The following is a 72,089-nucleotide window of genomic DNA, read 5'->3' as shown; positions in this document are numbered from 1 at the left end:
TCTTCCCCAATGGCTGCCAATCTGGGTCAACAACTGGGTCATCTATCACCTCCTCTTCAATGTCATGTGCACCTTCCTCTGTGTCACCGTGTAAGGTTCTATAGCGTTCGGGACGGGGCACCATAGTCTCATCAGGGTCAGATTCTGGCTTAGTACACTGCGAGGACTATGTAGTGATCTGAGTCAATGGAACAGCATTATAATCTAGCTGTGGCTGCGCATCAGTGCACTCCATGTCCGATTCATCTTGTAATGGGCAGTTAACAATTTCCCGTTGTAACCCAGGCACGGTATGTGTAAAGAGCTCCATGGAGTAACCTGTAGTGTCGCGTGACGCATTCTTTACTTTTGGATTGGGTGAAGGACACAAGGAAACGTCTTGTTCCTGACCGGGAGCATCCACTGACGACTCGCTGCTTTTATATTTGGAACTTTCTGAAGAGGAGGCGAAAGAGCTAGAGGCTGAGTCAGCAAGGAAAGCCAAAACTTTTTCCTGCAGCTCCGGCTTTAAAAACTGTTTTTCTACTCCCAGATAAGGGAGCCTTTGAGGCATTGTGTAGCCAGATGATTACACTGGCTCAACACCTCCAGCCTTAGGTGCTATTGTGCCACTACCACCAGATGCATCACCACCACCACCACCATCAGTACCAGCTGACAACCACCGCCCATTTGCTCTTCCACCAGACTTCCTCATTTTTTGGAAAATATAAGCAAAATAACAAACATTATATGGTACTGTAAAACAAGGTAGAAGGTGTATATAAACTTGTTGAGAATTTAAATCTCCCTTTTTTGGGGGAGACTGAACCAAAACTCAGGCCCAGTGTATATAACAACTAGTGTTGAGCGATACCGTCCGATATTTGAAAGTATCGGTATCGGATGGTATCGGCCGATATCCGAAAAATATCGGATATCGCCGATACCGATATCCGATACCAATACAAAACAATGGGACACAAATATCGGAAGGTATTTTCTATGGTTCCCAGGGTCTGAAGGAGAGGAAACTCTCCTTCAGGCCCTGGAATCCATATTCATGTGTAAAATAAAGAATAAAAATAAAAAATATTGATATACTTACCCTCGGACGCGCCCTGGTTGTCACCGCTGCAACCGCCATGCTTCCGTTCCTAAGAATGAGCACGTTAAGGACTTTCGATGACGTCGCAGCTTGTGATTGGTCGCGTGAGCGGTCACATGACCATTCAGCGACCAATCACAAGCCGCGACGTCATCGAAAGTCCTTAACGCGCTCATTCTTAGGAACAGAAGCATGGCGGTTGCAGCGGTGACAACCAGGGCGCGTCCGAGGGTAAGTATATCAATAATTTTTATTTTTATTCTTTATTTTACACATGAATCTTAATCCCGATACCGATTCCCGATAACACAAAAGTATCGGAACTCGGTATCGGAATTCCGATACCGCAAATATCGGCCGATTCCCGATACTTGCGGTATCGGAATGCTCAGCACTAATAACAACGCAATCTAAGTAGCAGAAAGTGTCTGGCTTACATAAGACAAACTAACAGGACTGAAGTATATACACTTTGTGACAATTTGAATCTTACTTTTTTGGGGGGAGACTGAACCAAAACTCAAGCCCTGTGCCCTGTGAGATTCAAATTATCACAAAGTGGATATATTTCAGTCCTGTTAGTTTGTGGTATATCAGCCAGCCACTTTCTGCCACTTAGATTGTGTTGTTTTATACACAGGGCCTGAGGTTTGGTTTAGTCTCCCCCCCAAAAAAGTGAGATTCAAATTATCACAAAGTGGATATATTTCAGTTCTGTTAGTTTGTGGTATATCAGACAGCCACTTTCTGCCACTTACATTGCGTTGTTTTATGCACAGGGCCTGAGGTTTGGTTTAGTCTCCCCCCCCAAAAAAAGTGAGATTCAAATTATCACAAAGTGGATATATTTCAGTCCTGTTAGTTTGTGGTATATCAGCCAGCCACTTTCTGCCACTTAGATTGTGTTGTTTTACACAATCTAAGTGGCAGAAAGTTTCGCTCAACTCTTCACTACACCACACCACACATCAACCTGACATACACTACATACTTTCCATACACAACATGGAGTCCACTAACAATTGGAGCTTATTTTTTATTATTTTGTATTTAATTTTCCATTAAAAAAGTCAACAAATTTTAGGATCCATTTTATCCTGTTGACCATGTGAAAATGAAAAAATTGAGGCTAAAAGAACATTTTTGTGAAAAAAAAAGTACTTTTTCATTTTTACGGATCAATTTGTGAAGCACCTGGAGGTTTAAAGTGCTCACTGTGCATCTAGGTAAGTTCCTTTGGGGGTCTAGTTTCCAAAATGGGGTCACTTTTAGGGGAGCGCCAATGTTTAGGCACACAGGGGCTCTCTATATGCGAGATAGTGTCAGCAAACAATTGCAGCTAAGTTTCCATTCAAAAAGTCAATATGTGCTCCTTCCCTTCTGAGCCCTGCCATGTGCCCAAACAGTAGTTTATGACCACATATGAAATATCGGTGTACTCAGGATAAATTGATCAAAAAATTTTACGATCAATTTTATCCTGTTGTCCATGTGAAAATGAAAAATTTGAGGCTAAAAGAAAATTTGTGTGAAGAAAAAAAGTACTTTTTCATTTTTATGGATCAATTTGTTAAGTACCTGGGGATTAAACATGCTCACTATGCATCTATATAAGTTCCTTGGGGGTCTAGTTTCCAAAATGGGGTCACTTGTGGGGAGCTGTAATGTTTAGGCACACAGGGGCTCTCCATATGCGACACGGTGTCCGCTAACAATTGCAGCTAATTTTCCATTCAAAAAGTCAAATGGTGCTCCTTCCCTTCCGTACCCTGCCGTGCGCCCAAACAGTGGTTTATGACCAAATATAAGGTATCAGGAGAAATTGCACAACAAATTTTAAGATCCATTTTATCCTGTTGCCCATGTGAAAATGAAAAAGTTGAAGCTGAAAGAAAATTTTTATTGGAAAAATTAAAATGTCCATTTTTTCCTTCCACATTGCTTTAGTTCTTGTGAAGCACCTGAAGGGTCAATAATCTTCTTGAATGTAGTTTTCAGTAGCTTAAGGGGTGCAGTTTTTGGAATGGTGTCACTTTTGGGTGTTTTCTGTCATGTAGACCCCTCAAAGGGACTTCAAATGTGATGTGGTCACTAAAAAAACGGTTTTGTTAATTTTGCTGGAAAAATGAGAAATTGCTGATAAACTTTAAACCCTTATAACTTCATAAAAAAAATTGTGCTGATGTAAAGTAGACATGTGAGAAATGTTACTTATTAACTATTTTGTGTCACATAACTCTCTTGTTTAACAGAATACAAATTCAAAATTAGAAATTTGCAAAATTTGCAGAATTTTCCCAAATTTCCAATTTTTTCACAAATAAAAGCAAAAATTATTGACTTAAATTCACCACTATTATGAAGCTCAATATGTCACCAAAAAGAATCTCAGAATCGCTAGGATCCATTGAAGCATTCCTGAGTTATGTAATAATAATAATAATAATAATTTTATTTATATAGCGGCAACATATTCCGCAGCGCTTTACAAATTATAGAGGGGACTTGTACAGACAATTGACATTACAGCATAACAGAAATCACAGTTCAAAATAGATACCAAGAGGAATGAGGGCCCTGCCCCCAAGCTTACAGACTATGAGGAAAAGGGGAGACACGAGAGGTGGATGGTAACAATTGCTTTAGTTAGTCGGACCTGCCATAGTGTAATGCTCGGGTGTTTATGTAAAGCTGCATGAATCAGTTAACTGCCTAAGTATGTAACAGTATAGACACAGAGGGCTATTAACTGCATAAAGTGAATGAGAACATGATGCGAGGAACCTGAATATGGTTTAAGTTTTTTTTCCTTTTGAATGGGCCACACAGGGATAGTTAGGTTAATGCGTTGAGGCAGTAGGCCAATCTGAACAAATGAGTTTTTAGGGCACGCTTAAAACTGTGGGGATTGGGGATTAATCGTATTAACCTACAGTAGGTAGTGCATTCCAAAGAATCGGCACAGCACGTGTAAAGTCTTGGAGATGGGAGTGGGAGGTTCTGATTATTGAGAATGCTAACTTCAGGTCATTAGCAGAGTGGAGTAAATACAAAACCCGGCACTCAACTTTGTGATGAGAAGAAATGGGTAATTTATTGTATCCCAAGAAAAAAACGTTTCGGTCACACAAAAGGACCTTCGTCAGTAACGTGTATTGGGATAGAAGATGAGTGCTAGTGGCTAGGGTTGAGCGAAACGGGTCGAAAATTTTCAAAAGTCGCCGACTTTTGGCAAAGTCGGGTTTCATGAAACCCGACCCGACCCCTGTGTGGGGTCGGCCATGAAGTCGGCGATCTTTTGAATCTAGAATCGGAATTCCGATACCGATTCCCGATATGTTTATATCGGGAATTGGTATTGGAATTCAGATTTAAGTGTAAAATAAAGAATTAAAATAAAAAATATCGCAATACTTACCCTCTGACGCGCCCCGGTACTAACCGGGAACCTTCCTTCCTTAGAATCAGCCTTCCAGGACCTTGCGGTGACGTCGCGGTGACGACGCGGCTTGTGATTGGCCGCGCGGCCGCCCATGTGACCGCTCGCGCGACCAATCACAAGCCGCGACGTCACCGTGACGTCACCGAAGGTCCTGGAAGGGCTGATTCTTAGGAAGGAAGGCTGCCGGAAAGAAGCAGGGCGCGTCCGAGGGTGAGTATATTCCTATTAGCGCGTCAGAGGGTAAGTATTGCGATATTTTTTATCTTAATTCTTTATTTTACACTAAAATATGGATCGCAGGGCCTGAAGGAGAGTTTTCGCTCCTTCAGACCCTGGGAACCATGGAAACCCAATGCACTGCATTGGGTTTCGAGTTTCGGCCGACCCCGACCCCGACTTTTTTATAGGATCGGCCGATTTCACTCGACCTGACTTTTGAAAAAGTCGGGTTTTGTGAAACTCAACCCGATCCTATAAAAGTAAAGGTCGCTCAACCCTACTAGTGGCTATAGAGGCTGCCAGTAATGCCTTGAATGCAACGCTGGATATTAGGAGAAGAGAGATTGTACAGCCTTAATTTTGGCTGGCATCGCGGTGTCCACCGCTGTGTTGGACAATAAATTACCCATTTCTTCTCATCACAAAGTTGAGTGCCGGGTTTTGTATTTACTTATCATAACGGTTTGGGAACCTACCCGTGCACCTTCCTGGGTTGTGCATGTGTTTATCCATTATTAGCAGAGCGGAGGGCACGGGTAGGGTTGTAGATTGAAACCAGAGAGGAGATGTAGGGTGGTGCTGAGCCATAAAGTGCTTTGTGGATGAGGGTAGTAGTTTTGTACTGGATTCTGGAGTGGGTGGGTAGCCAGTGTAATGACTGGCACAAGGTAGAGGCATCAGGGTAAAGGTTGGTGAGGAATATGATCCTGGCAGCAGCATTCAGGGCAGGTTGGAGCGGGGCGAGTTTTGTAAGAGGGAGGCCGATTAGTAGAGAGCTGCAATAGTCCAGACGAGAATGAATAAGTGAAACAGTAAGGGTATGTTCACACGTTCAGGATTTCCATCCTTTTTTTTTCAGGACAGTTTTTTTAAAAAACTGCAGCTCTTGGCAGAAAACGCAGGTCCTTTATTTGGTCCTTTTTTTGTCCTTTTTTGATGCGTTTTTTGATGCGTTTTTTGATGCGTTTTTTTATCCTTTTTTTATGCAGTTTTCTATGCAGAGACTGTGTGTTTCCTAGGAAGCTTTTTAGGGCTTAAATGGCTGAAAATACCCTAACCCTACCCCTAACCCTAACCCTAACCCTACCCCTAACCCTACCCCTAACCCTACCCCTAACCCTAACCTTACCCCTAACCCTACCCCTAACCCTAACCCTACCCCTAACCCTAACCCTACCCCTAACCCTACCCCTAACCCTAACCCTACCCCTAACCCTACCCCTACCCCTATTCTAACCTTAGTGAAAAAAAAAAAAAAATTCTTAATTTTTTTATTGTCCCTACCAATGGGGGTGACAAAGTGGGGGGGGGGTGTCATTTACTATTTTTTTATTTTGATCACTGAGATAGGTTATATCTCAGTGATCAAAATGCACTTTGGAGCGAATCTGCCGGCCGGCAGATTCGGCGGGCGCACTGCGCATGCGCCCGCCATTTTGCAAGATGGCGGCGCCCAGGGATAAGACGGCCGGACGGACACCGGGACGCCGGGTAAGTATAAGGGGGGGAGATTAGGGCACGGGGGGGGCATCGGAGCACTGGGGGGGGCATCGGAGCACGGGGGGGGGGCATCGGAGCACGGGGGGGCGGGATCGGAGCACGGGGGGGCAGCCACACTCCGCCCACGCACTTCCGCCCGCTCCCCCGCACTTCCTGCTGCAGCGGTTCTGCACATCAAATCGCAGTAAAACCCGCAGATATATTTTTGATCTGCGGGTTTTACTGCGATTTTGACCTCACAATGGAGGTCTATGGGTGCAGAACCGCTGCGGTTCAGGAAAAAGAAGTGACATGCTCCTTCTTTTTTGCCGCAGCTATTCTGCGCGGCTTTTTAAACGAAATTACGGACCATGTGCACAGCAGTGACTGTTTTCCATAGGGTTACATTGTTATGTACCCTGCATGGAAAACTGCTGCGGAACCGCAGCGGCAATACCGCTGCGGTTCCGCAGTAAAAAACGCACTGTGTGAACATGGCCTAAGAGTTTTTGCAGAGTCGAAAGTAAGAAAAGGGTGAATTCTAGAAATGTTTTTGAGATGCAGATAAGAAGAGCGAGCTAGTGACCGGATGTGGTTGGTGAATGAAAGCTCAGAATCAAGTATGACCCCAAAGCAGCAGGCATGTTGCTTTGGAGTAATGGTGGTACCACACACTGAGATGGCAATGTCAGGCAAAGGTAGGTTATTAGAGGGACAGAACATGAGGAGTTCAGTTTTTGACAGGTTCAGTTTCAGATAGAGGGAGGATATGATGTCAGAGACAGCGGTAAGACAGCGGTGTTTTCTAAAAAGGGAGGCGTGATATCAGGAGAAGAAGTGTATAATTGGGTGTCATCAGCATAGAGATGGTACTGGAACCAAAATCTACTGATTGTTTGTCTATTAGGGGCAGTATACAAAGAGAAGAGGAGGGGGCCTAGGACTGATCCTTGGGGAACCCCTACAGTAAGGGGAAGGTGAGAGGAGGAGGAACCAGCAAAAGATAGAGTGAAGGAGCGGTCAGAGAGATAGGAGGAAAACCAGGAGAGAATGGTGTCCTTGAGTCTGATGGAGCAGAGCATAGTGAGGAGGAGCTGATGATCCACAGTGTCAAATTCTGCGGAGAGATCCAAGAGAATTAGCATGGAGTAGTGACCATTAGATTTAGCTGTTAGTAGGTCATTAGAGACTTTAGTGAGGGCAGTTTCAGTAGAGTGTAAAAAGCGGAAACCAGATTGAAGAGGGTCGAGAATTGAGTTATCTGAGAGATAGCGGGTAAGACGGGGGTGGACCAGGCATTCGAGGAGTTTAGAGATCAAGGGAAGATTAGAGACAGGTCTATAATTAGCGGCACAGTTTTGATCGAGGGATTTTTTTTAAGTAATGGATGTATGATGGCATGCTAAATTGAGTAGGGAAAAATACTAGAAGAGAGAAAAAGGTTGAATATTTTTGTTAGATGAGAGGTAACAGCCAGGGAAAGGGACTTGGGGAGATGCGATGGAATGGGGTCACTGGTGCAAGTGGTCCGGCGAGAAGATGCAAGGAACCTGATTACTTCTGCTTCTGTAACTGGTTCAAAGTCAGAGAGTGAACTAGATGCAGTGGGGGAGGTAGGACAGTGCATGGTATGAAGGGATTGGGAGATAATTTCCTGTTGAATGTGGTCAATTTTTTCTTTGAAGTAATTGGCCAGATCGTCAGCGCGGAGATCCGTGGTTGGCGCCTGCACTGTTGGGTTGAGTAGGGACTGGAAAGTGTCAAAGAGATGTTTAGGGTTATAGGACAGCGAGGTGATGAGGGTGTTGAAGTAGGTTTGTTTGGAGAGGTGAAGGGCAGAGCTGTATGTTTTTAGCATGAACTTATAATGGATAAAATCTTTGGGTAGATTAGATTTTCTTCACAGACGTTCGGCGCACCTGGAGCACCGCTGCAGAAAACTGTCATGATTCCTATGGCAGGGAATCACAAAAGGACAAGCACCCACGAGCTCTAGGGTGATGGAACCTGAGCTGACCGCGACCCTAAACCTGAACACACAAATAACAATAGCCGGGGAACGTGCCTACGTTGATCCTAGACGTCTCGCACCAGCCGAAGATCTAACTTCCCCTATTAGAAGAAACACAGACCTCTCTTGCCTCCAGAGAAATACCCCACAGAAATAGCAGCCCCCCACATATAATGACGGTGAAATGAGAGGAAGGCACATACACAGTATGAAAACAGATTTAGCAAAATGAGGCCCGCTAAAACAAGATAGCAGAGGATACAAAAGTAAACTGCGCGGTCAGCAAAAAACCCTTCAAAAACCCATCCTGTAATTACTTGAACTCATGTTCCAACTCATGGAACATGAGGAGCAATTACAGCCCACTAGAGCAACCAGCAGCAAAGAAACAATTACATGCAAGCTGGACAAGACAAAAATAAAGCAAAACGAGAAACAAGAAAATCAAAAACTTAGCTTGTCCTGAAGAATACTGAAGCCAGAAGCTGAGGTAACAAAACACTCTGATAACCTTGATAGCCGGCGGGGAAATGACAAGAAAGCCCGGTTAAATAGGAAACTCCCAAATCCTAATAGAACAGGTGGACACCAGAGACAGCAGAACACAAATCACCCAGTACCATCAGTAACCACCAGAGGGAGCCCAAAAACAGAACTCACAACAGAAAACGTGTTATTACCTCATAAAGGGACACTGGTCAGAATTGCAAAAAATGGGCAGGTCAAAATAGGCTGGGTCATGAAGGGTTACTGTTTGGGTAATAGAATAAGGAACATACTTTTTTAGTTTATTGTGGCAACTGAGGAACATAATTTCTTTAGAGTCCAATTAGAAATATTATTACTACTGTAATATAATTTACTTTTTATGAGACTGATTTCCATGGGGGAGGACAAGAGGGAATTCTGTTACTGTGCAGGGCGGCACTGCATTGTTTTTTGGGGAATGTGCTCCATAAGCAATCAGCTATTGATGACTGTGTGTTATTCTCTGCAGAGACGAGTTCTGGGTGGAAGAAGTAATGGTGGTCTGTCCTGGATGAAGGAGAAAAGCGATAAAGAAGGACTTCAGCTACAGATGTCACTGGTGAGTCAGTGTATTGCATGTACATGAACATTATGCACTTTATACTATGTACAGAGCTGCTGTGCTGTGTAATGTCACTTGTGATCCCTGTATTACAAGTACACTATACACTATATACAGAGCTTCTCTGTATAATGTCACTTGTGATAACTGTATTACCTGTACACTTACACTATATACTTTATACAATATACAGAGCTCTTGTGAATATGTCACTGGTGGTAATATCAGTGTTGCTAGTATTGTGGTTTGTATTTATGATCAGTATTGTACTCAAGAAAAAAAAAGGGAAAAAGGATACATGTCGCCATTTTAGATAAAGAATTAAAATCTTTACATCACATGAATTAAAAAGGTTGTCCAGACAATTAAAATATATTTCCTAATCTGACCTGACTTTTTTCTGGCCATAGCCACCCTCGGACGCGCCCTACTTCTTTCCGGCAGCCTTCCTTCCTAAGAATCAGCGCTTGAAGGACCTTCGGTGACGTCGCGGCTTGTGATTGGTCGTGCGAGCGGTCACATGGGCGGTCGCGCGACCAATCACAAGCCGCGATGTCATCTAAGGCCCTTCACGCGCTGATTCTAAGGAAGGAAGGCTGCCGGTTAGTACCAGGGCGCGTCAGAGGGTGAGTATAGCAATATTTTTTATTTTAATTCTTTATTTTACACTTAAATATTGATCACAGGGCCTGAAGGAGAGTTTCCTCTCCTTCAGACCCTGGGAACCATTGGAAACCCAATGCACTGCATTGGGTTTCGTGTTTCGGCCGACCCCGACTTTTTTATAGGATCGGCCGATTTCACTCGACCCGACTTTTGAAAAAGTTGGGTTTCGTGAAACCCGACCCGATCCTATAAAAGTAAAAGTCGCTCAACCCTAGTAATCAGCCCTCCACAGGATAATTGATAATTAGTGATGAGCGAAGGTACTCGTTGCTCGGGTTTTCCCGAGCACGCTCGGGTGACCTCTGAGTATTTATGACTGCTCGGAGATTTCGTTTTCATCCCCGCAGGTGAATGATTTACAGCTACTAGCCTGCTTGATTACATGTGGGGATTCCCTAGCAACCAGGCAACCCCCACATGTACTCAGCCTTGGCTAGTAGCTGAAAATCATTCAGTTGCCGCAATTAAAACTAAATCTCTGAGCAGTCATAAATACTCAGAGGTCACCAGAGCGTGCTCCGGAAAACCCGAGCAACATGTACACTCGCTTATCACTAGTGATCATATATTGATTGGTAAGGGTCTGACTGCTTGTACCGGGTTCAATCAGCTGAATGAGGAACTTTTATCCCCATTAGATTGGAGTGGCATGTGCGACTTGACCACTGATCTATTTATTCCTTCAGTGGCTGCATGTGTTTTTTTCTGGAAGCCCCAAACAGAATCAATGGAGCTGCAATGAGACATATCACCTGCCACTCCATTTTAAAATGGGGATAAGTGCCCTGTAAGGGATAAAACTGCCCCATTCTTCCGATCTGTGCAGTTTCTAATGGTTGGACCTAAATGATCCATAAGTTATTACCTATCCTGTAAAGTCCATGGATCGGATCAGTGATAACTTGCTTTAACCAAACATCCCCTTTAATGCAAACTACATTGTATATCCCAGTTATTGTGCGTGAGCATATATATACATGCCAGAACTGATAACATGAAATGACCATATGAATAGGAAACACTCTTTGAGAGCAATATAATAACCATAAGAGAGAAAAAGAGCTTGAAATCCCCAAATGTAGCTATTTACGTCAAATTAGTAACATATGCCATAAGAAACTTTTTTAGAAAAATTTGTACAAAACTTTATTAGAACATTGATACAAAAAAAAGGCAAATAGGTATACATGATAAAACACGAAAAAATTATTCTGGACAGGTAAGTTATATGACAAGGCATACAGGCAGTGACGGGCTGTCCATAACACAAAGGTACTCAACCAGTGACACCACGTACTTATTATTTAGAAAAGTTGTACAAATGAGTATCCTCAGCAAAGTGTATACACATGGGTGAGCTACACATAATAACAGCCAGCCTATTCCTTACTCTATACATATAATTTGGTATAGTAACCACAGCACAAGTCCAAAATGTATATACAAATATAGTCACAGAAGGATAGATGCTGGATAAAGTAATGTCTCACCCATTGGACAGCACTAGGCACCGCTCAGATACGTAATAAGTACGTGGTGTCACTGGTTGAGTACCTTTATGTTATGGACAGTCTGTCACTGCCTGTATGCATTGTCATATAACTTAGGGTGGTTTCACACTTGCGTTTTTGTCTGCAGCGTTTTTTTTTTCAAAAAAATGAATGCGTTTTTTGTTCCTATATTTAACATTGAAAACGCATGCGTTTTTGTTTGTACGCGTTTGGTCGCGTTTTGCAACGCATGCGTTTTTTTACTGCATGCGTTCATTTTCAGAAATGCAACTTGTAGTATTTTTGAGAGGCGTTTTTTGGACAAAAAAAACGCATGCGTTTTCATGCGGTTTTTTTGGGTCAAAAAATACATTGGAGTCAATGGGGACGCATGCGTTTTTTTGTGCATGCGTTTTTTTGCGTTAAAAACGCATGCGTTTTTATATTTAAAAAAGAAAACACACTGATATGCCACCCCCCAACATAAAGGTGATAAAGGGATCCTAACCCTAACCCTAACCCTACCCCTAACCCTACCCCTAACCCTAACCCTAAGGGATCCTAACCCTAACCCTACCCCTAACCCTAACCCTACCCCTAACCCTACCCCTAACCCTAAGGGATCCTAACCATAACCCTACACCTAACCCTAACCCTACCCCTAACCCTAACCCTAACCCTAAGGGATCCTAACCCTAACCCTAACCCTACCCCTAACCCTAACCCTAAAGGATCCTAACCATAACCCTACCCCTAACCCTAACCCTACCCCTAACCCTTAATCCTAACCCTAACCCTAAGGGATCCTAACCCTAACCCTACCCCTAACCCTAACCCTAACCTTACCCCTAACCCTAATCCCTTTAGGGTTAGGGGTAGGGTTAGGGGTAGGGTTAGGGTTAGGATCCCTTAGGTTTAGAGGTAGGGTTAGGGTTAGGGTTAGGATCCCTTTAGGGTTAGGGTTAGCGGTAGGGTTAGGGTTAGGATCCCTTTAGAGTTAGGGTTAGGGTTATGATCCCTACCCCTAACCCTACCCCTAACCCTAACCCTAACTATTTCTGTTTATAGTGGGTTTTTTACTTTATTTTGATGATTGGCAGCTGTCACACATTTCTCAGCATGCGTTTAAAAAACGCAAACGCATGAAAAACGCATGTAAACGCGTAAAAATGCCGCATTTTTTTCACCACATGCAAAAACGCATGCGTCAAAAAAACGCAGCGTTTGCACGCGTTTACATGAGTTTTTTCACCATGCATTTTTTTGCGTTTTTTACCGCAAAAACGCACCCAAAAAAACGCAAATGTGAAACCAGCCTTACCTGTCCAGAATAATTTTTTCGGGTTTTATCATGCATACCTATTTGCCTGTTTTTTGTATTAATGTTCTAATAAAGTTTTGTACAAATTTTTCTAAAAAGGTTTCTTATGGCATATGTTACTAATAGTGTTGAGCATTCCGATACCGCAAGTATCGGGTATCGGCCGATACTTGCGGTATCGGAGTTCCGATACCGAATTCCGATACTTCCCGCGTATCGGATACCGGAATCGGAAGTTCCCAGAATTCAAACTGAACGCAGCAGCCAATGAGGAATGATTGGAAGTGTGGGCACATCCTGTTTAGCATGGTGGGCATGTAAGTACTGGCAAGGCTGTGATTGGCTGCTGAAATGATGTCACTCTGCACTATAAAAAACGCTGCCGCCATTTTGCGCTCACTCTGCTGTGATTTCAGTTAGGGAAAGGACGCTCTGTTCTAACTGAGGGCCAGTTGAGATAGCTAATTGCTTTATTTTCCTTTCCCAAGGCTAATTTAGCAAAACGCTGTGTGTTCTTCACTGTTCACCTTGCTCTTGCCTTGCAGCGCTGTTTTAACAGCATTCTGCAAGGTCTGTGTGTGTGTGTGTGTGTGTGCAGCTCACTCTGTAGTCTGTGTGCAGCCATATACCAGGTTGTATTCAGCTCAGGGGGGGTTCACACTGCCTCACACAGTTGTCCTTTTTTGCTCATAGTGCAGCCTGCTGCACATTTTTTCTCAAATTTCCTATTAGTGTTTTTCCACCCGTCTCCAGCTAAATTGTGGAAAAACACTACATAGGATAACCTAGAGGGGGGTTTTTGGGCCTTGCAGCGCCGTTTACGGCTGTCTGCACGGTCTCCGTGTGAGCGCAGCTCGCCCTGTAGTCTGTGTGCAGCCATAGCCGGTTGGATTCAGCTCAGGGTTCGTTACTGCCTCATACCTTGCAAAAAATTTTCCTTTTTTTCAAATAGTGCAGCCTGTTTAAAATTTTTTTTTAAATTTCCTATTAGTGTTTTTCCACCCGTCTCCAGCTAAATTGTGGAAAAACACTACATAAAATAACCTAGAGGGGTTTTTTTGGGCCTTGCAGCGCCGTTTACGGCTGTCTGCACGGTCTCCGTGTGAACGCAGCTCGCCCTGTAGTCTGTGTGCAGCCATAGCCGGTTGGATTCAGCTCAGGGTGCGTTACTGCCTCATACCTTGAAAAAAAATTTTCCTTTTTTTCAAATAGTGCAGCCTGTTTAAAAATTTTTTAAAAAATTCCTATTAGTGTCTTTCCACCCATCTCCAGCTAAATAGTGGAAAAATACTACATAGGATAACCTAGAGGAGGGTTTTTGGGTAGAGTTGAGCGACCTTGACCTTTTTAGAGTCGAGCCGGGTTTCGCGAAACCCGACTATCTCAAAAGTCGGGTCGAGTGAAATCGGCTGATTATGACGTAAAGTCGGGATCGACCGAAACACGAAACCCAATGCAAGTCAATGGGGCAGCATAGTCGGCAGTGAGTGGGGGCCAGGAAAACACCTAGAGTGCCCATTTTAATGTCAAAACCATCCATTCTTCTTAATGAAGCTTGTCAAGCGTAATTTACCTTATAATAATTGGAAGGCATTTGAAATTGGGGTTCATTTGGCTAAAGTTGTGGTGGGTAGGGCTGGTTCAAGTAATTAGTGGGCCCAGGAAATCTGGACCACGTCACGGCAGTGGAGCAGGGAGAGGTAAGTATTTCAACTTTGCAAGTGCTGTGAACCTGAGCAAGCAGGGGGGGCCCACTCGTTGGCATTGGCACTGGCACAGGGCCCCTCAAAGTACAGCGGTGTGTTTGCACGGCGGGGGCGCCTCCCACCGGCAGCAACACTTTTGCGTACCATGAGAGGCCCTGTGCCAGTGACGTCGCCAACTAGTATTCCTCCCCCCACCTGATGAAGGAACCTGCACTTTCATCTGCACCTTCCTGTTTGTCCCCGTGTAAGGTGGTATGGTATGCGGGAAGGGGGACCTGACTTTCAGCAGGGTCACAATCTTGCAGTGTAGCGTGCATGGGAAATGTTGCGTTATGGGTCAATGTACCAGCAGACTCATCTATCACTGGCTGGGCAATGGGCAGGATGAGGAGGAAACACAGATATAGGCCCAAAGAATAAAGTGGGCTAAATGCAGTTCAAAATTGGTAACACAGGAGTAACCAGGGGGCATTGCAGTGGAGGACAACTGGAATGAGAGGCTGACACAGAGAGTAGGCCCAAATCAGTAAGTAGTCGAAATGCAGTTCAAAATTGGCAACAGTGGTAAACAGGCGGCACAGCTTTGTTCAGTGGAGGAGAACAGCAAGGAGTGGCAGACACCGATAGTAGGCCCCAACCCAACTAGTAGGCCAAATGCAGTCTAACATTAACAACTACTTAACGAGCGCCTGAAAACGGAATTTCAGGACAGGAAACCAGGAGAACAGCAAGGAGCGGCAGACACCGATAGTAGGCCCCAAACCAACTAGTACGCCAAATGCAGTTGTTCCGTTTAACCACAATTTAATGAGAGCCTGAAGATAGAAGTTCAGGAAAGGCAACCTGGAGAACACCTTGGAGTGGAACACACCATCTCTCTACACCCCATACCCAATTTGTAGGTCTAATGCAGCGTAGTTTCCAACAACTACTAAACGAGAGCATGATGATCGAAGCATTGGCGAGGAAACCTGGGGAACACCTTGGAGTGGAACACACCATCTCTCTACACCCCATACCCAATTTGTAGGCCTAATGCAGCGTAGTTTCCAACAACTACTAAACGAGAGCATGAAGATCGAAGCAATGGAGAGGAAACCTGGGGAACACCTTGGAGTGGAACACACCATCTCTCTACACCCCATACCCAATTTGTAGGCCTAATGCAGTGTAGTTTCCAACAACTACTAAACGAGAGCATGATGATCGAAGCATTGGCGAGGAAACCTGGGGAACACCTTGGAGTGGAACACACCATCTCTCTACAGTGGAACACACCATCTCTCTACACCCCATACCCAATTTGTAGGCCTAATGCAGCGTAGTTTCCAACAACTACTAAACGAGAGCCAGAAGATCGAAGCAATGGAGAGGAAACCTGGGGAACACCTTGGAGTGTAACACACCATCTCTCTACACCCCATACCCAATTTGTAGGCCTAATGCAGCGTAGTTTCCAACAACTACTAAACGAGAGCATGAAGATCGAAGCAATGGAGAGGAAACCTGGGGAACACCTTGGAGTGGAACACACCATCTCTCTACACCCCATACCCAGTTTGTAGGCCTAATGCAGCGTAGTTTCCAACAACTACTAAACGAGAGCATGATGATCGAAGCATTGGCGAGGAAACCTGGGGAACACCTTGGAGTGGAACACACCATCTCTCTACAGTGGAACACACCATCTCTCTACACCCCATACCCAATTTGTAGGCCTAATGCAGCGTAGTTTCCAACAACTACTAAACGAGAGCCGGAAGATCGAAGCTCAGGAAAGGCAACCTGGGGAACACCTTGGAGTGGAACACACCATCTCTCTACACCCCATACCCAATTTGTAGGCCCAATGCAGCGTAGTTTCCAACAACTACTAAACGAGAGCCGGAAGATCGAAGCTCAGGAAAGGCAACCTGGGGAACACCTTGGAGTGTAACAAACCCTCTCTCTACACCATGGAAGGGCTGATTCTTAGGAAGGAAGGCTGTCGGAAAGAAGCAGGGCGCGTCCGAGGGTGATTATATTCTTATTAGTAGTGTTGAGCGATACCGTCCGATACTTGAAAGTATCGGTATCGGATAGTATCGGCCGATACCCGAAAAATATCGGATATCGCCGATACCGATATCCGATACCAATACAAGTCAATGGTTCATCAAGTATCGGAAGGTATTCTCATGGTTCCCAGGGTCTGAAGGAGAGGAAACTCTCCTTCAGGCCCTGGGATCCATAGGGATGTGTAAAATAAAGAATTGAAATAAAAAATATTGATATATTTACCTCTCCGGCGGCCCCTGAACTCAGCGCGGGTAACCGGCAGGCTTCTTTGTTCAAAATCAGCGCTTTTAGGACCTGAGAATCACGTCCCGGCTTCTGATTGGTCGCGGGCCGCCCATGTGACCGCCACGCAACCAATCACAAGCCGCGACGTCACCGCAAGCTATTAGCGCGCTCATTTTTGAAAAATGAGTGCGTTAATGACTTTCAAAGACGTAGCGGCTTGTGATTGGTCGCGGCCACGCGACCAATCACAAGCCGCGACGTCACCGCAAGCTATTAACGCGCTCATTTTTAAAAATGAGCGCGTTAATGACTTTCAAAGACGTAGCGGCTTGTGATTGGTCGCGGCCGCGACCAATCACAAGCCGCTACGTCTTTGAAAGTCATTAACGCGCTCATTTTTAAAAATGAGCGCGTTAATAGCTTGCGGTGACGTCACGGCTTGTGATTGGTCGCGGCCGCGACCAATCACAAGCCGCTACGTCTTTGAAAGTCATTAACGCGCTCATTTTTAAAAATGAGCGCGTTAATAGCTTGCGGTGACGTCGCGGCTTGTGATTGGTCGCAGCCACGCGACCAATCACAAGCCGCTACGTCTTTGAAAGCCATTAACGCGCTCATTTTTAAAAATGAGCGCGCTAATAGCTTGCGGTGACGTCGCGGCTTGTGATTGGTCGCGTGGCGGTCACATGGGCGGCCCGCGACCAATCAGAAGCCGGGACGTGATTCTCAGGTCCTAAAAGCGCTGATTTTGAACAACGAAGCCTGCCGGTTACCCGCGCTGAGTCCAGGGGCCGCCGGAGAGGTAAATATATCAATATTTTTTATTTTAATTCTTTATTTTACACATCTCTATGTATCCGATACCGATACCCGATACCACAAAAGTATCGGATCTCGGTATCGGAATTCCGATACCGCAAGTATCGGCCGATACCCGATACTTGCGGTATCGGAATGCTCAACACTACTTATTAGGTATATACTCACCCTCGGACGCGCCCTGCTTCTTTATATGTAATGAATGTTTATTTGCAATGTGGTTTTGACTTACTCTATTTTTTTGGTAAATAATGATTTTATTATTTTCATTGTTTTGCATCTTCTTGGCAATAATATAAAGAAGACGCGACAGGACAACACTTGGTGGATGCCATATCTGTGTTTAAAATTGAAAAAACCTTTCAGTTAACTACTTGCAGGAGAAAGTTATTGTAGCTGGTGGCCATTTTTAGTACTGTACCAGATTTTTGTTGTATGTGTTTGTTTTTAATGTTAAAATGTCTGCATTTGATATCTCTCCAGTATTTTCTTTTTTATAAGCAAAATACTTATTTTTATATTTTCTGATGTTGGTTCCAGGGGTACACGGGCAGCAGTGGTGTGGTCAGTGGAGGCCTAGTGGAAGGAGTGACCGCAGACAGGCATCGAAGGCCTAAAATAATAACACATGGCTGTAGGCAATTTTAAATTGGTTCCAGGGGTACACGGGCAGCAGTGGTGTGGTCAGTGGAGGCCTAGTGGAAGGAGTGACCGCAGACAGGCATTGAAGGCCTAAAATAATAACACATGGCTGTAGGCAATTTTAAATTGGTTCCAGGGGTACACGGGCAGCAGTGGTGTGGTCAGTGGAGGCCTAGTGGAAGGAGTGACCGCAGACAGGCATCGAAGGCCTAAAATAATAACACATGGCTGTAGGCAATTTTAAATTGGTTCCAGGGGTACACGGGCAGCAGTGGTGTGGTCAGTGGAGGCCTAGTGGAAGGAGTGACCGCAGACAGGCATCGAAGGCCTAAAATAATAACACATGGCTGTAGGCAATTTTAAATTGGTTCCAGGGGTACACGGGCAGCAGTGGTGTGGTCAGTGGAGGCCTAGTGGAAGGAGTGACCGCAGACAGGCATTGAAGGCCTAAAATAATAACACATGGCTGTAGGCAATTTTAAATTGGTTCCAGGGGTACACGGGCAGCAGTGGTGTGGTCAGTGGAGGCCTAGTGGAAGGAGTGACCGCAGACAGGCATCGAAGGCCTAAAATAATAACACATGGCTGTAGGCAATTTTAAATTGGTTCCAGGGGTACACGGGCAGCAGTGGTGTGGTCAGTGGAGGCCTAGTGGAAGGAGTGACCGCAGACAGGCATCGAAGGCCTAAAATAATAACACATGGCTGTAGGCAATTTTAAATTGGTTCCAGGGGTACACGGGCAGCAGTGGTGTGGTCAGTGGAGGCCTAGTGGAAGGAGTGACCGCAGACAGGCATCGAAGGCCTAAAATAATAACACATGGCTGTAGACAATTTTAAATTGGTTCCAGGGGTACACGGGCAGCAGTGGTGTGGTCAGTGGAGGCCTAGTGGAAGGAGTGACCGCAGACAGGCATCGAAGGCCTAAAATAATAACACATGGCTGTAGGCAATTTTAAATTGGTTCCAGGGGTACACGGGCAGCAGTGGTGTGGTCAGTGGAGGCCTAGTGGAAGGAGTGACCGCAGACAGGCATCGAAGGCCTAAAATAATAACACATGGCTGTAGGCAATTTTAAATTGGTTCCAGGGGTACACGGGCAGCAGTGGTGTGGTCAGTGGAGGCCTAGTGGAAGGAGTGACCACAGACAGGCATCGAAGGCCTAACATAACAAAAATGTCAATACAATGGTATTGTCAGTGGCAGGCATTGAAGGATGTCAGCGCATAGACTAAACATTGGTGGAGCTGTGAGATAATTTTGCAAGTGGTAGAGCACTGTTTGAGCTGGGGGGGGAACTGTCTTGTGGCCGGCGGTACAGGCCCAGGGCCCCTCATATTACAACGGTATGTCTGACGTTGGGTGCGCACCACCACCGCCAGAGACACTTTATTGTACTAGGAGGGACCGAGTGGCAGTGCCGTCGACCAAAAGCGGGCTCACCCACCTCTTCAGACAAACTGCACTCTCACGGGTGCTGTCGCCAAGTGTCGATACCACGGCCCCGTGTGGGGAGTTTGGCCATTTAGTGAGGTGTAAACATGTCGTATGCTGGACAATCAGGTGCAGAAAATTACGAGATTGGAAAAGGCATTCAGAATAGTCCACAGGCAAGACCTTTTCATAGGAAAGCTAGGTGTCAGCCGGGCAAGGTGGGGCAAAAGATTTCGAAATCCAGTTGTGGTTCATTTTAATGAAGGTTAGATCATCTACATTTTGGGTAGCCAGACGAGTCCTTTTTTCTGTTAGTATTGAACCTGCAGCACTGAATACTCTTTCTGATAGGACACTAGCTGCCGGGCAAGCAAGCTCCTGCAATGCATATTCTGCCAATTCTGGCCAGGTGTCTAATTTTGATGCCCAGTAATCAAATGGGAATGACGGTTGAGGGAGAACATCGATAAGGGATGAAAAATAGTTTGTAACCATACTGGACAAATGTTGTCTCCTGTCACTTTGAATTGATGCTGCAGTACCTGTCCTGTCTGCGGTCATAGCAAAATCACTCCACAACCTGGTCAGAAAACCCCTCTGGCCAACGCCACTTCTGATTTCTGCCCCTCTAACTCCTATGGAAACAGGAACACATGGGCTACTTGCACAGTGAATAAGTCTGTATGATCATGTTCACACACCACCAAGAAACCTGAAGACACAAAAGAGAATAGTAAAACCAAAAACACTCAGTTTGAAAAAATGTTGCAGTAATCCGCAAGTGCTAGTAAAAGATGTAAAAAACAGGGTATTTGGTTGATACGTTTTTTGCAAAAAATGTATACTAAGCTGCTCTACCAATCTTCACGGTATACCCTTATCAGAGCAGTCCTAACTAATGTATGCAATCCCTATCTGATGTATTTAAAAACCTGATCATCTGTATATAACCTGTGTGAACAGGGTTCAGAGAGGAAAAATCCATGTGTGCATACAGGGTAGAACAGCTTTTGTGCAGATAGCCCAAGAGGAGTGGTGGAACTCCCCAGTCTTATAGACACAAGAGAACAATTATGGAAACAGGAACACATGGGCTACTTGCACAGTGAACAAGTCTGTATGATCATGTTCACACACCACCAAGAAACCTGAAGACACAAAAGAGAATAGTAAAACCAAAAACACTCAGTTTGAAAAAATGTTGCAGTAATCCGCAAGTGCTAGTAAAAGATGTAAAAAACAGGGTATTTGGTTGATACGTTTTTTGCAAAAAATGTATACTAAGCTGCTCTACCAATCTTCACGGTATACCCTTATCAGAGCAGTCCTAACTAATGTATGCAATCCCTATCTGATGTATTTAAAAACCTGATCATCTGTATATAACCTGTGTGAACAGGGTTCAGAGAGGAAAAATCCATGTGTGCATACAGGGTAGAACAGCTTTTGTGCAGATAGCCCAAGAGGAGTGGTGGAACTCCCCAGTCTTATAGACACAAGAGAACAATTATGGAAACAGGAACACATGGGCTACTTGCACAGTGAACAAGTCTGTATGATCATGTTCACACACCACCAAGAAACCTGAAGACACAAAAGAGAATAGTAAAACCAAAAACACTCAGTTTGAAAAAATGTTGCAGTAATCCGCAAGTGCTAGTAAAAGATGTAAAAAACAGGGTATTTGGTTAATACGTTTTTTGCAAAAAATGTATACTAAGCTGCACTACCAATCTTCACGGTATACCCTTATCAGAGCAGTCCTAACTAATGTATGCAATCCCTATCTGATGTATTTAAAAACCTGATCATCTGTATATAACCTGTGTGAACAGGGTTCAGAGAGGAAAAATCCATGTGTGCATACAGGGTAGAACAGCTTTTGTGCAGATAGCCCAAGAGGAGTGGTGGAACTCCCCAGTCTTATAGACACAAGAGAACAATTATGGAAACAGGAACACATGGGCTACTTGCACAGTGAACAAGTCTGTATGATCATGTTCACACACCACCAAGAAACCTGAAGACACAAAAGAGAATAGTAAAACCAAAAACACTCAGTTTGAAAAAATGTTGCAGTAATCCGCAAGTGCTAGTAAAAGATGTAAAAAACAGGGTATTTGGTTGATACGTTTTTTGCAAAAAATGTATACTAAGCTGCTCTACCAATCTTCACGGTATACCCTTATCAGAGCAGTCCTAACTAATGTATGCAATCCCTATCTGATGTATTTAAAAACCTGATCATCTGTATATAACCTGTGTGAACAGGGTTCAGAGAGGAAAAATCCATGTGTGCATACAGGGTAGAACAGCTTTTGTGCAGATAGCCCAAGAGGAGTGGTGGAACTCCCCAGTCTTATAGACACAAGAGAACAATTATGGAAACAGGAACACATGGGCTACTTGCACAGTGAACAAGTCTGTATGATCATGTTCACACACCACCAAGAAACCTGAAGACACAAAAGAGAATAGTAAAACCAAAAACACTCAGTTTGAAAAAATGTTGCAGTAATCCGCAAGTGCTAGTAAAAGATGTAAAAAACAGGGTATTTGGTTGATACGTTTTTTGCAAAAAATGTATACTAAGCTGCTCTACCAATCTTCACGGTATACCCTTATCAGAGCAGTCCTAACTAATGTATGCAATCCCTATCTGATGTATTTAAAAACCTGATCATCTGTATATAACCTGTGTGAACAGGGTTCAGAGAGGAAAAATCCATGTGTGCATACAGGGTAGAACAGCTTTTGTGCAGATAGCCCAAGAGGAGTGGTGGAACTCCCCAGTCTTATAGACACAAGAGAACAATTATGGAAACAGGAACACATGGGCTACTTGCACAGTGAACAAGTCTGTATGATCATGTTCACACACCACCAAGAAACCTGAAGACACAAAAGAGAATAGTAAAACCAAAAACACTCAGTTTGAAAAAATGTTGCAGTAATCCACAAGTGCTAGTAAAAGATGTAAAAAACAGGGTATTTGGTTGATACGTTTTTTGCAAAAAATGTATACTAAGCTGCTCTACCAATCTTCACGGTATACCCTTATCAGAGCAGTCCTAACTAATGTATGCAATCCCTATCTGATGTATTTAAAAACCTGATCATCTGTATATAACCTGTGTGAACAGGGTTCAGAGAGGAAAAATCCATGTGTGCATACAGGGTAGAACAGCTTTTGTGCAGATAGCCCAAGAGGAGTGGTGGAACTCCCCAGTCTTATAGACACAAGAGAACAATTATGGAAACAGGAACACATGGGCTACTTGCACAGTGAACAAGTCTGTATGATCATGTTCACACACCACCAAGAAACCTGAAGACACAAAAGAGAATAGTAAAACCAAAAACACTCAGTTTGAAAAAATGTTGCAGTAATCCGCAAGTGCTAGTAAAAGATGTAAAAAACAGGGTATTTGGTTGATACGTTTTTTGGAAAAAATGTATACTAAGCTGCTCTACCAATCTTCACGGTATACCCTTATCAGAGCAGTCCTAACTAATGTATGCAATCCCTATCTGATGTATTTAAAAACCTGATCATCTGTATATAACCTGTGTGAACAGGGTTCAGAGAGGAAAAATCCATGTGTGCATACAGGGTAGAACAGCTTTTGTGCAGATAGCCCAAGAGGAGTGGTGGAACTCCCCAGTCTTATAGACACAAGAGAACAATTATGGAAACAGGAACACATGGGCTACTTGCACAGTGAACAAGTCTGTATGATCATGTTCACACACCACCAAGAAACCTGAAGACACAAAAGAGAATAGTAAAACCAAAAACACTCAGTTTGAAAAAATGTTGCAGTAATCCGCAAGTGCTAGTAAAAGATGTAAAAAACAGGGTATTTGGTTGATACGTTTTTTGCAAAAAATGTATACTAAGCTGCTCTACCAATCTTCACGGTATACCCTTATCAGAGCAGTCCTAACTAATGTATGCAATCCCTATCTGATGTATTTAAAAACCTGATCATCTGTATATAACCTGTGTGAACAGGGTTCAGAGAGGAAAAATCCATGTGTGCATACAGGGTAGAACAGCTTTTGTGCAGATAGCCCAAGAGGAGTGGTGGAACTCCCCAGTCTTATAGACACAAGAGAACAATTATGGAAACAGGAACACATGGGCTACTTGCACAGTGAACAAGTCTGTATGATCATGTTCACACACCACCAAGAAACCTGAAGACACAAAAGAGAATAGTAAAACCAAAAACACTCAGTTTGAAAAAATGTTGCAGTAATCCGCAAGTGCTAGTAAAAGATGTAAAAAACAGGGTATTTGGTTGATACGTTTTTTGCAAAAAATGTATACTAAGCTGCTCTACCAATCTTCACGGTATACCCTTATCAGAGCAGTCCTAACTAATGTATGCAATCCCTATCTGATGTATTTAAAAACCTGATCATCTGTATATAACCTGTGTGAACAGGGTTCAGAGAGGAAAAATCCATGTGTGCATACAGGGTAGAACAGCTTTTGTGCAGATAGCCCAAGAGGAGTGGTGGAACTCCCCAGTCTTATAGACACAAGAGAACAATTATGGAAACAGGAACACATGGGCTACTTGCACAGTGAACAAGTCTGTATGATCATGTTCACACACCACCAAGAAACCTGAAGACACAAAAGAGAATAGTAAAACCAAAAACACTCAGTTTGAAAAAATGTTGCCGTAATCCTCTGGTCTGCTGGCCCCTGCAGCTCGTGTGAGAACGATCACGGGCGCTGTGTGCAGGGAATGCCAGAAGCAAACGGTCAACAAGAGTTGATTGTTTGGTTGCTAATATTAGTTCCAAGTTCTCATGTGGCATTATATTTTGCAATTTGCCTTTATAGCGAGGATCAAGGAGGCAGGCCAACCAGTAATCGTCATCATTCATCATTTTAGTTATGCGTGTGTCCCTTTTGAGGATACGTAAGGCATAATCCGCCATGTGGGCCAAAGTTCCAGTTCTCAAATCTGCGGTTGTGCTTGGTTGAGGGGCAGTTTCAGGCAAATCCACGTCACTTGTGTCCCTCAAAAAACCAGAACCCGGCCTTGCCGCGCCACCAATTTCCAGTGGCCCCGGAAAAGCTTCCTCATTAAAAATATAATCATCCCCATCATCCTCCTCGTCCTCCTCCTCCTCTTCGCCCGCTATCTCGTCCTGTACACTGCCCTGGCCAGACAATGGCTGACTGTCATCAAGGCTTTCCTCTTCCTCAGCTGCAGACGCCTGATCCTTTATGTGCGTCAAACTTTGCATCAACAGACGCATTAGGGGGATGCTCATGCTTATTATGGCGTTGTCTGCACTAACCAGCCGTGTGCATTCCTCAAAACACTGAAGGACTTGACACATGTCTTGAATCTTCGACCACTGCACACCTGACAACTCCATGTCTGCCATCCTACTGCCTGCCCGTGTATGTGTATCCTCCCACAAAAACATAACAGCCCGCCTCTGTTCACACAGTCTCTGAAGCATGTGCAGTGTTGAGTTCCACCTTGTTGCAACGTCTATGATTAGGCGATGCTGGGGAAGGTTCAAAGAACGCTGATAGGTCTGCATACGGCTGGAGTGTACGGGCGAACGGCGGATATGTGAGCAAAGTCCACGCACTTTGAGGAGCAGGTCGGATAACCCCGGATAACTTTTCAGGAAGCACTGCACCACCAGGTTTAAGGTGTGAGCCAGGCAAGGAATGTGTTTCAGTTGGGAAAGGGAGATGGCAGCCATGAAATTCCTTCCGTTATCACTCACTACCTTGCCTGCCTCAAGATCTACAGTGCCCAGCCACGACTGCGTTTCTTTCTGCAAGAACTCGGACAGAACTTCCGTGGTGTGTCTGTTGTCGCCCAAACACTTCATAGCCAATACAGCCTGCTGACGTTTGCCAGTAGCTGCCCCATAATGGGAGACCTGGTGTGCAACAGTGGCAGCTGCGGATGGAGTGGTTGTGCGACTGCGGTCTGTGGATGAGCTCTCGCTTCTGCAGGAGGACGAAGAGGAGGAGGAGGGGGTGCGAACGGCTAGAGCCAATTGTTTCCTAGACCGTGGGCTAGGCAGAACTGTCCCAAACTTGCTGTCCCCTGTGGACCCTGCATCCACCACATTTACCCAGTGTGCCGTGATGGACACGTAACGTCCCTGGCCATGCCTACTGGTCCATGCATCTGTTGTCAGGTGCACCTTTGTGCTCACAGATTGCCTGAGTGCATGGACGATGCGCTCTTTAACATGCTGGTGGAGGGCTGGGATGGCTTTTCTGGAAAAAAAGTGTCGACTGGGTAGCTCGTAGCGTGGTACAGCGTAGTCCATCAGGGCTTTGAAAGCTTCGCTTTCAACTAACCGGTAGGGCATCATCTCTAACGAGATTAGTCTAGCTATGTGTGCGTTCAAACCCTGTGTACGCGGATGCGAGGCTAAGTACTTCCTTTTTCTAACCATAGTCTCATGTAGGGTGAGCTGGACTGGAGAGCTGGAGATCGTGGAACTAGCGGGGGTGCCGGTGGACATGGCAGACTGAGAGACGGTGGGAGATGGTATTGTTGCCGCCGGTGCCCTACATGCAGTGTTTCCTACTACGAAACTGGTGATTCCCTGACCCTGACTGCTTTGGCCTGGCAAAGAAACCTGCACAGATACTGCAGGTGGTGCGGAAAATGGTGGCCCTACACTGCCGGAAGGGATGTTGCGTTGCTGACTAGCTTCATTGGCCGAGGGTGCTACAACCTTAAGGGACGTTTGGTAGTTAGTCCAGGCTTGCAAATGCATGGTGGTTAAATGTCTATGCATGCAACTTGTATTGAGACTTTTCAGATTCTGTCCTCTGCTTAAGGTAGTTGAACATTTTTGACAGATGACTTTGCGCTGATCAATTGGATGTTGTTTAAAAAAATGCCAGACTGCACTCTTTCTAGCATCGGATACCTTTTCAGGCATTGCAGACTGAGCTTTAACCGGATGGCCACGCTGTCCTCCAACAGGTTTTGGCTTTGCCACGCGTTTTGGGCAAGATACGGGCCCGGCAGATGGAACCTGTTGCGATGTTGATGCCTGCTGCAGCCCCTCCTCCTCCGCTTCAGAACTGCTGCCGCCTGCACCCTGTTCCCCCAATGGCTGCCAATCGGGGTCAAGAACTGGGTCATCTATTACCTCTTCTTGTAGCTCGTGTGCAACTTCGTCTGTGTCACCGTGTCGGTCGGTGGTATAGCGTTCGTGATGGGGCAACATAGTCTCATCAGGGTCTGATTCTTGATCAGCACCCTGCGAGGGCAATGTTGTGGTCTGAGTCAAAGGACCAGCATAGTAGTCTGGCTGTGGCTGTGCATCAGTGCACTCCATGTCAGATTCAACTTGTAATGGGCATGGACTGTTAACTGCTTCACTTTCTAAGCCAGGGACGGTATGTGTAAAGAGCTCCATGGAGTAACCCGTTGTGTTGCCTGCTGCATTCTTCTCTGTTGTTGTTTTTGCTGAAGAGGACAAGGAAGCGACTTGTCCCTGACCGTGAACATCCACTAACGACGCGCTGCTTTGACATTTACCAGTTTCACGAGAGGAGGCAAAAGAGCTAGAGGCTGAGTCAGCAAGATAAGCCAAAACTTGCTCTTGCTGCTCCGGCTTTAAAAGCGGTTTTCCTACTCCCAGAAAAGGGAGCGTTCGAGGCCTTGTGTAGCCTGACGACGAACCTGGCTCCACAGCTCCAGACTTAGGTGCAATATTTTTTTTCCCACGACCAGCTGATGCTCCACCACTACCACTACCCTCATTACCAGCTGACAATGAACGCCCCCGGCCACGACCTCTTCCACCATACTTCCTCATTGTTTTAAAAACGTAAACAAACTAACGGTATTTGTTGCTGTCACACAAATTACACGGTGAGCTATAACTTCAGTATGATTTAGCTACCCCTTTACAGGTGAGTGAGACCACAACGAAAATCAGGCACAATGTTACACACTCTGTTGTTGGTGGCAACAAATGAGAGAGATGCCACACACGCAGGACTGTCACTGAAGCACAAATGTAAATATTAATCTCCCACTGATTTGATTTTTTTTTTTTAAGGGAGACTTTAGGAAAAAAACAAAATAGAATAAAATGATTTTTTCAGGAAGAATTTAGAAACCAAATAAAATAAAATGATTTTTTCAGGGAGAATTTAGAAAACAAATAAAACAAAAAAAGGCTTTCTATGGCCCACTGAGTGAGAGATGACGCACACAGGAGTCAGGAGTGGCACACAAGCCCAGAGGCCAATATTTATCTCCCACTGATTGATGTAGTGATTTTTTCAGGTAGATTTTGGAACCCAAATCAAGCTAAAAAAAATAATAGGCTTTCTATGGCCCACAATTGGAGAGAGAGAGAGAGATGGCACACCCAGGAGTCAAGACTGGCACACAAGCAGAAAGGGCAATATTAATCTCCCACTGATTTTTTTTTTTTTTTTTTTTTCAGGGAGACTTTAGGAAAAAAAAATAATAGAATAAAATGATTTTTTCAGGAAGAATTTAGAAACCAAATAAAATAAAATGATTTTTTCAGGGAGAATTTAAAAAAACAAATAAAACAAAAAAAGGCTTTCTATGGCCCACTGAGTGAGAGATGACGCACACAGGAGTCAGGAGTGGCACACAAGCCCAGAGGCCAATATTTATCTCCCACTTTTTTTTTTTTGTTCCAGGGAAAATTTATAAACCCAATAAAAAAAATAATAAATAGGCTTTCTATGGCCCACTATGTGAGAGACAGAGAGAGATGGCACGCTTAGGACTGGCACACAAGCCCAAAGGCCAATATTAATCTCCCTTTTTTTTTTAAGGGAGAATTTATAAAACCAAAAAAAAAAAAATAAATAGGCTTTCTATGGCCCACTATTTGTGAGAGAGATGGCACGCTCAGGACTGGCACACAAGCCCAGAGGCCAATATTAATCTCCCACTTTTTTTTTTTTTCCAGGGAAAATTTATAAACCCAATAAAAAAAAAAAAAAAAAATAGGCTTTCTATGGCCCACTATCTGAGAGAGAGAGATGGCACGCTTAGGACTGGCACACAAGCCCAAAGGCCAATATTAATCTCCCACTGATTGATTTATTGATTTTTTCAGGTAGAATTTAGAACCCAAATAAAGCAAAAAAAAAAAAAATGGGCTTTCTATGGCCCACTGAGTGAGTGATGATGCACACAGGAGTCAGGAGTGGCACACAAGCCCTGAGGCCAATATTTTTCTCCCACTGATTGATGTAGTGATTTTTTCAGGTAGATTTTAGAACCAAAATCAAGCAAAAAAATAAATAGGCTTTCTATGGCCCACTGAGTGAGTGATGATGCACACAGGAGTCAAGAGTGGCACACAAGCCCTGAGGCCAATATTTTTCTCCCACTGATTGATGTAGTGATTTTTTCAGGTAGATTTTATAACCCAAATCAAGCAAAAAAATAAATAGGCTTTCTATGGCCCACTGAGTGAGAGATGACACAGACAGGGATGGCACTCTAGCAGAAATGTCAATCTTAATCTCCCACAAAAAACAAAACAAAACAGGGAGTGTCCTTCAATTACTATCTCCCTGCAGTAATCTCAGCCAGGTATGGCAGGCAGCAATAAGGAATGGACTGATGCACAAATTAAATAAAAAGTGTGTACAAACAAAAAAGATAGCTGTGCAGAAAGGAAGGAACAAGAGGATTTGTGCTTTGAAAAAAGCAGTTGGTTTGCACAGCGGCGTACACACAGCAATGCAGCTATCAGGGAGCCTTCTAGGGCAGCCCAATGAGCTACAGCGCTGAGGGGAAAAAAAAAAAAATGTAGCTTCCACTGTCCCTGCACACCGAAGGTGGTGTTGGGCAGTGGAAATCGCTACAGCACAAGCTGTTTGGTGGTTAATGGACCCTGCCTAACGCTATCCCTGCTTCTGACGAAGCGGCAGCAACCTCTGCCTAAGCTCAGATCAGCAGCAGTAACATGGCGGTCGGCGGGAACTCCCCTTTATAGCCCCTGTGACGCCGCAGACAGTAAGCTAATCACTGCAATGCCCTTCTCTAAGATGGTGGGGACCAGGACCTATGTCATCACGCTGCCCACACTCTGCGTTTACCTTCATTGGCTGAGAAATGGCGCTTTTCGCGTCATTGAAATGCGACTTTGGCGCGAAAGTCGCGTACCGCATGGCCGACCCCGCACAGGGGTCGGATCGGGTTTCATGAAACCCGACTTTGCCAAAAGTCGGCGACTTTTGAAAATGAACGACCCGTTTCGCTCAACCCTATTTTTGGGCCTTGCAGCGCCGTTTACGGCTGTCTGCACAGTCTCCGTGTGAGCGCAGCTCGCCCTGTAGTCTGTGTGCAGCCATAGCCGGTTGGATTCAGCTCAGGGTGCGTTACTGCCTCATACCTTGAAAAAAAATTTCCTTTTTTTCAAATAGTGCAGCCTGTTTAAAATTTAAAAAAAAATTTCCTATTAGTGTCTTTCCACCCCTCTCCAGCTAAATAGTGGAAAAACACTACATAGGATAACCTAGAGGAGGGTTTTTGGGCCTTGCAGCGCCGTTTACGGCTGTTTGCACGGTCCCCGTGTGAGTTAAACTTGCTCTGTAGTCCGATCTGCAGAAAAAAAAAAGTAAAGTTCACCAAACACCACTTAACATTTGTGTAGGCCACATTTGAAAAATAATAAAGTTTAGTCCACACTTTACAACATTAGTGTTTCTTACACCTGTTAGGAGGAGCATTTCAGGAATAAGCACACTAAGGCCTTAGTACTTTTCTGCTTATCTTTATCTGTCAACCAAGATGAAGAGGGCAGGGAGTAAGGCACGTGGGCGTGGGCGCGGAGCAGGGAGAGGAGCAGGGAGAGGACGTGGTGATTCTGTGCATGCTGCGGGCACCGGTGACTCGTCGTCACTCAGTTTCAGCAGGGAACAGTCCTTCATGCGCAGCTTTGTCGGAGAGCGCCGTGCACCGCTGCTGCGTGAAGATCAAATTGAAGCCGTTGTCGGGTGGATGGCAGCTAACGCCTCGGCATCGACTTCAGTTAGTGCCACATCCTCTCAGGCACAGAGCACTGGAGAGCAGCCATCTGTCTCTTCACCACCTGCCAAATTGGCCAGGCAGTCAGAGAGCCCAGGACAGGAGCCGTCTCTACTTCTGTTCTCTGAATCTCTTGGCTTGGAAACAGGGGGCCAGCCAAGCAGCATTGGAGAAATGGAAGAAGAGGCAGTGTGCAGTGATGCCCAACAGCTTTGTCTCTCTGACTCTGAAGAGGCGGGTGGGCCAGTGCCTGCGGTGACCACAGCGCAGTACGTATCTGATGATGAAACTCAGGTGCCGCTTTCTGGTGCGTACTGTGCTGCCGAGACTACCCAGGAGGAGCAGTTGGTGGCAGAGGGTAGTGGAGATGATGAGGTCGTTGACCCATCGTGGCGTGAGGAACAGGAAGGTGGTGGGAGCAGCTCTGAGGAAGAGATTCCCCTTACGGGCCAAAGAGGGAGAGGGAGGGGGAAGACTGCGGAGCCTGTAGCCTCCACTTTGGCACCCGTTAGGAGCCTGTCTCTTTCCAAAGCCAAAAAGGGCGCTCCCAAGACTTGCAGTGCCTGGTCCTTTTTTGACACAGTTGCAGATGACATTTGTTTTGTCAAATGCAAGCTGTGTCATCAGAAAGTCAAAAGAGGGAAAAGTGTCAGCAACCTCAATACCACAAATATGTGGAAACATGTGCGGACCAGGCACGCGGTGGAGTTACAGAAACACACTGAAGATGTAGGCCAACCAACAGCGGCAGCTACTACCTCTTCAGCTCGTGTTGCGTCTTCCTCCAGCTCACGCACAGCTGGTTTGGCTTCCTCCCAGGATCGCCATGGAAGAACCTCTGGCACTGTTGTCCAGAGACCTTGTGTAATTCCACCCACAGCACCACCTTCCCAGTCATCCTCACACTCCCAGTCTACTCTACAGCCATCGGTAGTACAGGCATGGGAGAAAAGGCGGGCATTCTCGGCCAACCACCCCCGAGCACAGGCTCTGAATGCAGGCATTGCCAAACTGTTGTCCCTGGAAATGCTCTCATTCAGGCTGGTGGAGACTGACAGCTTCCGTGACTTGATGGCATTGGCAGTCCCACAGTACAAGGTGCCCAGCCGCTTTTACTTCAGCAGGCAAGCTGTCCCTGCCCTGCACAGGCATGTTGAGGGAAACATAAAACATGCGCTACTGAACGCCGTCAGTAGCAAGGTCCACCTCACCACCGATGCGTGGACCAGTCAGCATGGACAGGGGCGATACGTTTCCCTCACTGCCATTGGGTTAATGTTGTTGAGCCAGGTACAGATCGTGCGAGAGGCGCAGGACGTGTCCTGCCCACTCCAAGGATTGCAGGAATCCAGTCTGTACGCATTGACTCCTCCTCTTACACAAGTTCCTCAGAATCATCTCTGCAGGAGCCGTCACAGTCCACCTCCACATGGACCCGTGAACGTTTACCTATGACCGACATGAGCACAGCCGTGGCCAAACGTCAGCAGGCCATCTTGAAACTAGTTTCTTTGGGGAATCGAAGCCACACAGCGCAAGAGCTCTGGAATGCCATCAAGCAGGAGAGCGATGTGTGGTTACTGCCAGCGAATCTCCAGCCAGGCATGGTAGTGTGTGACAATGGCCGAAATCTGGTGGCAGCTTTGGCCCTTGGCAACCTCACTCACATCCCATGTCTGGCACATGTGCTCAATTTGGTTGTGCAGAGTTTTCTGAGGGACTATCCGGATCTTGATGCACTGCTGCGCAAGGTCCGCCTAGAGTGTGCTCACTTGCGGCGTTCCAGCTTGGCCAGATCCCGCATTGCTGCTCTGTAGCGCCGATTCCGCCTTCCGGAACACCGCATCATATGTGACCTACCTACCAGGTGGAATTCCACGTTACATATGTTGGAGCGGTTGTGTGAGCAGCAGCAAGCAGTTATGGAGTACCAGCTGCATCAGGCGCAAAGAAGTCGCAGTCCGCGCCGATCAGACTTCACAACCACAGAGTGGGCCACTATGAAGGACGTCTGCCAGGTTTTGCGTCCTTTTGATTATTCCACGCGGATGGCAAGTGCAGATGATGCACTAGTCAGCATGACTGTCCCCCTTATCTGCCTGCTTCAGCAAACTTTGCAAGGGTTAAGGGATGATGTTGTGGAAGAGGTGGAGGATGAGGAGTCACCTTTTCCATCAGCTTCTGGAGAGTCAGCGCCACGTGGTTCCTCACAAAGGGGTACGCAGGGGCCACTTTGTGAGGAGGATGAGGAGGAGTCAATGGAGGAGGAAGAGCTCCGTCCAGAGGAGGGAGCGACACAATTGTCCAGTGGTCAGTGTGTACAGCGAGGGTGGGGTGATGACGAGCGGGCAGAGATCATGTCTCAAGCAGGGGACAGCGTTTCTGGGCCAGTTGGCAGTCTGCAGCACATGGTGGATTTCATGCTGCAGTGCCTGAGAAACGACCGCTGCATCGACCACATTCTCAACATGCCTGATTATTGGGTGTTCACCCTCCTCGATCCTCGCTACCGGGACAACGTCCAAATTCTCATCCCAGCGTTGACCCGGGAGCGTAAATTGCGGGAGTACCACGACACACTGGTGAATTCCATCATTTTCTCCAGTCCAACTGAGAGGACTGCTGCTAGTGCTTTACAAAGCAGCTCAGTGCGTCGAGGCAGTGGGGGAGGCTCTGCCCAAAGAGGGAGCAGAAGCAGTGCCTCTGCCCAAGGCAAGCCCAGTATGGCACAACTCTGGCACACTTTTGTGTGCCCGCCCCAAATGTCTACACCATCACCGGCGGCTCCAGTCAGCAGGAGGCAACGGTTCCGTCAGATGGTGACAGACTACATGGCTTGCCCTCTTACTGTACTCCCAGACGGCTCTTCCCCATTCAAGTTTTGGGTCTCTAAGCTGGATACATGGCCAGAGCTAAGCCAGTATGCATTGGAGGTGCTGGCTTTCTCTGCGGCTAGTGTCTTATCGGAACGTGTCTTTAGTGCCGCAGGTGGTGTACTAACAGACCGTCGCATGCGACTATCCTCCGATAACGTTGACCGGCTTACTTTCCTGAAAATGAACCAGGCCTGGATCTCGCAGGAACTTGCCACTCCTCTGCCTGATTAAGTAATTGGGTGTCATCCAGGTCTCCTGCTGTGTTCATCTTTCTACCACCTGAACTGCTATTCCTGGGCTCCAACACCGCCAGTTGCGGCTCAGAAGTGCAGGCTGCACAGTAAAAACATACGACCCAGTGTTATTGGGTTTCAGTAACGTCAGCTGATCCCCAGCTGTGTAGCCGGCAATGTGTCCTGCGACCGCCACGCTGGCACAACAACCTGAATGTAAGGAAACGTGTCCCCCCCCCGTCGTTTGTTACTGAAAGAGCCATCTTGTGCAGCAGTAATGCTGCACAAGGAAAAGGTAGCTCTTTTAGTTTAGCTCCTTGCACACGCAGAACTTAACACTTATAAAATGTGTTCACTGATACCGTTATACCGTCCCGGAGCTGGGACTTTCCTTCGTAATGTGACGCAGCACAGCCGTCATTCCTACCCCCTTGGTGCCATGTGCTGCCTCCTCAGCATTGTTTTAAGCTGTCACGGAGCCTGAGCTGTTCTGTTATCCCTTTGCCATGCCCTATTTGCGCTGCCTGTCTTCTGACATAATTTGGTGTCAGGCTGGCTGCGCCTGTGCGGCCGCGCTGCCCGAGATCCCGCCTCGCAGTGTCTTCTGATTGAATCACACTGCGGGCCTGGGACCCATGGGCATGCGCAGTGCATATCTTCCCCTCGGGCTCTCGCTCATCTCCCTCCGCCTTCTTTAGACTGTGCGCCGTCAGCTGATCCCTAATAGCATGCCAGGGCCGTGACACCGCACAGTCTGAAGAAGAGGGAAGGAGGGGAGTGAGAGTCGAGGATATGCACTGTGCATGCCCATGGATCCAAGGCCCGCAGTGGGATTACGTTAGACGACACTGCGAGGTGGGATCTGGAGCAGCGTGGACGCACAGGCACTGACAGCCTGACACCAAATTATGTCAGAAGACAGGCAGCGCTAATTGGGCATGGCCAAGGGATAACAGAACAGCGCAGGCTCCATGACAGCTTAAAACAACGCTGAGGAGGCAGCGCACGGCACCAAGGGGATAGGAATGACAGCTGTGCTGTGTCCCATTACGAAGGAAATTTGCACCTCCGGGACGGTTTTACGGTATAAAGGGACACATTTTTAGTGTTTACTTCTGTGTTTGCAAGGAGCATAATTAAAAGAGCAACCTTTTCCTTTTGCATCCTTAGTGCTGCACAAGATGGCTCTTTCAGCTACAAACGTCTTGGGGGGGGTTAAAGGTTCCCTTTCAACTTGCTCCAATCAGGCTTCGGCCTACACTCTGTCCCTCTGCTCCTCCTGCTGTCCCTGGGCTCTAACACCACCAGTTGGTGCCTGGAAGTGCTGTCTGCACAGTCAACAGTCGCTCCTCTGTTATTGGGGTTCAGTAACGTCAGCTGATCCCCAGCTGTGTGTGCGGCAATACCTCCAATCTGCTCCTCCTGCTGTCCCTGGGCTCTAACACCGCCAGTTGGTGCCTGGAAGTGCTGTCTGCACAGTCAACAGTCCCTCCTCTGTTATTGGGGTTCAGTAACGTCAGCTGATCCCCAGCTGTGTGGGTGGCAATACCTCCAATCTGCTCCTCCTGCTGTCCCTGGGCTCTAACACCGCCAGTTGGTGCCTGGAAGTGCTGTCTGCACAGTCAACAGTCGCTCCTCTGTTATTGGGGTTCAGTATTGTCAGCTGATCCCCAGCTGTGTATCCGGCAACGTGTCATGCGACCACCACGCTGGCACAACTAAAATGTAAGGAGACCTGTCCCCCCCCCCACTAGGCGTTTGTTACTGAAAGAGCCACCTTGTGCAGCACTAATACTGCACAAGGAAAAGGTTGCTCTTGAAATTATGCTCCTTGCAAACTCTGAACTACACACTCATGTAATGTGTCCCCTCACACCGTCCAACCGTCCCGGAGGTGGGACTTTCCATTGTAATGTGACGCAGCACAGCCGTCATTGCTGCCCCCTTGGCACCGTGCACTGCCTCCTTAGCGTTGTTTGATTCCGTCATGGACCCTGCGCTGTTATGTTATCCCTTGGCCATGCACAGTTTGCGCTGCCCGTCCTCTGACATCATTTGTTGTCGTCCTGGCTGCGCCTGTGCGTCCACGCTGCCTGAAATCCCACCTCGCAGTGTCGTCTAATGTGATCCCACAGTGGGCCTGGTATCCATGGCCATGCGCAGTGGATATACTAGCCTCTCACTCCCCTCCTTCACGCTTCTTCAGACTAGGCGGCGTCAGCTGATCCCTAATAGCATGCCACGGCCGTGACACCGCACAGTCTGAAGAAGCAGGAAGGAGGTGAGTGAGAGGTGATGATATGCACTGCGCATGCCCATGGATCCCTGGCCCGCAGTGGGATTACATTAGATGACACTGTGAGGTTGGATCTCGGGCAGCTTGGACGCACAGGCAGTGCCAGCCTGACACCTAAATGATGTCAGAAGACGGGCACCGCTAACTGTGCATGGCCAAGGGATAACAAGAGCGCAGCAAATAACAACGATCAGGAGGCTGCGCCCAGCACCAAGGCATTATTTATGTGCACCTGTGCTGCGTCTCCTTAAAAAGACAAGTCACACCTCCAATACAGTTCTACTGTTCAATGGGCTAAATTGTGTACGTCTTTCATTCTGCATGTGCAATGAGCAAAACTTAAAGAGCAACCTTTAACTTGTGGAGTTTTACTGCTGCACAAGGTGTGGCTCTTCAACATTGTAACACCTGAGGGTGGGTTAAAGGTTACCTTTGAAATTGGTTCAATTAGGCTTCGGCCTACACTCTGCTCCTCCTGCAGACCCTGGGCTCTAACTACGCCAGTTGGGGCCCGGAAGTGCTGGCTGCACAGAGAAAAACACCCACCATTGTGTCAGTGGGGTTCAGCACCGCCAGCTGTTCCCCTGCTGTGTAGCCGGCATCGTGTCCAGCACAAGCCACGCTGGCACAACAGACCAAAAGCTGCCACCAGTGCAGGCTTCGGCCTACACTCTGCTCCTCTCCTCCTCCTTCTGACCCTGGGCTATAACACCGCCAGTTGTAGCCTGGAAGTGCTAGCTGCACAGAGAAAAACACCCGCCAATGTGTTAGTTGGGTTCAGCACCGCCAGCTGTTCCCCTGCTGTGTAGCCGGCATCGTGTCCAGCACAAGCCACGCTGGCACAACCGACCAAAAGCTGCCACCAGTGGAGGCTTCGACCTACACTCTGCTCCTCTCCTCCTCCTGCTGACCCTGGGCTCAAACACCGCTAGTTTTTGCCCGGAAGTGCTAGCTGCACAGAGAAAAACACCAGCCAATGTGTTAGTGGGGTTCAGCACCGCCAGCTGTTCCCCTGCTGTGTAGCCGGCAACGTGACCTGCAAACGCCACGCAGGCACATGAACTGAAATTAACCCCTTCCCGACCTATGACACAGCGTATGCGTCATGAAAGTCGGTGCCAATCCGACCTGTGACGCATATGCTGTGTCACAGAAAGATCGCGTCCCTGCAGATCGGGTGAAAGGGTTAACTCCCATTTCACCCGATCTGCAGGGACAGGGGGAGTGGTAGTTTAGCCCAGGGGGGGTGGCTTCACCCCCCCGTGGCTACGATCGCTCTGATTGGCTGTTGAAAGTGAAACTGCCAATCAGAGCGATTTGTAATATTTCACCTAAAAAACTGGTGAAATATTACAATCCAGCCATGGCCGATGCTGCAATATCATCGGCCATGGCTGGAAATACTAATGTGCACCCACCCCACCCCACCGATCGCCCCCCCAGCCCCCGATCTGTGCAGCGCTCCCCTCCGTCCAGTGCTCCGCTCCCCCGTCCTCCTGTCCGCTCCCCCCGTGCTCCAATCACACCCCCCGTGCTCCAATGAAACCCCCCCGTGCTCCGATCCCCCCCGCACAGCGATCCCCCCCGTGCTCCGATCCACCCCCCTGCACAGCGATCCCCCCCCGTGCTCCAATCCACCCGCACGCACACCGATCCTCATCCATGCTCCGACGCCTCCCCCCCCCGTGCTCCGACGCCTCCCCCCGTGCTCCGACGCCCCCCCGTGCCCTGATCCCCCCCTTATACTTACCGAGCCTGCCGGTGTCCGTCTTCTTTCCTGGGCGCCGCCATCTTCCAAAATGGCGGGCGCATGTGCAGTGCGCCCGCCGAATCTGCCGGCCAGCAGATTCGTTCCAGAGTGAATTTTGATCACTGAGATATAACCTATCTCAGTGATCAAAATAAAAAAAATAGTAAATGACCCCCCCCTTTGTCACCCCCATAGGTAGTGACAATAAAAAAAATAAATAATTTTTTTTCCCCACTAAGGTTGGGGTAAGAACTAGGGTTAAGGTTAGGGGTAGGGTTAGGGGTAGGGTTAGGGGTAGTGTTAGGTTTAGGGTTAGGGGTAGGGTTAGGGGTAGGGTTAGGGGTAGGGTTAGGGGTAGGGGTAGGGTTAGGGTTAGGGGTAGGGTTAGGGGTAGGGTTAGGGGTAGGGGTAGGGTTCGGGATGTGCACACGTATTCTGGTCCTCTGCGGATTTTTCCGCAGAGGATTTGATAAATCCGCAGTGCTAAACCGCTGTGGATTTACTGCGGTTTTTCTGCGCATTTCACTGCGGTTTTACAACTGCGATTTTCTATTGGAGCAGTTGTAAAACCACTGCGGAAACCGCAGAAAGAAGCGACATGCTGCAGAATGTAAACCGCTGCGTTTCCGTGCAGTTTTTCCGCAGCATGTGTACAGCGATTTTTGTTTCCCATAGGTTTACATTGAACTGTAAACTCATGGGAAACTGCTGCGGATCCGCAGCGTTTTCCGCAGCGTGTGCACATACCTTTAGAATTAGGCTATGTGCACACGGTGCGGATTCGCAGCAGTGTTCCATCAGGTTTACAGTACCATGTAAACATATGGAAAACCTAATCCGCTGTGCCCATGGTGCGGAAAATACCACGCGGAAACGCTGTGTTGTATTTTCCGCAGCATGTCAATTCTTTGTGCGGATTCCGCAGCGTTTTACACTTGTTCCTCAATAGGAATCCACAGGTGAAATCCGCACAAAAAACACTGGAAATCCGCGGAAAATCCGCAGGTAAAACGCAGTGCCTTTTACCCGCGGATTTTTCAAAAATGGTGCTGAAAAATCTCATACGAATCCGCAACGTTGGGTTAGGGTTGGGTTGGAATTAGGGTTGTGGTTAGGGGTGTGTTGGGGTTAGGGTTGTGATTAGGGTTACGGCTACAGTTGGGATAAGGGTTAGGGGTGTGTTGGGGTTAGTGTTGGAGTTAGAATTGAGGGGTTTCCACTGTTTAGGCACATCAGGGGGTCTCCAAACGCAACATGGCGCCACCATTGATTCCAGCCAATCTTGTATTCAAAAAGTCAAATGGTGCTCCCTCACTTCCGAGCCCCGACGTGTGCCCAAACAGTGGTTTACCCCCACATATGGGGTACCAGCATACTCAGGACAAACTGCGCAACAATTACTGGGGTCCAATTTCTCCTGTTACCCTTGAGAAAATAAAAAATTGCTTGCTAAAACATCATTTTTGAGGAAAGAAAAATGATTTTTTATTTTCACGGCTCTGCGTTGTAAACGTCTGTGAAGCACTTGGGGGTTCAAAGTGCTCAGCACATATCTAGATAAGTTCCTTGGGGGGTCTAGTTTCCAAAATGGGGTCACTTGTGGGGGGTTTCTACTGTTTAGGCCACCAGGGGCTCTGCAAACGCAACGTGACATGCGCAGACCATTCCATCAAAGTCTGCATTTCAAAAGTCACTACTTCCCTTCTGAGCCCCGACGTGCGCCCAAACAGTGGTTTACCCCCACACATGGGGTATCGGCGTACTCAGGAGAAACTGGACAACAACTTTTGGGGTCCAATTTCTCCTGTAACCCTTGGGAAAATAAAAAATTCTGGGCTAAAAAATTATTTTTGAGGAAAGAAAACGTATTTATTATTTTCACGGCTCTGCGTTATAAGCTTCTGTAAAGCACTTGGGGGTTCAAAGTGCTCACCACATATCTAGATAAGTTCCTTGGGGGGTCTAGTTTCCAAAATGGGGTCACTTGTTGGGGGTTTCTACTGTTTAGGCACACCAGGGGCTCTGCAAACGCAACGTGACGCCCGTAGAGCATTCCATCAAAGTCTGCATTTCAAAAGTCACTTCTTCCCTTCTGAGCCCCGACGTGTGCCCAAACAGTGGTTTACCCCCACACAAGGGGTATCAGCTTACTCAGGAGAAACTGGACAACAACTTTTGTGGTCCAATTTCCCCTGTAACCCTTGGGAAAATAAAAAATTCTGGGCTAAAAAATTTTTTTTGAGGAAAGAAAACGTATTTATTATTTTCACGGCTCTGCGTTATAAACTTCTGTGAAGCACTTGGGGGTTGAAAGTGCTCACCACATATCTAGATAATTTCATTTCGGGGTCTAGTTTCCGAAATGGGGTGACTTGTGGGGGGTTTCTACTGTTTAGTCACATCAGGGGCTCTGCAAACGCAACGTGACGCCCGTAGAGCATTCCATCAAAGTCTGTATTTCAAAACGTCACTACTTCACTTCCGAGCCCCGGCAAGTGCCCAAATAGTAGTTTACCCCCACATATGGGGTATCACCGTACTCAGGAGAAACTGGACAATAAATATTGGGGTCAAATTTCTCCTGTTACCCTTGGGAAAATTAAAAAATTCTGGGCTAAAAAATTATTTTTGAGGAAAGAAAACGTATTTATTATTTTCACTGCTCTGTGTTATGAACTTCTGTGAAGCACTTGGGGGTTCAAAGTGCTCACCACACATCTAGATTAGTTCCTTTGGGGGTCTAGTTTCCAAAATGGGGTCATTTGTGGGGGATCTCCAATGTTTAGGCACACAGGGGCTCTCCAAACGCAACATGGTGTCCGCTAATGATTGGAGCTAATTTTCCATTTAAAAAGCCAAATGGCGTGCCTTCCCTTCTTAGCCCTGCCGTGCGCCCAAACAGTGGTTTACCCCCACATATGGGGTATCTGCGTACTCAGGACAAACTGGACAACAACATTTGTGGTCCAATTTCTCCTATTACCATTGGCAAAATAGGAAATTCCAGGCTAAAAAATCATTTTTGAGAAAAGAAAAATTATTTTTTATTTTCATGGCTCTGCATTATAAACTTCTGTGAAGCACCTGGGGGTTTAAAGTGCTCAGTATGCATCTAGATAAGTTCCTTGGGGGGTCTATTTTCCAAAATGGGGTCACTTGTGGGGGAGCTCCATTGCATAGGCACACAGGGGCGCTCCAAATGCGACATGGTGTCCGCTATCAATTGGAGCTAATTTTCCATTCAAAAAGTCAAAAGGCGCGCCTTCCCTTCCGAGCCCTGCCTTGTGCCCAAACAGTGGTTTACCCCCACATATGAGGTATCGGCGTACTCGGGAGAAATTGCTCAACAAATTTTAGGATCCATTTTATCCTATTGCCCATGTTAAAATGAAAAAATTGAGGCGAAAAAAATTTTTTGTGAAAAAAAAGTACTTTTTCATTTTTACGGATCAATTTGTGAAGCACCTGAGGGTTTAAAGTGCTCACTAGGCATCTATATAAGTTCCTTGGGGGGTCCAGTTTCCAAAATGGGGTCACTTGTGGGGAAGCTCCAATGTTTAAGCACACAGGGTCTCTCCAAACGCGACATGGTGTCCGCTAACGATGGAGATAATTTTTCATTCAAAAAGTCAAATGGCGCTCCTTCCCTTCCGAGCCTTACCATGTGCCCAAACAGTGGTTTACCCCCACATGTGAGGTATCGGTGTACTCAGGAGAAATTGCCAAACAAATTTTAGAATCCATTTTATCCTGTTGTCCATGTGAAAATGAAAAAATTGAGGCTAAAATTAATTTTTTTGTGAAAAAAAAGTACTTTTTCATTTTTACGGATCAATTTGTGAAGCACCTGGGGGTTTAAAGTGCTCACTATGCATCTAGATAAGTTCCTTGGGGCGTCTAGTTTCCAAAATGGGGTCACTTGTGGGAGAGCTCCAATTTTTAGGCACACGGGGGCTCTTCAAACGTGACATGGTGTCCGCTAAAGAGTGGAGCCAATTTTTCATTTAAAAAGTCAAATGGCGCTCCTTCCCTTCCAAGCCCTGCCGTGCGCCCAAACAGTGGTTTACCCCCATATATGAGGTATCAGCGTACTCAGGACAAATTGGACAACAACTTTTGTGGTTCAGTTTCTCTTTTTACCATTCGGAAAATGAAAAAATTGTTGCTGAAAGATCATTTTTGTGACTAAAAAGTTAAATGTTCATTTTTTCCTTTCATGTTGCTTCTGCTGCTGTGAAGCACCTGAAGGGTTAATAAACTTCTGGAATGTGGTTTTGTGCACCTTGAGGGGTGCAGTTTTTAGAATGGTGTCACTTTTGGGTATTTTCAGCCATATAGACCCCTCAAACTGACTTCAAATATGAGGTGGTCCCTAAAAAAAATGGTTTTGTAAATTTCGTTGTAAAAATGAGAAATCGCTGGTCAAATTTTAACCCTTATAACTTCCTAGCAAAAAAAAATTTTGTTTCCAAAATTGTGCTGATGTAAAGTAGACGTGTGGGAAATGTTATTTATTAACTATTTTGTGTCACATAACTCTCTGGTTTAACAGAACAAAAATTCAAAATGTGAAAATTGCGAAATTTTCAAAATTTTCGCCAAATTTCCGTTTTTATCACAAATAAACACAGAATTTATTGACCTAAATTTACCACTAACATGAAGCCCAATATGTCACAAAAAAACAATCTCAGAACCGCTAGGATCCGTTGAAGCGTTCCCGAGTTATTACCTCATAAAGGGACACTGGTCAGAATTGCAAAAAACGGCAAGGTCTTTAAGGTCAAAATAGGCTGGGTCATGAAGGGGTTAAAGGGAACCTGGCCCCACCCCCCCAGGTGTTTCTATGTATAACAGCCACCTAGTACAGCAGTACTGCTGCATTTGTACAAGGTGGCTGATTTTTTCTCCTTGCCCACGTTGAATTAAACACGTAAAATATGTGTCTCATTACAGACCATTACAATGTCCCTGAGGTGTGACTTTCCTTTTTAATGACACGCACCACCCCCCTTGGTAGCGCTGCCCGTCTTCTGACATCATTGATTGGCTGCCTGTGCCTGTGCGTCCGCCCTGCCCGACACAACCCCCCTCGTTGTCTCATATATTTTGGCTGCGAGGGTGTGATTGATGGGCATGTGCAGTGCATATGTTCGCCTGTCTTAACTCATCTCCTTCCGCCTTCTTCAGACTGTGCGGCCTCATGGCCGTGGTAGGCGATAAGGGATCAGCTGAGGCCGCCCAGTCTGAAGCAGGTGTAAGGACATGTGTGAGCGGCAAACATATTTACTGCACAAGGCCACGAATCCCAGCCACGCAGTGTGATTTTTTGAAAACACACTGCGGGCCTGGGATTCATGTCCATTGCTAACCGCACCGGCCAACATGAAATGAGGTGAGAAGACAGGCTGCGCTCACAGCGCATGGCCAAGGGATCACAATAGCGCAGACTCCTGTACAGCAAATAACAACGCTCAGGAATCTGCGCACAGCACCTAGGTGTAAATTTTGACACCTGTGCTGCGTCTCCTTAAAAAGACAAGTCACGCCTCCACTACTGTTTGACAGTATAATGGGCTAAATAGTGTACGTGTTTTATTCAGCGTGTGCAAGGAGCAAAATTAAGAGAGCAACCTTTGACTTGTGCAGCATTAATGCTGCACAAGGTGTGCCTCTTGTACCTTGCAACACCTGAGGGGGGGTTAAAGGTTACCTTTGAAATTGGTTCAACTAGGCTTCGGCCTACACTCTGCTCCTCTCCTCCTCCTGCTGACCCTGGGCTATAACACCGCTAGTTTTTGCCCGGAAATGCGAGCTGCACAGAGAAAAACACCAGCCAATGTGTTAGTGGGGTTCAGCACCGCCAGCTGTTCCCCTGCTGTGTAGCCGGCATCGTGTCCAGCACAAGCCACGCTGGCACAACCGACCAAAAGCTGCCACCAGTGCAGGCTTCGGCCTACACTTTGCTCCTCTCCTCCTCCTGCTGACCCTGGGCTCTAACACCGCCAGTTTTTGCCCGGACATGCTAGCTGCACAGAGAAAAACACCAGTCAATGTGTCAGTGGGGTTCAGCACCGCCAGCTGTTCCCCTGCTGTGTAGCTGGCAACGTGTCCTGCAAACGCCATGCAGGCACCTGAACTGAAATTAAAGGGAACCAGCCCCCACCCCCCCAGGTGTTTCTATGTATAACAGCCACCTTGTACAGCAGTACTGCTGCATTTGTACAAGGTGGCTGACTTTTTCTCCTTGCCCACGTTTAATTAAACACGTACTAAATGTGTCTCATTGAGACCATTCCACGGTCCCTGAGGTGTGACTTTCCTTTCTAATGATACGCAGCTTCACCCTTGGTAGCGCTGCCCGTCTTTTGACATCATTGGTTAGCTGGCTGCACCTGTGCGTCTGCCCTGCTCGAAACAACGCCCCTCGGTGTCTTATTTTTTTGGACAGCGAGGGTGTGATTGATGGGCATGTGCAGTGCATATGTTTGCCTGTGTTCACTCATCTCCTTCCGCCTTCTTCAGACTGGGTGTCCTCATGGCCGCGGCAGGCGATAAGGGATCAGATGAGGCCGCCCAGTCTGAAGCAGGTGTAAGGACATGTGTGAGCGGCAAACCTATTTACTGCACAAGGCCACGAATCCCAGCACCGCAGTGTGACTTTATGAAAAGGCACTGTGGGTCTGGGATTTATGGCCATCGTTAACCGCACTGGCCAACATGAAATGAGGTCATAAGACGGGCTGCACTAACAGGGTATTGCCAAGGGATAACACAAGAGCGCAGACTGCTGTACTGCAAATAACAACGCTCAGGAATCTGCACCCAGCACCTAGGTGTAAATTTTGACACCTGTGCTGCGTCTTCTTAAAAAGACAAGTCACGCCTCCACTACTGTAAGACAGTATAATGGGCTAAATAGTGTACGTGTTTTATTCAGCGTGTGCAAGGAGCAAAATTAAGAGAGCAACCTTTGACTTGTGCAGCATTAATGCTGCACAAGATGTGGCTCTTTTACCTTGCAACACCTGAGGGGGGGTTAAAGGTTACCTTTGAAATTGGTTCAACTAGGCTTCGGCCTACACTCTGCTCCTCTCCTCCTCCTGCTGACCCTGGGCTCTAACACCGCTAGTTTTTGCCCGGAAGTGCTAGCTGCACAGAGAAAAACACCAGCCAATGTGTTAGTGGGGTTCAGCACCGCCAGCTGTTCCCCTGCTGTGTAGCCGGCATCGTGTCCAGCACAAGCCACGCTGGCACAACCGACCAAAAGCTGCCACCAGTGCAGGCTTCGGCCTACACTCTGCTCCTCTCCTCCTCCTGCTGCCCCTGGGCTCTAACATCGCCAGTTTTTGCTCGGAAGTGCTAGCTGCACAGAGAAAAATACCAGCCAATGTGTTAGTGGGGTTCAGCACCGCCAGCTGTTCCCCTGCTGTGTAGCCGGCATCGTGTCCAGCACAAGCCACGCTGGCACAACCGACCAAAAGCTGCCACCAGTGCAGGCTTCGGCCTACACTCTGCTCCTCTCCTCCTCCTGCTGCCCCTGGGCTCAAACACCGCTAGTTTTTGCCCGGAAGTGCTAGCTGCACAGAGAAAAATACCAGCCAATGTGTTAGTGGGGTTCAGCACCGCCAGCTGTTCCCCCACTGTGTAGCCGGCAAAGTGTACTGCAAACGCAACGCAGACACAAAGCTGCCTCCAGTGCAGGCTTCGGCCTACACTCTGCTCCCCCTGCTTACTCTTTGCTCCAACACCGCTAGTTGGGGCTCTAAGAAGACAATCTTTAATATGCAACGCATCCGGGTTCCAGCACCGCCAGCTGGTTCTCGGCAGTGTTTTTGTCACGGGTACTCCCTCGTGCCCAGCCTGGTTCCAGCACCGTCAGCTGTTTCCGGGTAGTGTCAAGCTCACTGTGATGCCTATGCTTGCCCCGTTGTGTTGCGGTCGGGTTAGCCAACTCCAGGGTGCCTCCAGTTTAGGAGCTTCCTATGTGGGCTGCGTGAATTGGTAGTCAAGGCTGGTTCAGTAGTGCCAGTAGGCCCAGCTCCCCCTGTAGGACTGTTGGGGTTCGGTAACTGCGGCTGCCTCGCAGCCTAGCTGTTCTCTCCTCTCCTGTGGGCCTTCGGGTCCACCACCTGGTTCCAGCACCGTCAGCTGGTTCCGGGCCGAGCCTTTGGCTTAGGTGCCTCCTCCTGGGTATCCGAGTTCCGCCAACGCCAGGTGGTCCTTGGTAGTGCTTTTAAGCGCGGGCACCTACAGCTTAGTAACCGGGTTCCAGCACCGTCAGCTGGTCCTCGGTCGTGCCATTGGCTCTTGCACACTGGGGCAACGCATCCGTGTTCCAGCACCGCCAGCTGGTTCTCGGCAGTGTTTTTGTCACAGGTACTCCCTCGTGCCAAACCTGGTTTCAGCACCGTCAGCTGTTTCCGGGTTGTGTCAAGCTCGCTGAGACGCCTATGCTTGCCCCGTCGTGTTGCGGTCGGGTTAGCCAACTCCAGAGTGCCTCCAGTTTAGGAGCTTCCTATGTGGGCTGCGTGAATTGGTAGTCAAGGCTGGTTCTGTAGTGCCAGTAGGCCCAGCTCCCCCTGTAGGACTGTTGGGGTTCGGTAACTGCGGCTGCCTCGCGGCCTAGCTGTTCTCTCCTCTCCTGTGGGCCTTCGGGTCCACCACCTGGTTCCAGCACCGTCAGCTGGTTCTGGGCCGAGCCTTTGGCTTAGGTGCCTCCTCCTGGGTATCCGAGTTCCGCCAACGCCAGGCGGTCCTTGGTAGTGCTTTTAAGCGTGGGCACCTACAGCTTAGTAACCGGGTTCCAGCACCGTCAGCTGGTCCTCGGTCGTGCCATTGGCTCTTGCACACTGGGGCAACGCATCCGGGTTCCAGCACCGCCAGCTGGTTCTCGGCAGTGTTTTTGTCACGGGTACTCCCTCGTGCCAAACCTGGTTTCAGCACCGTCAGCTGTTTCCGGGTTGTGTCAAGCTCGCTGAGACGCCTATGCTTGCCCCGTCGTGTTGCGGTCGGGTTAGCCAACTCCAGGGTGCCTCCAGTTTAGGAGCTTCCTATGTGGGCTGCGTGAATTGGTAGTCAAGGCTGGTTCTGTAGTGCCAGTAGGCCCAGCTCCCCCTGTAGGACTGTTGGGGTTCAGTAACTGCGGCTGCCTCGCGGCCTAGCTGTTCTCCCCTCTCCTGTGGACCTTGTGGTCCACCACCTGGTTCCAGCACCGTCAGCTGGTTCCGGGCCAAGCCTTTGGCTTACGTGCCTCCTCCTGGGTATCCGAGTTCCGCCAACGCCAGGCGGTCCTTGATAGTGCTTTTAAGCGCAGGCACCTACAGCTTAGTAACCGGGTTCCAGCACCGTCAGCTGGTCCTCGGTCGTGCCATTGGCTCTTGCACACTGGGGCAACGCATCCGGGTTCCAGCACCGCCAGCTGGTTCTCAGCAGTGTTTTTGTCACGGGTACTCCCTCGTGCCCAGCCTGGTTCCAGCACCGTCAGCTGTTTCCGGGTTGTGTCAAGCTCACTGAGACGCCTATGCTTGCCCCGTCGTGTTGCGGTCGGGTTAGCCAACTCCAGGGTGCCACCAGTTTAGTAGCTTCTTATGTGGGTTGCATGAATTGGTAGTCAAGGCTGGTTCTGTAGTGCCAGTAGGCCAAGCTCCCCCTGTAGGACTGTTGGGGTTCGGTAACTGCGGCTGCCTCGTGGCCTAGCTGTTCTCCCCTCTCCTGTGGACCTTGTGGTCCACCACCTGGTTCCAGCACCGTCAGCTGGTTCCGGGCCGAGCCTTTGGCTTAGGTGCCTCCTCCTGGGTATCCGAGTTCCGCCAACGCCAGGCGGTCCTTGGTAGTGCTTTTAAGCGCGGGCACCTACAGCTTAGTAACCGGGTTCCAGCACCATCAGCTGGTCCTCGGTCGTGCCAATGGCTCTTGCACACTGGGGCAACGCATCCGTGTTCCAGCACCGCCAGCTGGTTCTCGGCAGTGTTTTTGTCACAGTTACTCCCTCGTGCCAAACCTGGTTTCAGCACGGTCAGCTGTTTCTGGGTTGTGTCAAGCTCGCTGAGACGCCTATGCTTGCCCCGTCGTGTTGCGGTCGGGTTAGCCAACTCCAGGGTGCCTCCAGTTTAGGAGCTTCCTATGTGGGTTGCATGAATTGGTAGTCAAGGCTGGTTCTGTAGTGCCAGTAGGCCAAGCTCCCCCTGTAGGACTGTTGGGGTTCGGTAACTGCGGCTGCCTCGTGGCCTAGCTGTTCTCCCCTCTCCTGTGGACCTTGTGGTCCACCACCTGGTTCCAGCACCGTCAGCTGGTTCCGGGCCGAGCCTTTGGCTTAGGTGCCTCCTCCTGGGTATCCGAGTTCCGCCAACGCCAGGCGGTCCTTGGTAGTGCTTTTAAGCGCGGGCACCTACAGCTTAGTAACCGGGTTCCAGCACCATCAGCTGGTCCTCGGTCGTGCCAATGGCTCTTGCACACTGGGGCAACGCATCCGTGTTCCAGCACCGCCAGCTGGTTCTCGGCAGTGTTTTTGTCACAGTTACTCCCTCGTGCCAAACCTGGTTTCAGCACGGTCAGCTGTTTCTGGGTTGTGTCAAGCTCGCTGAGACGCCTATGCTTGCCCCGTCGTGTTGCGGTCGGGTTAGCCAACTCCAGGGTGCCTCCAGTTTAGGAGCTTCCTATGTGGGCTGCGTGAATTGGTAGTCAAGGCTGGTTTTGTAGTGCCAGTAGGCCCAGCTACCCCTGTAGGACTGTTGGGGTTCGGTAACTGCGGCTGCCTCGCGGCCTAGCTGTTCTCTCCTCTCCTGTGGGCCTTCGGGTCCACCACCTGGTTCCAGCACCATCAGCTGGTTCTCGGCAGTGTCTTTTGCTCTTGTACCTTCTGCTCCCCATCCTGGTTCCAGTACCGTCAGCTGGTTCCGGGCAGAGCCTTTGGCTTAGGTGCCTCCTACTGGGTATCCAAGTTCCACCAACGTCAGGTGGTCCTTGGTAGTGCTTTCATTCACGGGTACCTCCTGCTTAGTAACCGGGTTCCAGTAACGTCAGCTGGTCCTCGGTAGTTCCATTGGCTCTTGGACCTTCGGCTACCCATCCGGGTTCCAGTACCGTCAGCTGGTTCTCGGCAGTGTCTTTTGCTCTTGTACCTTCTGCTCCCCACCCTGGTTACAGTATCGTTAGCTGGTGGTTCCGGGCAGAGTCTTTGGCTTAGGCGCCTCCTTCTGGGTATCCGAGTTCCGCCAACGTCAGGCGGTCCTTGGTAGTGCTTTTTAGCACGGATACCTCCTGCTTAGTAACCGGGTTCCAGTAACGTCAGCTGGTCCTCGGTAGTTCCATAGGCTCTTGAACCTTTGGGTAGCCATCCGAGTTCCAGTTCCATCAGCTGGTTCTTGGCATTTTCTCAGCCTTCTTGTACCTTCTGCTACAATTCCAAGTTGAAGACCCTAACGTCGACGACCCGGAAGACCACCCCGATGACGACGACGACGGCGGAGACGACGACGGCGGAGACGACGACGGCGGAGACGACGACACTGGAGACGACGACCCTGGAGACGACGACATGGAAGACCGAGAAGCAGAAGAACAATAGGCTGCAGAACAAAGAGCAGAAGAACATTAAGCATAACACTTAATATCAGAGCAAAAGATATTATCTAAATTATATGCAGAAGAAGACTAAGCAGTGTATGGGGGTGAGTCCGTTCCTCCTCGTGGTGCCCCTGGATAAAGCCTGATGCTGCAGGCCAAACTGAACGCGGACAAATGTAACTTTTGTGACTGGCAGAACGGAAGGTGTAATCTTCCAACTTTTATAGATAACAACTACGGGAATGCCTGTCACAAATGAGAATATGATGAAGAAGTAGAATAGGAAGAATAATAACAGTTGATTAAAATTAATATGTAGAATAGGAAGAATAATAATAGTTGAATAAAATGAATATGAAGAATGTAATAAAAAAAAAAAAAAGGTAAAGGATGAAGAAGAAGATGAATAAGGTGAAGAAGAAGTTGATGTCAAAGATGCTGATGATGATGAAGATGAAAGTGTGGGAAAAGTAAAAAAAAAAGAAGGGGAAGGGCGTGGAATAGTGAAACATCAATATCTGACAAAATAAAAAAAATATTTACATAGTCAATATCTTTGTCACTCCAAACGTCTTTAAAAAAAAACAAAAACATGCTATTCTATTTGATTGGGCTAAACCTCTATGACTTTAATGTCTCCGCCACCTCCCCAAATACATCCAGCATTATTCTTAGTTGTTTTCCTTCATGTAGAATGAACCTACAAGGAAAGAAAGGGTTTATTTTAATTCCGATATTTTGGTCCCATTGACTTGCATTGGGATCGGGTATCGGTATCGGCGATATCCGATATTTTTTGAATATCGGCCGATCCTATCCGATACCGATACTTTCCGATATCGGAAGGTATCGCTCAACACTAGTTACTAATCTGACGTAAATAGCTACATTTGGGGATTTCAAGCTCTTTTTCTCTCTTATGGTTATTATTATTGTGCGTGAGCAGTAGATGTGCAGGACCCGCCTGTGTATTACAGTCGATGCTCAGCTATAACAAGGATAATGGCAAACAGGTATTTGCATATAGCAGTAGAGTAGGCCTCTAGGATCAATTTCCCCTGTAGGCCCCAGACACCTCAGTCCAACCCTGACGATATGTCACCCACTGCATCTACTATAGAATTCATAGATAGGACAGGAGAGGGAGAGGGATGTATGGTATTGTCCAGTACGAATGGTCTACACAATGTGCTTATGGACTTATCCATTTAAAGTGTGAAATATGGTTAAATTAAATAACTTAATCTGTTATAAAAATAAGAGTTATTTGTTTGGTATGGACAAAAGGGAAATGTTAAATTAAAGAAAGGGGTTCATGTCTTCAGGCCTGATAAATTTCAAAGGGTGTGGTCAGGGCCTGTTTTGAACAAAGTGGGTCCCTAGCAAAAGTTTAAAATGGGTCCCCAAATGCTCACATATATCGCACCATCACACAAAAACATTTTGGTTATATTTACATGCGCTAAGTTCAGGCCGCTAAAGGAGCATGATTGATAATATTGAAATTGTTCAACAGTTGTTTCCCAGCCTATTTACACTGGCTGAGGAAGAATAATAGGCACAGTACAAACACTAAAAGATCAATCTGGCCCCGTACATATTATACATGTTATCAGCAGCATATCTTCAGTTTTCACCGGGCGATGTGCTGCTGAGAACAATTATTTTTGTTCCGGCATAAACAATCCAATCGCTTGATAAAATGGCAGCATTTTGCTTCTTTAGTATAATACACCCCATAGTCCTCCATGTAGTATAATGTGCACCATTGTCCTCCATATTGTATAATGCACACCCCATAGTCCTCCATATAGTATAATGTGCCCCATAGTCCTCCATATAGTATAATACACTCCTCATAGACTTCCGTATAGTATAATACACTTCCCATAGCCCTACATATAGTATAATACACTCCCCATAGTATAATACACTCCCCATAGTCTTCCATATAGTATAATACACTCCCATAGTTCTCCATACAGTTTAATACACTCCTCATAGTCCTCCATAGTATAATGCACCCCTTATAGTCCTCCATGTAGTACAATGCACTCCCCATAGTGTAATGCACCCCATAGTTCTTCATATATTATAATGTATTCCCCATAGTCCTCAATGCAGTATAAGGCAGGTCCCATATAGTATAATGCACCGCCTATAGTCCGATAGAGTAGAATACAACCCTCATATAGTATAATGCACACCATGCAATATAGTATAATACAGCCCCATAGAGCATAATGCAGACCCCTCAGAGTATAATGCAGCCCCCTCATAGAGTATAATGCTGCCCCCATACAATATAATGCAGCCCCTCCATAGAATATAATGCAGCCCACCATAAATTATAATGCAACCCCCAAAGAATATAATGCAGCCTCCCATAGAATATAATGCAGCCCTCTTATAGAGTATAATGCAGCCCCCCATAGAATATAATGCAGCTCCCTCATAGGGTAATGCAGTCCCCCCATTGAATATAATACAGCCTCACAGTCCTACAGTATTATGGCATTATGGCCACCAGGGCCGGCTGGGACTAAAATTCAGCCCTGGCATTTGAAGTCACACAGGCCAACTTGTCACATGGTGACTGTATAATATCTTTGTACACTTGTAGGTTACAAGAAGTGAGGGGAGTGTAACACGACTATATAACATATAATTACAGCTGTATCCAGCATTACAGCTCAGTCCCCATAGAATGTAATGCAGCCAGTTCCCATAGAATGTAATGCAGCCAGCCCCCATAGAATGTAATGCAGCACAGCCCCATAGAATGTAATGCAGCCAGTTCCCATAGGATGTAATGCAGCACAGCCACCATACAATATAATGCAGCACAGCCCCATAGAATGTAATGCAGCCCTCCAATAGCCCCACAATCCAGCTATCACTCATTGATATATAATAATAATATAAAAAAAACCACTCTACTTACCTTTCCTCTTGCCACGCGCTTCTCCAGCCTCCGGTCTCAGCAGCTGCATTCTGCCCGTCCGGTCACACAGCAGGTGCGCGATGATATGACGTCATCGCGCACCCGCAGTGTCAGCGGTAGGCAGAGCGGGAATGATGGGAGAGAGAGCGACAGCAGACGCTCTCTCTCCTCCATCATTGCATTCAACTGTCCCGGCATCTATGACGCCGGTATAGTTGAATGCGGGGCCGGGAGTGTGCCGACAGCGGGGGGAGTGTGCCGACAGCGGCACACTCTAGCGGCCCACAACTGCCACCGGCCCTGCTGGCATTTGCCAGAACTGCCTGATGGCCAGTCCGGCCATGATGGTCACCACGTACTCAGTGATATGGAAAAATATGCAATACACCTCTTCTTCTCGTTCCTCGACTGCTCTGGTCTCTGCAGAGCATCTCAGCAGCTCCACTGCCCAGCACACAGCATGGTGCCCGATGAAGTGACATCATCATGCTTCCGCTGTGTCAGAGGCAGAGGGGAATACTCATCTGATGCTCTGTCCTCCATTATTGCTTTCAAATGTATCAGCAATCTATGATGCTGATACAGTTGAAAGCAGGGGGCAGTGGTGCTAGCACCGCCCCCTCACTCATGGGCCCCATAACGGCTGTGTGCCGCTATTAGCGGCATGCCACTGGCTGGGGGTCCCTGGGTGAACGTGGGCCATAGGAAGCTGCTCCACTTCTCAGTGACGTCAGCACTCTGCAGACTGTCCCGGTCGGGCTGCGCTCTGCGTGACACAGAAGTGGCTTTTGCAATGTAAGCATATAGAGCGTTAGCAGAAGACTCCGTAGACTTAGATGGTAAAGGAGGCATATAGAGCGCCCCCAGAAACAGGGCCACGCGTTCTTGGTACCGGGCCTCTCTGGTTCGATCTGATGCTGTCACGGTGGCTAGACCCAGTCCGTGACCCTGCTAAGGGGCGTCCAATAAAGGTAGTACAGTCTGTCAGGGATTCGTGACGCCACCTGTTGTGTTCGGTCAGGGCGACCGACGCTGCTGTGGGGTCCGCTGGGGTGATGGAATGGCAGCTGGATGGTATACCTTCCCACAGGTGAAGTATGTCCCCAGAGCTTCCAAGTAAGGTGGATGGTGATGGTGTGAGGTGCAGTCAATAACGAGGACACAAGGTTGCAGTCTCTTTACCTCTTTACTGAAGACTTCAGGATCCGCAATCCAGAGCACGCTTAACAGAGCTATCTGAGACCGGCCGGTCCAATGGGCACTTCCAGAATTCCCTTTGCAGGTGGAAATCGTAGCCTACCAATAGCGCCTGTGTGTTGTAGTGCTACCCTGCTGAGCATTCGGAATAGTCCTCACAACTTTTGTTCTCATTCGTTCGTTCTTTCTAATATGTTCCAGATGTTTCTAGTTCAACGTCCCCCAGGTATGTTATGGCTAGGACGCACCTGTATGACGGGAAGGCCTGGAGGTCTTCCGGGACCCTAGAGACGCCCCTCTGCCACTGTTGCTCCCTATGTCTTTGTAGGTGTTTAGGTGAGACAGCCAACCTATAATTAACTGTCCTGCAGAGTTTGAAGTAAGGCGTAGAGTCAGTTACTCCCTCGGTGTTCCGGCCACCGGCAACGCACCTCAGTAGGATGTTGCCTCGGTCTCACGGCACGACTCCTACTGGCTCTCCTTTGTGCTTGATGTCGTTTCTCACTGTCTCACAATATCCTTCGCTTTGTGTCTCTTTCTTAGGATACCGCCGCGGGGTGTGCAGGCGCGGTTCCGTAACGTTCTATTCTGGTCGCTAGGTGCCTGCCAGGTTCCCATGCCTGACAGGGACCCCCCTGTATCTTCTCCCTGCAACACCCCCTGCCACGGGATGTTGCCTGAATCCAACCCAGTCAGCTTCTGACTAACTTTCTATCCAACCCCTAGTTTTACCAGTGTGAGGAGGGGCCCAATAAATAAAGCCTTTTGCTCCCCCTAGTGGCCGGAGAGTGAAGTGTAATGTGTGCTGGTGATACCTGGTCAGTAGAATTCCTTCAGTGCCATCAGACATACCATCACTCTCCTTAGTGGCAGAGTGTCATACTGCAACGACCAGATCTCTGGGGCGCTGCACATACGGTTCACGCTTAGGCTGAGCCGACGAGTCTAAAATGCAGTGATATCACTGAGAAGAGAAGCAGAAAAGCACTGGATTCCAGCCAGAGAGGAGCTAGGCGAGTATACTAATACACTCACACTACATACTGTACACATATACACACATTTAATGTAAAAATAAACATTTAAGGCAGTGCTTCTTTAATAAAGGGAATAAAAAGCAAGCAAAAGTGTCACCTGTTCTTCAAAATGGTACTTAACCCCTTTCTGACCTCGGACGGGATAGTACGTCCAAGGTCAAATCCTCTGCTTTGATGTGGGCTCCGGCGGTGAGCCCACATCAAAGCCACAACATGTCAGTTGTTTTGAACAGCTGACATATGCGCGCAATAGCTGCGAGTGGAATCGCGATCCACCTGCCGCTAAAACAAATTAAATGCTGCTGTCAAACGCTGACAACGGCATTTAACTATCGCTTCCGGCCGCGCGGCTGGAAATGCGTTCATCGCCGACCCCGTCACATGATCGGGGGTCAGCGATGCGTCAGGATAGTAACCAAAGAGGTCCTTGAGACCTCTATGGTTACTGATGCCAGCCTGCTGTGAGACCCACCCTGTGGTCGGCGCTCATAGCAAGCCTATAATTAAGCTACATGGGAGCGATCTGATGATCGCTGCTATGTAGCAGAGCCAATCAGGATATGCCGGCTTCTAGCCTCCCTTGAAATAAAAAAATATAAAAGTTTAAATTACCCCCCTTTCGCCCCATTCAAAATAAAACAATAAAAATAAAATAAAATATACACATATTTGGTATCACCGCATTCAGAATCGCCCAATCTATCAATAAAGAAAGGATTAACCTGATCGCTAAACGGCGTAGCGAGAAAAATGTGCGAAACACCTAAATTATGTTTTTTTGGTCACTGCGACATTGCATGAAAATGCAATAACGGGCGATCCAAAAAACGTATCTGCACCAAAATGGTATCATTAAAAATGTCAGTGCAAAAAATAAGCCCTCACCCGTCCCCAGATCACGAAAAATGGAGACGCTACAGGTATCGGAAATTGGCACTTTTTTTTTTTTTTTTTTAGCAAAGTTTTACATTTTTTTCACCACTTAGATGAAAAGTAACCTAGACATGTTTGGTGTCTATGAACTCGTAATGACCTAGAGAATCATATTGGCAGGTCAATTTTAGCATTTAGTGAACTTAGCAAAAAAAGCCAAACAAAAAACATGCATGGGATTGCACTTTTTTTGCAATTTCACCGCACTTGGAATTTTTTTCACATTTGTAGTACGCGTCATGGTAAAACCAATTATGTCATTCAAAAGTACAACTCGTCCCGCAAAAAGTAAGCCCTCACATGGCCATATTGATAGAAAAATAAAAAAATTATGCCTGTGGGAAGGAGGGGAGTGAAAAAAGAACACAGAAAAACGAACAATCCCAAGGTCACGAAGGGGCTAAAGAAAAAAACGGTGTTTTTTTTCCATTTTCCATTAAAAAATATAGTTTTTCAATAAATTTTATGTCGCTTTAAAACAAATAATGAATTCCACAAAAAAAAGCAAGTTATCATATGGCAGGCAAAATAAAATAAAAAAAAAACCTTTATCCCTTCGTATTGCTCAGGATTCTAAATAATTCATGTCTCTTTCTAGTCCCCGCTAGGTGGTGCAGACTTCATACTTACATTGATCTTGAAGCAATATCAATAGTGGCAGCTGCTAGCATCATTTTGCAGGAGATCAAGCTGTAATGTGAGGAGACTGCCCCTACTTTGGAGCCTTCTAGCTAATAAGGAAGAGGAGACTGAGAATGATATATGCATATATATGTGAATTATTGAATTACTTTGAGTCCCATAGATTTATGAGGATGAAAATGCCAGGGTGTTCCTTTCATCTTAATTTATTTGGTGGCCAAGCTAACAGATTCCCCACTGATAAGACACCAGCAATGGCTATCAATAATGGCCGGCATATGCTCAGGCTGCCTGGACCCTCCAGAGCTCAATGTAATTGCGTCCCTGTGGCCTAACACTTGTGAGTTGCTTCTGGCTTTATTTGCCTGTCTTGAGCATAGCGAGCTTTCTTTTCACCTCCTCGCTTGGTCGCATGTTCTACTGAATTTGAGTTTCGAAACCAGAAGGTATCAGCCAGAGTGTGTTTTCTGCTAATGAGGTCTCACAGGATCTCAATAGTTCACCTTTTCCCTTCAATCTCCTTATTGGTACACATGAGGTTTCAGTATACTCTTATGTATTTGATTATTGACAGAAGCTTCCGTTGCGGTAACTTGAAAAGTTTCCATAACTTGTTAAGCATTAACTATTTCCTTTTGTAGGAAATATGCGATGCTGTAGCATTTTCTAGGTAAGTTTCACAGGTTAAGCCGGCAAAAAGAATATTTCAAAAGCCTTCACACTGATCGAAGATGCCGTGTGATGAGCGCTAGTCTGATTTGTCACTACTTCTGTCATCTGGGGCTTGCGCGCTCGGCAGCAATTGAGCAGGTATTGTGCCATGCATCTTTGTTGTGACCGAGTCATCTGACGCTGGGAAACGCTGAAGGAATTGTCATCAGGAATCATCGTAACTTTTTATTGCCTATTAGTGATGCTATTACGTTCAGAAAAGAGTAACATTAAACATAATGAGTCACATTAACAATTAACTAGCGATGAAATGGCTCCTGTTAAAGCAAATCTACGAGGAACAAAAGAACAACCGGTTTCACTAAATCAAGAGATGTTGTGATGAAGGATTCAATAGTCATAATAGTATTTGACAGTAGTATATACAGTTTAATATGACTGCCAATGTTGTAAAAGCATTTACGGCACTATGTTTTTCTTACTGATGAAGAATAGCTTAGTCTTGAATGAATAATTATGTTTCAGATAATCACGCAATAATTACAAATTTATAGTCTACAGTAGGTTGTAAATAGGACCGATTATCTCTCCACTTATGCCTGTTTTAGTACAGAATTGTTTTCCTGATAAATGAAACACCTTGTGAATTTTGCATTGAACTGTTCCAATTTTATTCCTCCTGAAAATGTATAAATTGACAACTGGGTGTTATCTTATCAATTAAGTATGTCCCTTTATATTTTGATCCTTATCTTTCAATGCAAAGGTTTCAGACTGTGTATTCTGTCAAGATGAATGATAACACAGTTACAGTGTCGGACTGGGGTGCCAAGGGCCCATCGGTGATCAACTCCAAGGCCTCATTTTTCAGCTACATGCAAATGTGACAATATCCTCAATCACAAACTTATGTAACAATGAACCGGGATGATTTTTATCTGAATAAGACGCTGCCTTTTTCTGTACATAGTGATTCAAGTATATTGTGCCAGGTACTGCTCATATAAGAGGGTGGTGGCCCACTCTTGCACGGGGCCCACCAGAGGATTCTCATGTTCTCCTTTTGGCCAGTCCAAGCCTGGTTAGTTGTCTTCCCTACGTGGAGTGCATAGAAAAGATTTCTCAGAATTGTCCTTTTTCAATTTGGAGTATAAGTATTTAAAAAAATGGACACCTCAGAGGCCTGACATCTGTTTCTTATATCTTATTGCTTTCTTAAAGCATGTCATACATCCTGCTTAGGCCATCAGATGTGGTCTTAGGGCTGCCTATTTTCAGTATATGCGATTGCAATATAAATGTGTAATAGGAGCTGTGAGTTATTGCAAAGTGCTGAAATATTTATGCACTATACATTATAAATTATGAAATATATTTCATATGAGACCCTTTGCCTAGTGTGACTCACTGCATAATATCTACATTTCAAGCGCACAGTTACACAGCATTGGGATCATTGTTGATAATTGACCAGTAAAACAAGTTTACTCCTCTCATTATCGGCTTTGATTCACAATTTTCTAGGTGTTCAGTAGGGTAGGCTGCAGCTAGAAGGAACAAAAGATTTCCTCTTATGTTAGAGTTAGACATACAATTGAAAAATTGCCATATTTTCATCCCCAAAACTCAGATGGTTTTCATTGTATTGTCAACTATGTTTCGTCCGTGTGTCCGTATTAAATGTCCGTGTGATATCCTTATGAAGTCCGTATTTATACATCTTCATTTTAATATACATATGATCAAATGCTGTTTCCTAGGTTAATAATGGTAATGTATTCATAAAAATGAGAAACAATATGAATGTTCCATGTGGGATCCTGTTTTTTGGACACCCAAAGATTTTAACAATTAAGTCTCATCAGAAATAAAGAATAGAATGTTGTACGCTGTGATATATTTCAGACAGACACTTGGTTTGTGAGAAAAAACAGTTATCAGGACAGTCCGGAATTACATTGGTCAGTAAGCCGAATGGGAATTAATGGGAATTCTGAAAAATTAAAGTGGTTAGTTGGCTACTTTATCTTTATTTTAACAAATGTGATGGAGAACTGATCTTGTTTCATTTACTTCTGTTGGCTCTTAGGTTACCACTTTTGCTTTGCAGCACTGGGTTCCGGGATGAAATCCCACCAATGCAAACATCTGCAAATAAGTTGTATCTTCTCCCCGTGCTTTCACAGATATCCCTCCACATTCCAAAGATATACTGGTAGGGAATTAAGTGAGCCCTAATGGGGACAGCAATACTGATATTTGTAAAGCGTTATGGAATTAAAGGGGTTGTCAAGTCCAAGTCGATAAATCTGCAGTCACTTTGTGTGATCGCAAACTTATGCATCCCCCAGCACACACACTGTGCTTTGTCAGGATTTGCTGGTTTCTGAGCCAGGACCAGAGAGTATGTATGCGTTATACATACTCTCAGCTAGCGCTCGTCCAGTGAGCGCAGCCTCGCTCCATACTCTTGTATGAAGCGAGGCAATTCCCCAACTAGTGACGCGGCCTTCCAGTGGACGTGGCTGAGTAATGGGCATGGCCTCGCTCCATACGAGTGAACAGAGCAAGGCTACACTCTCAGGATGGGTCCTGGCCAAGAGTATGTATAAAGCATACATACCCTTCTGTCCCAGCTCAGTAACTGGTGAATCCCTGCAGTGTGTACCTTGCGGTAGAGTTGAGCGACTTTTACTTTTTTAAGATCGAGTCGGGTGAAATCGGCCGATTATTGCAAAGAGTTGGGGGCCGACCGAAACACGAAACCCAATGCAAGTCAATGGGGAATCAAAGTCGGCAGTGAGTGGAGGACAGGAAAACACCTACAGTGTCCATTTTAATGCCAAAAACATAAATTCTCACCCTGGGTCTTACTTTTGGTTGTGTAGCCCATTCCTGCTTTGTACAGGTCTATGATATTGTCCCTGAAATCCTTATAAAGCTCTTTGGATATGCCCATGTTGTGGAGGTAAGAGTCTGACTGATTGATTGAGTCTGTGGACAGGAGTCTTTAATAAAGGTGACTATGTAAGACAGCTGTCTTTAATGCAGGTAACAAGTTGATTAAGAGCTTCTAACTGGTCTGTAGGAGCCAGAACTCTTAATGGTTGTAAGGGATCATATTATTATTTCTCACTGCAAAATGCAAATCAATTTATATAATTTATGCAATGTGATTTTCTGGATTTTATTTTCATATTCTAACTCTCAATGTTAAAATTAACCTACCCTTAAGATTATAGACTGCTCATGTCTTTGTCAGTGGGCAAACTTACAAAATCAGCAAGGGATCAAATACTTATTTCCCCCCACTATATATATTTTACTAACTACGGTGTGCTATGATTCGACTGTGTCCGTTTTATTTCAATACAAATTATTTTTTGGCACTAATTGATTTTGAGGTTTATAACATGTTTTTTGATTTAATGTCTTATACCAATTTGGCATTTTTTGCATATTGGGTACGTTGGTGATTAGGGTTGAGCGACCTTGACTTTTTAGAGTCGAGTTGGGTTTCGCAAAACCCAACTATCTCAAAAGTCGGGTCGAGTGAAATCGGCCGATTATGTCGTAAAATCGGGATCGACCGAAACACGAAACCCAATGCAAGTCAATGGGGCAGCATAGTCGGCCAGGAAAACATCTAGAGTGCCCATTTTAATGGCAAAAACATCCATTCTTCTTAATGAAGCTTGTCAAGCGTAATTTACCTTATAATAATTGGAAGGCATTTGAAATTGGGGGTCATTTGGCTAAAGTTGTGGTGGGTAGGGCTGGTTCAAGTAATTAGTGGGCCCAGGAAATCTGGACCACGTCACGGCAGTGGAGCAGGGAGAGGTAAGTATTTCAACTTTGCAAGTGCTGTGAACCTGAGCAAGCAGGGGGGGCCCACTCGTTGGCATTGGCACTGGCACAGGGCCCCTCAAAGTACAGCGGTGTGTTTGCACGGCGGGGGCACCTCCCACCGGCAGCAACACTTTTGCGTACTATGAAAGGCCCTGTGCCAGTGACGTCGTCAACTAGTATTCCTCCCCCCACCTGATGAAGGAACCTGCACTTTCATCTGCACCTTCCTCTTTGTCCCCGTGTAAGGTGGTATGGTATGCGGGAAGAGCAACCTGACTTTCAGCAGGGTCACAATGTTGTTGTGTAGCGTGCACGGGGAATGTTGCGTTATGGGTCAATGTACCAGCAGACTCATCTATCACTGGCTGGGCAATGGGCAGGATGAGGAGGAAACACAGATATAGGCCCAAATAATAAAGTGGGCTAAATGCAGTTCAAAATTGGTAACACAGGAATAACCAGAGGGCATTGCAGTGGAGGACAACTGGAATGAGAGGCTGACACAGAGAGTAGGCCCAAATCAGTAAGTAGTCGAAATGCAGTTCAAAATTGGCAACCGTAGTAAACAGGCGGCACAGCTTTGTTCAGTGGAGGAGAACAGCAAGGAGTGGCAGACACCGATAGTAGGCCGCAACCCAACTAGTAGGCCAAATGCAGTCTAACATTAACAACTACTTAACGAGCGCCTGAAAACGGAATTTCAGGACAGGAAACCAGGACACTGTTAGTAGGCCCCAAACCAACTAGTACGCCAAATGCAGTTGTTCCATTTAACCACAATTTAACGAGAGCCTGAAGATAGAAGCTCAGGAAAGGCAACCTGGAGAACACCTTGGAGTGGAACACACCATCTCTCTCCACCCGATACCCATTTTGTAGGCCTAATGCAGTGTAGTTTTCTACAACTACTAAACGAGAGTCAGAAGATCGAAGCAATGGCGAGGAAACCTGGAGAACACCTTGGAGTGTAACACACCATCTCTCTCCACCCCATAGCCAATTTGGAGGCCTAATGCAGTGTAGTTTCCAACAACAACTAAACGAGAGCATTAAGATCGAAGCTCTAGAAAGGCAACCTGGAGAACACCTTGGAGTGGAACACACCATCTCTCTCCACCCTATACCCATTTTGTAGGCCCAATGCAGTGTAGTTTTCTACAACTACTAAACGAGAGTCTGAAGACCGAAGCAATGGCAAGGAAACCTGGGGAACACCTTGGAGTGTAACACACCATCTCTCTCCACCCGATACCCATTTTGTAGGCCTAATGCAGTGTAGTTTTCTACAACTACTAAACGAGAGTCTGAAGACCGAAGCAATGGCAAGGAAACCTGGGGAACACCTTGGAGTGTAACACACCATCTCTCTCCACCCGATACCCATTTTGTAGGCCTAATGCAGTGTAGTTTTCTACAACTACTAAACGAGAGTCTGAAGACCGAAGCAATGGCAAGGAAACCTGGGGAACTCCTTGGAGTGTAACACACCATCTCTCTCCACCCGATACCCATTTTGTAGGCCTAATGCAGTGTAGTTTTCTACAACTACTAAACGAGAGTCGGAAGACCGAAGCAATGGCAAGGAAACCTGGGGAACACCTTGGAGTGTAACACACCATCTCTCTCCACCCCATACCCAATTTGTAGGCCTAATGCAGCCTACTTTCCGACAACTACTAAACGAGAGCATGAAGATCGAAGCTCAGGAAAGGCAACCTGGGGAACACCTTGGAGTGTAACACACCCTCTCTCTACACCACGGAAGGGCTGATTCTTAGGAAGGAAGGCTGTCGGAAAGAAGCAGGGCGCGTCCGAGGCTGATTATATTCTTATTAGGTATATACTCACCCTCGGACGCGCCCTGCTTCTTTATTTGTAATGAATGTTTATTTGCAATGTGGTTTTGACTTACTCTATTTTTTTGGTAAATAATGATTTTATTATTTTCATTGTTTTGCATCTTCTTGGCAATAATATAAAGAAGACGCGACAGGACAACACTTGGTGGATGCCATATCTGTGTTTTAAATTGAAAAAAACTTTCAGTTAACTACTTGCAGGAGAAAGTTATTGTAGCTGGTGGCCATTTTTAGTACTGTACCAGATTTTTGTTGTATGTGTTTGTTTTTAATGTTAAAATGTCTGCATTTGATATCTCTCCAGTATTTTCTTTTTTATAAGCAAAATACTTATTTTTATATTTTCTGATGTTGGTTCAAGGGGTACACGGGCAGCAGTAGACAGGTCAGTGGAGGCCTAGTGGAAGGAGGGACCGCAGACAGGCTTCGAAGGCCTAACATAATATATTGGGCTGGCTGTAGGCAATTTAAAATTGGTTCCAGGGGAACACGGGCAGCAGTGGCCTGGTCAGTGTAGTAGTAGTGGAAAGAACGGGCCGCAGACAGGCTTCGAAGGCCTAACATAACAAAAATTGGGATGTAGGCAATTTACAATTGGTTCCAGGGGAACACGGACAGCAGTAGACAGGTCAGTGGAGGCCTAGTGGAAGGAGGGACCGCAGACAGGCTTCGAAGCCCTAACATAATAAATTGGGCTGGCTGTAGGCAATTTAAAATTGGTTCCAGGGGAACACGGGCAGCAGTGGCCTGGTCAGTGTAGTAGTAGTGGAAAGAACGGGCCGCAGACAGGCTTCGAAGGCCTAACATAACAAAAATTGGGCTGTAGGCAATTTAAAATTAGTTCCAGGGGAACACGGGCAGCAGTAGACAGGTCAGTGGAGGCCTAGTGGAAGGAGGGACCGCAGACAGGCTTCGAAGGCCTAACATAATAAATTGGGCTGGCTGTAGGCAATTTAAAATTGGTTCCAGGGGAACACGGACAGCAGTAGACAGGTCAGTGGAGGCCTAGTGGAAGGATGGACCGCAGACAGGCTTCGAAGCCCTAACATAATAAATTGGGCTGGCTGTAGGCAATTTAAAATTGGTTCCAGGGGAACACAGGCAGCAGTAGACAGGTCAGTGGAGGCCTAGTGGAAGGAGGGACCGCAGACAGGCTTCGAAGGCCTAACATAATAAATTGGGCTGGCTGTAGGCAATTTAAAATTGGTTCCAGGGGAACACGGGCAGCAGTGGCCTGGTCAGTGTAGTAGTAGTGGAAAGAACGGGCCGCAGACAGGCTTCGAAGGCCTAACATAACAAAAATTGGGATGTAGGCAATTTACAATTGGTTCCAGGGGAACACGGACAGCAGTAGACAGGTCAGTGGAGGCCTAGTGGAAGGAGGGACCGCAGAAAGGCTTCAAAGCCCTAACATAATAAATTGGGCTGGCTGTAGGCAATTTAAAATTGGTTCCAGGGGAACACGGGCAGCAGTGGCCTGGTCAGTGTAGTAGTAGTGGAAAGAACGGGCCGCAGACAGGCTTCGAAGGCCTAACATAAGAAAAATGTCAATACAATGGTATTGACAGTGCCAGGCATTGAAGGATGTCAGCGCATAGACTAAACATTGGTGGAGCTGTGAGAGAAAATTCTGCAAGTGGTAGAGCACTGATTGAGCTGGGGGGGGGACTGTCTTGTGGCCGGCGGTACAGGCCCAGGGCCCCTCATATTACAACGGTGTGTCTGACGTTGGGTGCGCACCACCACCGCCAGACACTTTATTGTACTATGAGGGACCTAGTGGCAGTGCCGTCAACCAAAAGCGGGCACACCCACCTCTTCAGACAAACAGTACTCTCACGGGTGCTGGCGCCAAGTGGCGATACCACGGCCCCGTGTGGGGACTTTGGCCATTTAGGAAGGTGTTAACATGTCGGATGCTGGACAATCAGGTGCTGCAAATTACGAGATTGGAAAAGTCGTTCAGAATAGTCCACAGGCAAGACCTTTACATAGGAAAGCTAGGTGTCAGCCGGGCAAGGTGGGGCAAAAGATTTCGAAATCCAGTTGTGGTTCATTTTAATGAAGGTTAGATCATCTACATTTTGGGTAGCCAGACGAGTCCTTTTTTCTGTTAGTATTGAACCTGCAGCACTGAATACTCTTTCTGATAGGACACTAGCTGCCGGGCAAGCAAGCTCCTGCAATGCATATTCTGCCAATTCTGGCCAGGTGTCTAATTTTGATGCCCAGTAATCAAATGGGAATGACGGTTGAGGGAGAACGTCGATAAGGGATGAAAAATAGTTAGTAACCATACTGGACAAATGTTGTCTCCTGTCACATTGAATTGATGCTGCAGTACCTGTCCTGTCTGCGGTCATAGCAAAATCACTCCACAACCTGGTCAGAAAACCCCTCTGGCCAACGCCACTTCTGATTTCTGCCCCTCTAACACCTCTGGTCTGCTGGCCCCTGCAGCTCGTGTTAGAACGATCACGGGCGCTGTGTGCAGGGAATGCCAGAAGCAAACGGTCAACAAGAGTTGATTGTTTGGTTGCTAATATTAGTTCCAAGTTCTCATGTGGCATTATATTTTGCAATTTGCCTTTATAGCGAGGATCAAGGAGGCAGGCCAACCAGTAATCGTCATCGTTCATCATTTTTGTTATGCGTGTGTCCCTTTTGAGGATACATAAGGCATAATCCGCCATGTGGGCCAAAGTTCCAGTTCTCAAATCTGTGGTTGTGCTTGGTTGAGGGGCAGTTTCAGGCAAATCCACGTCACTTGTGTCCCTCCAAAAACCAGAACCCGGCCTTGCCGCGCCAACAATTTCCACTGGCCCCGGAAAAGCTTCCTCATTAAAAATATAATCATCCCCATCATCCTCCTCGTCCTCCTCCTCCTCTTCGCCCGCTACCTCGTCCTGTACACTGCCCTGGCCAGACAATGGCTGACTGTCATCAAGGCTTTCCTCTTCCTCAGCTGCAGACGCCTGATCCTTTATGTGCGTCAAACTTTGCATCAGCAGACGCATTAGGGGGATGCTCATGCTTATTATGGCGTTGTCTGCACTAACCAGCCGTGTGCATTCCTCAAAACACTGAAGGACTTGACACATGTCTTGAATCTTCGACCACTGCACACCGGACAACTCCATGTCTGCCATCCTACTGCCTGCCCGTGTATGTGTATCCTCCCACAAAAACATAACAGCCCGCCTCTGTTCACACAGTCTCTGAAGCATGTGCAGTGTTGAGTTCCACCTTGTTGCAACGTCTATGATTAGGCGATGCTGGGGAAGGTTCAAAGAACGCTGATAGGTCTGCATACGGCTGGAGTGTACGGGCGAACGGCGGATATGTGAGCAAAGTCCACGCACTTTGAGGAGCAGGTCGGATAACCCCGGATAACTTTTCAGGAAGCACTGCACCACCAGGTTTAAGGTGTGAGCCAGGCAAGGAATGTGTTTCAGTTGGGAAAGGGAGATGGCAGCCATGAAATTCCTTCCGTTATCACTCACTACCTTGCCTGCCTCAAGATCTACAGTGCCAAGCCACGACTGCGTTTCTTTCTGCAAGAACTCGGACAGAACTTCAGCGGTGTGTCTGTTGTTACCCAAACACTTCATAGCCAATACAGCCTGCTGACGTTTGCCAGTAGCTGCCCCATAATGGGAGACCTGGTGTGCAACAGTGGCAGCTGCGGATGGAGTGGTTGTGCGACTGCGGTCTGTGGACGAGTTCTCGCTTCTGCAGGAGGACGAGGAGGAGGAGGAGGGGGTGCGAACGGCTACAGCCAACTGTTTCCTAGACCGTGGGCTAGGCAGAACTGTCCCAAACTTGCTGTCCCCTGTGGACCCTGCATCCACCACATTTACCAAGTGTGCCGTGATGGACACGTAACGTCCCTGGCCATGCCTACTGGTCCATGCATCTGTTGTCAGGTGCACCTTTGTGCTCACAGATTGCCTGAGTGCATGGACGATGCGCTCTTTAACATGCTGGTGGAGGGCTGGGGTGGCTTTTCTGGATAAAAAGTGTCGACTGGGTAGCTCGTAGCGTGGTACAGCGTAGTCCATCAGGGCTTTGAAAGCTTCGCTTTCAACTAACCGGTAGGGCATCATCTCTAACGAGATTAGTCTAGCTATGTGGGCGTTCAAACCCTGTGTACGCGGATGCGAGGCTAAGTACTTCCTTTTTCTAACCATAGTCTCATGTAGGGTGAGCTGGACTGGAGAGCTGGAGATCGTGGAACTAGCGGGGGTGCCGGTGGACATGGCAGACTGAGAGACGGTGGGAGATGGTATTGTTGCCGCCGGTGCCCTAGATGCAGTGTTTCCTACTACGAAACTGGTGATTCCCTGACCCTGACTTCTTTGGCCTGGCAAAGAAACCTGCACAGATACTGCAGGTGGTGCAGAAAATGGTGGCCCTACACTGCCGGAAGGGATGTTGCGTTGATGACTAGCTTCATTGGCCGAGGGTGCTACAACCTTAAGGGACGTTTGGTAGTTAGTCCAAGCTTGCAAATGCATGGTGGTTAAATGTCTATGCATGCAACTTGTATTGAGACTTTTCAGATTCTGCCCTCTGCTTAAGGTAGTTGAACATTTTTGACAGATGACTTTGCGCTGATCAATTGGATGTTGTTTAAAAAAATGCCAGACTGCACTCTTTCTAGCATCGGATACCTTTTCAGGCATTGCAGACTGAGCTTTAACCGGATGGCCACGCTGTCCTCCAACAGGTTTTGACTTTGCCACGCGTTTTGGGCAAGATACGGGCCCGGCAGATGGAACCTGTTGCGATGTTGATGCCTGCTGCGGCCCCTCCTCCTCCGCTTCAGAACTGCTGCCGCCTGCACCCTGTTCCCCCAATGGCTGCCAATCGGGGTCAAGAACTGGGTCATCTATTACCTCTTCTTGTAGCTCGTGTGCAACTTCGTCTGTGTCACCGTGTCGGTCGGTGGTATAGCGTTCGTGATGGGGCAACATAGTCTCATCAGGGTCTGATTCTTGATCAGCACCCTGCGAGGGCAATGTTGTGGTCTGAGTCAAAGGACCAGCATAGTAGTCTGGCTGTGGCTGTGCATCAGTGCACTCCATGTCAGATTCAACTTGTAATGGGCATGGACTGTTAACTGCTTCACTTTCTAAGCCAGGGACGGTATGTGTAAAGAGCTCCATGGAGTAACCCGTTGTGTCGCCTGCTGCATTCTTCTCTGTTGTTGTTTTTGCTGAAGAGGACAAGGAAGTGACTTGTCCCTGACCGTGAACATCCACTAACGACGCGCTGCTTTTACTTTTACCAGTTTCACGAGAGGAGGCAAAAGAGCTAGAGGCTGAGTCAGCAAGATAAGCCAAAACTTGCTCTTGCTGCTCCGGCTTTAAAAGCGGTTTTCCTACTCCCAGAAAAGGGAGCGTTCGAGGCCTTGTGTAGCCAGACGACGAACCTGGCTCCACAGCTCCAGACTTAGGTGCAATATTTTTTTTCCCACGACCACCTGATGCTCCACCACTACCACTACCCTCATTACCAGCTGACAATGAACGCCCCCGGCCACGACCTCTTCCACCAGACTTCCTCATTGTTTTAAAAACATTACCAAACTAACGGTATTTGTTGCTGTCACACAACTTACACGGTGAGCTATAACTTCAGTATGATTTAGCTACCCCTTTACAGGTGGGTGAGACCACAACGAAAATCAGGCACAATGTTACACACTCTGTTGTTGGTGGCAACAAATGAGAGAGATGCCACACACGCAGGACTGTCACTGAAGCGCAAATGTAAATATTAATCTCCCACTGATTTGTGTTTTTTTTTTTAAAAGGTAGACTTTAGAAAAAAAAAAATAATAAAAAAAAATGATTTTTTAAGGAAGAATTTATAAACCAAATAAAATGAAATGATTGTTTCAGGGAGAATTTAGAAAACAAATAAAAAAAAAATAGGCTTTCTATGGCCCACTGAGTGAGAGAGGACGCACACAGGAGTCAGGAGTGGCACACAAGCCCAGAGGCCAATATTTATCTCCCACTGATTGATTTAGTGATTTTTTCAGGTAGATTTTGGAACCCAAATCAAGCAAAAAAATTAATAGGCTTTCTATGGCCCACAATTGGAGAGAGAGAGATGGCACACCCAGGAGTCAAGACTGGCACACAAGCAGAAAGGGCAATATTAATCTCCCACTGATTTGATTTTTTTTTTTTTTTCAGGGAGACTTTAGAAAAAAAAAATACAAAAAAATGAATTTTTCAGGAAGAATTTAGAAACAAAATAAAATAAAATGATTGTTTCAGGGAGAATTTAGAAAACAAATAAAAAAAATAGGCTTTGTAGGGCCCACTGAGTGAGAGAGGACGCACACAGGAGTCAGGAGTGGCACACAAGCCCAGAGGCCAATATTTATCTCCCACTGATTGATTTAGTGATTTTTTCAGGTAGAATTTAGAACCCAAATCAAGCAAAAAAATAAATAGGCTTTCTATGGCCCACAATTGGAGAGAGAGAGAGAGATGGCACACCCAGGAGTCAAGACTGGCACACAAGCAGAAAGGGCAATATTAATCTCCCACTGATTTGATTTTTTTTTTTTTTCAGGGAGACTTTAGAAAAAAAAAATACAAAAAAAATGATTTTTTCAGGAATAATTTAGAAACCAAATAAAATAAAATTATTTTTTCAGGGAGAATTTAGAAAACAAATAAAACAAAAAATAGGCTTTCTAGGGCCCACTGAGTGAGAGATGACGCACACAGGAGTCAGGAGTGGCACACAAGCCCAGAGGCCAATATTTATCTCCCACTGATTTAGTGATTTTTTCAGGTAGATTTTGGAACCCAAATCAAGCAAAAAAATTAATAGGCTTTCTATGGCCCACAATTGGAGAGAGAGAGATGGCACACCCAGGAGTCAAGACTGGCACACAAGCAGAAAGGGCAATATTAATCTCCCACTGATTTGATTTTTTTTTTTTTTTTCAGGGAGACTTTAGAAAAAAAAAATACAAATAAATGATTTTTTTCAGGAATAATTTAGAAACCAAATAAAATAAAATGATTTTTTCAGGGAGAATTTAGAAAACAAATAAAACAAAAAATAGGCTTTCTAGGGCCCACTGAGTGAGAGATGACGCACACAGGAGTCAGGAGTGGCACACAAGCCCAGAGGCCAATATTAATCTCCCACTTTTTTTTTTTTTTTCCAGGGAAAATTTATAAACCCAATAAAAAAAATAATAAATAGGCTTTCTATGGCCCACTATCTGAGAGAGAGAGATGGCACGCTTAGGACTGGCACACAAGCCCAAAGGCCAATATTAATCTCCCACTGATTGATTTATTGATTTTTTCAGGTAGAATTTAGAGCCCAAATCAAGCAAAAAAATTAATAGGCTTTCTATGGCCCACTGAGTGAGAGATGGCACACACAGGAGTCAGGAGAGGCACACAAGCCCTGAGGCCAATATTTTTCTCCCACTGATTGATGTTGTGATTTTTTCAGGTAGATTTTGGAACCCAAATCAAGCAAAAAAATAAATAGGCTTTCTATGGCCCACTGAGTGAGAGATGGCACACACAGGAGTAAGGAGTGGCACACAAGCCCTGAGGCCAATATTTTTCTCCCACTGATTGATGTAGTGATTTTTTTCAGGAAGATTTTAGAACCCAAATCAAGCAAAAAAATAAATAGGCTTTCTATGGCCCACTGAGTGAGAGATGACACAGACAGGGATGGCACTCTAGCAGAAATGCCAATCTTAATCTCCCACAAAAAAAAAAAAAAAAGGAACTGTCCTTCAATTACTATCTCCCTGCAGTAATCTCAGCCAGGTATGGCAGGCCAATAAGGAGTGGACTGATGCACAAATTAAATAAAAAGTGTGGACAAACAAACAAGATAGCTGTGCAGAAAGGAAGGAACAAGAGGATTTGTGCTTTGAAAAAAGCAGTTGGTTTGCACAGCGGCGTACACACAGCAATGCAGCTATCAGGGAGCCTTCTAGGGCAGCCCAATGAGCTACAGCGCTAAGGGGAAAAAAAAAAATGTAGCTTCCACTGTCCCTGCACACCGAAGGTGGTGTTGGGCAGTGGAAATCGCTACAGCACAAGCGGTTTGGTGGTTAATGGACCCTGCCTAACGCTATCCCTGCTTCTGACGAAGCGGCAGCAACCTCTCCCTAAGCTCAGATCAGCAGCAGTAACATGGCGGTCGGCGGGAACGCCCCTTTATAGCCCCCGTGACGCCGCGGACAGCAAGCCAATCACTGCAATGCCCTTCTCTAAGATGGTAGGGACCAGGACCTATGTCATCACGCTGCCCACACTTTGCGTTTACCTTCATTGGCTGAGAAATGGCGCTTTTCGCGTCATTGAAACGCGACTTTGGCGCGAAAGTCGCGTACCGCATGGCCGACCCCGCACAGGGGTCGGATCGGGTTTCATGAAACCCGACTTTGTCAAAAGTCGGCGACTTTTGAAAATGTTCGACCCGTTTCGCTCAACCCTAACTGTGAGTAAAGATGAAAATACAAACACAGAGATGAAATAGATTTAGCAAAGTGAGGCCCGACTTACTGAACAGACCGAGGATAGGAAAGGTTACTTTGCGGTCAGCACAAAAACCTACAAAAAGACCACGCAGAGGGCGCAAAAAGACCCTCCGCACTGACTCACGGTGCGGAGGCGCTCCCTCTGCGTCCCAGAGCTTCCAGCAAGCAAGACAACAATAAAAATAACAAGCTGGACAGAAAAATAGCAAACCAAAGAAATACAAGCTGGAACTTAGCTTCTGCTGGGAAGACAGGTCACAAGAACGATCCAGGAGTGAACTAGACCAATACTGGAACATTGACAGGTGGCATGGAGCAAAGATCTAAGTGGAGTTAAATAGAGCAGCCAGCTAACGAATTAACCTCGTCACCTGTGGAAGGAAACTCAGAAACACCCACCAGAGGAAGTCCATGGACAGAACCAGCCGAAGTACCATTCATGACCACAGGAGGTAGCCCGACAACAGAATTCACAACAGTACCCCCCCTTTGAGGAGGGGTCACCGAACCCTCACCAGAGCCCCCAGGCCGACCAGGATGAGCCAAATGAAAGGCACGAACCAGATCGGCAGCATGAACATCAGAGGCAAAGACCCAGGAATTATCTTCCTGACCATAACCCTTCCACTTGACCAGGTACTGGAGTTTCCGTCTCGAAACACGAGAATCCAAAATCTTCTCCACCACATACTCCAACTCCCCCTCAACCAATACCGGGGCAGGAGGATCAACGGATGGAACCACAGGCGTCACGTATCTCCGCAATAACGACCTATGGAACACATTATGGATGGCAAAAGAAGCAGGAAGGGCCAAACGAAATGACACAGGATTGATAACCTCAGAAATCTTATACGGACCAATGAAACGAGGCTTAAACTTAGGAGAGGAAACCTTCATAGGAACATAACGAGACGACAACCAAACCAAATCCCCAACACGAAGTCGGGGACCCACA

The sequence above is a fragment of the Ranitomeya imitator genome, chromosome 3 (assembly GCF_032444005.1).
Source record: "Ranitomeya imitator isolate aRanImi1 chromosome 3, aRanImi1.pri, whole genome shotgun sequence".
Classification (NCBI taxonomy): Eukaryota; Metazoa; Chordata; class Amphibia; order Anura; family Dendrobatidae; genus Ranitomeya; species Ranitomeya imitator.
This window is presented reverse-complemented; position numbering follows the sequence as displayed.